Source organism: Onychostruthus taczanowskii, unplaced genomic scaffold (genome assembly GCF_017590055.1).
Source record: "Onychostruthus taczanowskii isolate IOZ18803 unplaced genomic scaffold, ASM1759005v1 scaffold17, whole genome shotgun sequence".
Lineage (NCBI taxonomy): Eukaryota > Metazoa > Chordata > Aves > Passeriformes > Passeridae > Onychostruthus > Onychostruthus taczanowskii.
The window spans coordinates 9,278,013-9,345,807 of NW_024498906.1; the positions used below are offsets into that span (position 1 = coordinate 9,278,013).

At 46.3% G+C, this 67,795-nt stretch overlaps 2 protein-coding genes across 8 annotated transcripts; both read left to right on the forward strand.

The window, feature by feature from the left end:
• Nucleotides 1-14,711: 14,711 nt before the first annotated feature.
• Nucleotides 14,712-32,035, forward strand: DDX3X (DEAD-box helicase 3 X-linked). The gene is made up of 17 exons (XM_041399803.1): nt 14,712-14,888; nt 16,954-17,011; nt 17,990-18,040; nt 22,739-22,862; nt 24,033-24,176; nt 24,261-24,360; nt 24,908-25,043; nt 25,396-25,481; nt 26,112-26,210; nt 26,285-26,445; nt 26,626-26,770; nt 26,889-27,033; nt 27,352-27,533; nt 27,624-27,741; nt 28,179-28,335; nt 29,084-29,211; nt 29,513-32,035. The coding sequence occupies exons 1-17, from the start codon at nt 14,844-14,846 to the stop codon at nt 29,593-29,595; spliced, it is 1,962 nt and encodes a 653-aa protein (XP_041255737.1). The 5' UTR covers nt 14,712-14,843; the 3' UTR covers nt 29,596-32,035.
• Nucleotides 32,036-48,987: 16,952 nt separating this feature from the next.
• On the forward strand, nt 48,988-66,355 carry NYX (nyctalopin). Of its 7 annotated transcripts, none has more exons than XM_041399806.1 (6): nt 48,988-54,129; nt 54,664-55,582; nt 59,147-59,213; nt 59,357-59,449; nt 59,581-59,681; nt 63,218-66,355. In XM_041399806.1, exons 4-6 carry the CDS (start codon nt 59,379-59,381, stop codon nt 64,615-64,617), a joined length of 1,572 nt encoding a protein of 523 aa, XP_041255740.1. In that variant the 5' UTR covers nt 48,988-54,129; nt 54,664-55,582; nt 59,147-59,213; nt 59,357-59,378; the 3' UTR covers nt 64,618-66,355. The 7 variants fall into 7 exon arrangements, with proteins under 7 accessions (XP_041255740.1, XP_041255745.1, XP_041255739.1 ...); XM_041399811.1 differs by having other exon boundaries at nt 59,631-59,706; nt 63,218-66,352; XM_041399805.1 differs by having other exon boundaries at nt 59,147-59,449.
• Nucleotides 66,356-67,795: the final 1,440 nt, after the last annotated feature.

Here is a 67,795-nt window from a genome sequence, read left to right on the forward strand (position 1 = left end):
CAGGAGCACTGTTAGAACAGCAGGGAAGTGGGTTGCTTGCAGAGCCTCACTGCCACCTAGCATGTGAGGTTGGTCTATATTTAGCTCTTTGAAACTTTCCAGATAAGAATCCTCTTGATGCGAACTGAAACCTTTGACCACCACAAAACACACGGCGAGGCTCCGTGTCCCCGCTTCCTCCCGCTGCTGCAGGACAGCCCTCATACTTTGTGACTGAATCATCGGGTTCCCAGCGCTAACAGCCGGGCTCCAGCAGCCCCACCACGCAGGAGGCAAACAGAACACGTGTTGCTTAAAACCTGACAAAGCAACACTTGGATTTAGGTCAGGCGCAGCAAACAGGAGTTACTTGTACGCCGCACCTGGCTCCCGTTCAAACGCGGAGCTGATGAACTCGCACCAGCCCAGACATGCAAAGCGGCATCGCCTCTCCCCTTTCCGCAGCCCTTTCTGCTCAGACAGCGCCTTCGCTCCTCGCTGCCCTGCCCCACGCACCAAGGCAGCCTGGCTGAGGTGGGCAGGCACAGCCCAGCACAAGCACAACCCGCTCCATTTTCTTACAGTCACTAAACTTGCCAATATTTTTTTTTTTTTTTCAGTATCCATGCCATGGCTCTCATATCTTCCCCTCAAAGTTGTGTCTTCCTCCTTGATTTTTTTCTCCAGGTTTTGCAGCATCTGTGAGATTAGTTTCGGCATCTTTTGGTCCCTTGCACTGCACCACATCTCCTCCCAGACCATTTTCTTCTAGTCACTAAATGTCCCGAATTTCTGTTTTTTTGGGTTTTTTTCAGTCGCATTTCACTTGACAGTATCTCCTTTCCAGAGCGTTTGTAAGCCTTTCTTTCCTGGGTCGCAAGATTTTGTTTCCCTTTCCGAAAGGAAGGAAATTTCACTTCCTTTTGGGAAGGGAAACGAAATCTTGCGATTTCAGTGGGGATCAGTTGGGCTGGGCCAAGCTGCGGCACAGAGCAGGCCGCAGACATTGCTGCAGCCGCACACCCCGGGCTGCCCAGCTGGGCTCCCCACGGCCCGACCCACGCCCTGCTGGACCTCAGCCCTTCTGCGACTGTCAGGACTTCATGTGAAGATGGTGAATTCACCTTTCACCCCGCTGCTCTTTCAGCCTTTGTCTCTCACCTCACTGTTCCTTTATCCCTTCCCATTTTCCCGTGGCTGCTGTCACTTCCTGGTGGTAGGAGCAGGCCTTAATTTCCATTCCAAAAGTGGCAGAGGCTTTTAACTCTGCATTTGTAGAGGCTTCAGTTTCTAGTACCTTAACTCCTTGTTCCCTGGTTGTTGGAATTGAATTTTGTCCTTTGTTATCTTTTGGCCCATCTCAAGATCCAGAGGATTCCACACTTTAGTGCACCTTACTTCGCATTAATCAAGTTATGGACAAATAATATTAATCTTTCAATTAATATAAGTGTTATTATTCCACAATAAATGCATGGTTGCACATTCATAGCGATTATATTTACTTATATTTTAAATACAAAATAGAGAATTACAAATATCACACATAAAATATGATTAATTTAGCCATAAAGAATTTATTGGCTTTGCCAATTCATGATGGAAAAGAGATTCAATCCATCAGACTGTAGTAACCTCACCTACAAATTTAAGACTGACTTGGTGGTAGGAAATTACTTTTTATGGGATCACTTGGGATTAGGTAGCATCTTGAATATATTGTCAGGCTGTACCAGAAACCAATTTAGCATGGCTCTATTTGTTCTTCAGCTTCTACTCAAAGCTGAACTTGTACATGCCTCTATCTTGAAATTATTTTAAATGCTTCTATTAAAAACATATGAGAGCGAGGCACAGTCGACCACAGAATGACTTCTCTGAGACATGTCCTAAGTGCTGGGATTCCTGAGCATCTTCCAGGCTGTTCTGAGGGAAACATACAGCTCCTCTCTACAGCACCCATCCCCCTGGGCCTCTGCACCTCGTCCTAAGTGCTGGGATTCCTGAGTATCTTCCAGGCTGTTCTGAGCTCCTCTCTACAGCACCCATCCCCCTGGGCCTCCTCACCTCTGTGTGCTCTGGAAGGCCAAGATCATGGAATGCAATGACTCTGGACTTCCCAATTCTTCTCTGCTCATTGCTTTAAAGCAGCTAAATAGTGGGGGTTTTCTTCACATTTCTAATTCTATGTTGGTTCTCATATGCTTGGGCATCCCCTTCTTAGCAGCCAGAGTAACTTCCCAGCCCTGGTATTTTCAGTGCATGTCTGGAATTCTGCCTTGGAGCAGTGAATTTGGACCCCAATGGTCCTTGTATGCTGCAATTGTTGATTTGGACATAATCACTTCTTGCCTTTTCTCCATAAATTGTGTATTTGTATCAAAATTAAGAATCCTGCCGGATATTTTTAGTGCAGGTTCCATGGATTTTGGCTTTTTTAAAGAGCATTGAGAAGTGGGACTCTGTGAGTTCTTCATTAGGCAGTGCATTGTCTGTACAGTTGCCATACATTAAAGGAGCTGGAATAACAGTGGTGCAATATCCAGTTTCACCCAAATGAGGTTGTTGAGCAGGATCCAGGTCTGTATCCACAGAAGGCAAACACAGTATTTAAACAGAAACAAAGCCTTTGATTTATTTCATTAGTTACTGAGTGCTGCCATGGTGCTTAGTGCTACATAAACATTCCCTGCCCCGGGTTATTAATACCACCAGGCACAAGCAGGTTCAAGGCTCAAAACACCTTACAGGAGATATTCCCCCAACAAGAGCTTTAAGGACAAGTTAAAAGGACAAGGTATCCGTAGAGGAATCCTGTTAATGAAATTTCAGGCTTCATAAATAGCTGTGTGTTCCAATAAGAAGAAATTCCCATTTGAGGACCCAGCTCTCCACCCATCCCATAAAACTGCCCCTCACTGACTGTTGTTGTAACAGGTTCTGCCCTGTTGAGTGTGTGAATGATGCCAGTCTGGCCTTTTGTTTGTATGATAAGGAACATCCATCCCTCCAGCAAATATGGAGAACTAGTAGGAAATCACATTTTGGGGTTTATACTGCATAATGATCCCAGAATTAGGGAGAATGAGAAGGTTCTGGCCTTCAGACTGCACAGCTCTGGAAATGCTGGGGAGTCACTGCAGGGTCCCCAGCACATGTCACCAGTGGGTGGGCAGTAAAATGGAAAATGTTGCTCTGGAGGAAAGAAAGGACTGTTCAAGGGCATGTCATTAACTCTCATAAAAGGACTAAGGGAGACAAGCTATTTGGAGGCACCCATCAGAAGAAAAAGGAGTATTTTACTTCAGGATAACTTAAATGCCTTACAAATTCTCAAGAAAGGCTGGAAAAATTGTTCTTAAACACATCAGGTTGAAATAACCCCAAAGGTATACAATTCCTTGATGAATACATCAATGAGCATTAAGAAAACTGTGTATGCATGCTTAGGTCAGTGAAGATTACATCTTATGTAAGGCCATTTAAAAGACAGAGCTCTTCCAAGAATTACAAATTATTCGGGGCCCATCAAAATCATCCTGGTTTTAATTACAACATTAAAGACAAATCCACAAAGTTGTAAGTTCTGCTGGCATGCCAAGCAACCATTATAAATCTGAATAAGGGATCACAGAGAAATTTTAAGTAATGACTGTGAGAGATTTCAGTACTAGCTATTTTTGTCTTTAGGAATGTTTTTCATTTCAAAAAGTCATTAGCACTTGTGCTCAGCCAAAACTTGCTCATAAGACTAAGCAGGATTTCTTAACATAAACTGTCCTTAAAAGGACACTGTCAGCTTCCAGCTAGCCTGTTTTTAAGAAGAATTTTAAAGATGTTTCAGTCCATGAATCCCTGGGGTGATGCCTGTCCTTTTATCACAGTACTTTACCATTTCTTTTTTTTTTCCTCTGGTGCTTTACCTTGCCCTTTTGCAGCATCAAAGACACCACATAAGCTCAGGGAACCAAAAAATAGGGAGGTGAAACTGAGAGCCTGGAAGGCACTGTAGAAATCTGAAAACAAGCCAGAGGAGCTAAACAAAGAACTGAAAAGGTGTAGCTCCTTTTATTAATTCCAGATATTGTTTGGAAAAGAGGCAAAAAATGTCAGGTAATGATATCCTTGTATTTTAAAGTTTAATTACAGCCAATTCTGCAATAAAAGAGTGGAAATATGGACAAAATTTAAAATTCTCTTCTGATATTAAGATGGCTTTGAAAAAAATATTTTTTAAAAGACAAAAAAATCAGCCAAAACAAGAGTTTGGCATGTTGTAGAACAGAGTTCCTCTATCCTGAAATTTGTTATGTGTATCATAACCAGTGATATAAACCAGACTTTTGTTATGTATATGATCCAAAGTCATGATGGAGGTGATAGTTCAGTGGGTACTGAGGGGCAAACTGGGAGAGGAGTCCCTCAGATCATCAGACAAAAGTTATACAACTCTTCACTGCATTTTATTATATTACATTTGTGTCAGCAGCCCTGTCCTGCCAGTGGGATTTGTGTAGCTGGGCCCTTCCTCTTGCTGAGACCCTAAATGACAGCAACAAGGATCTTTGACTAAGGCTGGCACTGTGAGGCTGGGGCCTGAGCTGGTGGAACAAGGGAGCATTTGAACAGGATGGAAAGTTCTCTAAGGCTAAAGGTCTAGAGTTTAAACCACACTGCTTCTGCCAGCTTTATCTCAGTACTACTCATTTAATTAGTACCACTCAGCAAAAAACTCCCTTGACTTTCTGATTCTAGCTATGGTGTCATTTGGCCTGGAGCATGACAAGGATAACTGTGTGTTTATGCAACTTTTGGTGATGACTTCTTGTGAAGTTATTCGCAAAGATGGAAAACCCCTAACTCCTCCTGCTCATTGGAATAGTCTAGATGCCAAAAATTTTCCGACTGACTAGACAGAAACTTGTACAACTGGACCTGTACAATAAGAAGTATCAACTATTACCATGCGCTGATAAATAGGAATTCACACCATTAAAATACCAGCCAAGAATCAGTTTCTATGAGAGTGGAAGGCAGAGGTGGGTGAAGAGGTAGAACTGCTGACAGTGAGGCAGAAACATCTGCAGTGTAATCCTTGCCCTTCTCCTGGCCCCTTTTTAGCAGCTCCCTTCTCCAAACACTGTTGCCCCTCTGCAATGAACCCGAATCCAACTGAAAGCTTTGTTTGGGTTTCTCTTACCTTCTGCATTGGCCTGAGAAGGGCTGCAAGGAGAGCCCTGAGAAACATCCACAGTGAGCCTTGCCCAGCCCAGTGCCAGCTTTACTCCAGAGGAAGAGGCCTGGAGCTGGTAATCCAGATCATCCATGCAAAATGAAGTCCCTGCATAAATGAGCATGCACATGAGCCTGTCATTATAAGCTCCTACCACGTAACTTCAGCTGCCTAAGGTTGAACACCCAGCAGGCAAGAGCCCGTTGGAGGTGCTGTGTCTCCTGTTGACTCAGCAGGATGACAAACCTCCTCACTGGTGCCTACAGCCAGCCTGGCCATGCTCCCCCTCCCACTGTGCCAATCCCTCCCTAGGCACTTTTCCATATACAGCAGGCAATTCTCATGCTACATATACATCACTCCTGGTGCCTGCTGCTATCCTACAGACAATTATAAAATAGTTATTTGGAAATGGCAGAGCTTCTTAAAGAGACAGCCTGCCAAATCTTGGGATGCAACCCTTCTTTCTCCTTTGTTTTCTTCTTTCTATTTGTCTTCTCAGCTGCTCTTGTCCAGCATTTGGCACTGCTCTAAAAGTTGTTGTGCCAGAGGGTTTCAAAAATAAGATAACATTCTCCTGTGTTTTATATAGGTCCATTCATGAAGATCAGAACTCTCCTGCAACAACAAAGAGTTAATATCCCTGAGATACTCTACTGTTCTACATCTGTAAAAAAGAAGCCAAAGCAAACCTAAAAGAATTTAGTATGGAAAACATATTCCAGCTTCAATGACACACTGGGGTTTTGTTTAGGTTTCTTTATTACGATGAGTCACAGTATGTAAACTTCACATGCAGTTACTGAAGTCATGTGTCTGCCTTATTTTAGCTTCAAAAACAGCAGCAATGCCAACATCCTTTGCTGCCTCTGAGACTTGAGAAGTCCTGAAAGCCAATGTTATGGTCCCCTTAGAAGCACTGTGTTACTTTTTCACCCTTAGGCTAGAAAATAAAGAGGATTTTTCTCCAGGTGAGCCTTCTCCACTTCGGGTGCTCCTTTTAGGACCATGGCATTGGTAATGCTGGCTGGACCCTGCTGCTGTCAGCAGTGGAGGGATCCCCATTGGGACAGTCTGACAAAAGGATGTCTCATTCTGTCTCTCCTGCCTCAAGCAGAAGTGAGCCACACACAGGTGAACTCAGCAGAGTTGTTAGTGCTGGAAGTTCCACTGCTACTTCACTGCTACCTCCACTACTGGAGTTGTTCCAATCAGAATTCCAGTTAGGGCGAGTGGAGTCCAAAACCAGCTCCCCATCCCTGTCCCCACCTTTCAGCTGGGCCCTGCAGGAGGCTTAAACCAAGCAGAGAGATTCCCACTGCTCCCATTCCCCAGGCGAGGCCCGTGCAGTGCAGCTCTCCAGCCCCATTCACAGTCAGGGAGAGCAGATTCCTGTGGCTCAGTGAGTGCAGTGCCCATCCTTGCAGGTATAAAAGGGCAGCATGCAGTCATCTATATAAAGAATGCTCTTCAGATGGGTTATGTATAAACTGCCTGATGGCAAGGGTATCAAATGAAGGCCGAACATCAGAGACCTTTAGGCTATTACGAAATATGACTCATGGATTAGTTAACTGCCTGTCAGATTTTCCATTATGAAATTTAACCACAGCCCATAGCTGCACAGCAGCAACACCTGTAGAAGTGCAAACAAACAACTGGTTATATATGCACTTGCACTGAAATGGGTCAGCAGACGTGCTATGGTATCAAAAGAATCTTCTTCCTTATTAATGAACGATTAGCTAAAGAACAAAAATGAGAGAAGGGGGAGAAAATGCTGTGGGAGCAAAAACCCATTGTTTTGAAGTTCCTGTTTGCCAAAGAATCTGTAAGATAAATCCTTGCAGTTCAACTGTATCAGATGAATCAACATAAAAATTTCCCTCTGCAGAATATCATTATTACAGCCATGATGAATATCTGTGCTTCCTAAGCCAAGCATTTGCTTTTCATGAGCAGAAGTCAAAAAGCAACTATTCCTCGTCTAGAAAATTACTATTTACACACTAAACTAAAAAGGAAGATGTAATAAATTTTTTTTCTGAAAATCAGTGAAAATATTTAGCCATTTGGTGGAAGACCCCCATAATTCTCTCAGCTGGTTGTTCGGAGGTGGCTGTAAATTCAGAAAGGCAGAAGATGTGCTCTGAAGGTTCACCACGGCAAGTGGGGCTTTTGACCTGGGTGTCACTGGTTTGACTTCACAGGTGAGAGAGACTCAGCTCACCTAATTTTAGATGTCTGCTGTGTCTACCAATACATCTGAGCCTGTTGCCCTGTAGGCAATTTAAAGGTATGTCTTATCTGATCTATTTTAAATATCTACCTTAGGATGAGATGATTCATGACCTCAGTGTCTTTTTCTTGCTGTGGCTGTATCAGGGGCTGGAGGTGACTGGCTTTGCTGGAGAACCTTTCTGTGGCCAGAGATGAACCCTGCCTGAATGCTCTACCCCCACAAGGCTGGTAGTTTATGTGAAATGAGTTGGTTAACACAGCTCCTTGCTATGCAATGGTTTGTCCATATCACAAAGCCACCACCACATGTGGCACAAATGAATGCTAGCAGGCTGAAACAGCCTAGAGGCTACTGATTAAAGAGGAAACCTGAACCACTTTGATGGATTTCATCATTACATCCTATTCTTGCCTCTAGAGTTCTTCCAGATCACAAGGTAGGCATGGAGTTCTCACTCGTCCTACCACTGTGGCATCTAATCTGCAAAGACATAAGTCTCCATTTCCATACCTGTCAGTCCAGCTCATTTCATAAACACTACATTCATTTAAATGGTAAACTGCTGCTCTACAAGAAGTTCAGAAGACATAAACTGTAAGGCACAATGAAAAACAATTCAGTTTCGAGAAGCAAAGTCTGACGAGGGGCAAAATAGCACCACATAAAAACATAAAAAGCAACTGCGAAAAGGAAGGAAATAAACTATTCTTCCTGTTTACTATGGAGACTGAAGTTACCCTACAGTGAGGTGACATACAACAAGCTGTGCAGTCACTTCTCACAGCTGAAGAGCAGCATTTTTCCATCTTTTAGAGAACAGGGAAGCCACCAGGAGCTGCTGTCTCACAGAGAGGCAGCAGCAGCTCCTACCTCACTGCAGGCACTGAGCTGCCTGCCTTGGAAAGGGGTGGGAGGGTTACAGCTCCACCATGTCCGTGGGTGTCTGAAAGGAGCTGGGAGCCCTTGGCTCACTAAGCAGCTTTTCAGTCTCAGCATGAAGCAGGGGTTCCTTCCTCAGAGCTGGGGAGCAGTGGCTGTGGTGATGTGACAGCATCCTGGGGCCCTGCCCCTTAGGAGAAGCCAGTCAGGACTGGGAGCCCTCCCCCAGTTTGGGGATGCAGTTGGTATTCTGGAGATCCAGTCTGATGAGCATCCACCCAGAGTGGACGGATATATTTAGTCTTAAGGCAGTGTGATGGACTAGATGTCTCCAAAAGCCTTTATCTTTAATTATTTAAGTGGAAAGGCTGCAATATGCAATTGAAGCCTGAGCTAAGCCTCTTACAAAGGAGTGGGCCAGAGTTCCAGCTGTGTGACCTGCACTGCTGACCAAAGCCAGCAAGAGGAGCAGGGTGGCCTTTGAAGATACATCTAGAAAAAGAGAGACTTTTCTCTTGACAGTAATTTTTAAAATAAAACCTGCCTTTCAGATGGCAGATTCTTTTTCTGCTGCCATCTGAAAGATGGGTGCTCCTTTTTACTACTCCTTGTTCCTCTATAGGAAATACTACTCCAACATGGTATAAACAAGGTAGAAAACATTAGGAGAGGTGGGGATGAGGGGGGAAGGGGAAGAAAGTGATTTAATTTAAAATAAAACCAGAAAAAAACCATGTTTCACTCAGCCACATTCCTATTCTCACACTCACAAGAGCAGCCACCAGGCACCAGGCCAGCATGTTTAAGCCATTTAACCAAAAATCCAGGCAATATGAAGTTTGTGGCCAGGTAATGGCTCCAGGATGCGTGTGATGCCATAGAGAACACAAGGGATGCCAACTCTGAAGTCCTGGGTTATTCTTGGATTGGTGACTGTGCACAGGGTTTGTGCATAGCTGCCAGCTATGGAACTGTCAGCATCTCCACCTGTCTCAGCTCTGGCAGTCGTCAGGACTAATCATGTTTTTTCCGTATCTGAATGCCCTGAGAGACAGCAGGTCGATGCCCTGTGGTCTTCATGACCTGCTAACCTGGTGACATTAACTCAGGCCGCCAACCTTTGTATCACAAGTCCTTACACCACCCCCATTCCCTTGCTGGTGATTCTTCCCCTGCCAAATGACAGAACCAACACTGCAGCAACAGAAAGGAAAATAGGAAGAGGGACCTTTTTTCCCCTTTCTCCCAAAGACCAGTGTTGGCTTTGCTCCATGGTCCTTTTAGTTCCTGGCAGGGCTGTGGGGAGCTGGGGGTGTCCTCAGGACCCTAACAATCCCACAGGCATTTCTGAACTGTCAGAGTCACCCTCTCACTTAATAAGGAGCAACACTGGACATTCCTCAGATGGCTGAGGCCACTCTGTCAACCCAAACACTCCTGGCAGCTGCACCACACTGCACAACCACCATCTGCAAAGGTCAGACCTTGCCAGGTGCTCACAGCTGGCAGCTGAAGTCAAACCCCTCACACCAGAGGGCAGACCTCTGGCAAGTGGTACCTGGTCAGTGAGGCTCTGAAGAGCTTTCAAAGAAGACTCTAATGTTACATTTATGTCACATCACGTAGAAGTTGCACTTGGTATTTAGAAATGGTAATTAGAAAAGGCTTACAGAAACTGAAATGAGAAACATTAATGCCTCCTTCAAAGTACAACTGATGCTGATTAATGTAGGAGCCATCTTGACTAGGTGCCTGTTTTGATTTAGGCAATTATGAGCTTACTAGTTCAAACCAGTTCACAATGAGAATGTGAATCCAAGATTTACTGATGTGCCTCTTTCCTTTCTCCTTACTGCTATGAGTCTCTCTTCTTTTGTCTTCACATTCTTTTCTTTGGGCTTGCCTACAAGAGAAAGGCACACATAAAATCACAATCTATTTGTAAACCAATAGTTAACTCCAGGCATTCACTCAAAGAGGGGCAGTAGATGGATACTCATGACTTTGCTGTATTGAACATCATCATGCTGATTTTTTTTTTTAATAGGACTCAGTATCTAATACCTACATGAACAGAGTGGAAGTAAGTATCTTGCACAGAGGCAGCAGTCCCTACTTCTGTCCTGTGAGTGCTGTGGATTGGCCTGTCCTGGTAGGAAAAAAGCTGCAGTGGGCAAGAGCTGCTCCACAGAAGCAGTCAGCTGGTGCTGTGCTACCTGTGTCCAGCAGACTGTGGCTCCTGCAGAGGTCAGGACCATGCCCCCAGCCTTTCTTCCCGTTTGGAGGTTGCAATCTGCAGAAGGAGCTGCTGGACTCTCTTCGTTCTGATGTAGGAAAACTTACTGCTTTGCAAGTTCTTCCTGCTCCTAATTGACCTGATCTAACCTGAAATAAGCCATTTGTATTCCTGCAGAGGAATATCAAGGAGCCCATGTGGCTTTTTGCCCAGGTTTAACGTAATTTCTTTAAAGCAAATTAATAGTAGTGTAACTTTCCTGTGCAGGCAAGCCCTTAATCTAATTGGAACGTGTAAAACAGCATTTGGGAAGACAAAAGCAGTGCATAGACTTGGAGAGTGAAAGAGGGAGGCAAAGAGTCCAGTGGGGATGATGCAGAAATCTGAATGCAGAGAAATAAAAATGATTAAGGTTTTTAAAATCCAAGCTAGCAAGATATGAAAAAAATAGAGCCCAACTCAGAAATTTTCAGTGTTCAGAGAATTGCCACATTCTCTTCATTCATTCTTCCACTCGGGACAACAACCCTTGTCATTGCAGTCAAAAAACATTCTCTCTTCCATCCCCTAAAAGTCTGAGTCCACATTCATGGCCTCATTTTCCACTGTGTCTGATCCTCACGTAACAAGAAGAAATATGAACAAAACTATGCATGTACTTCCTCAGTTCTCACAGAAGCCTGTGACTACTTGATCTTGTCACTAAACCATTACAGAAAATAAAAACAGGACTTCAGTTAAGAAAGAAAAAAAAAAAAAAAAGAGAGAGAGAAGCCTTGAGTGCTGGCTCAGATAAGGACTAGTGTATGTTTGAAGTGACTAAATCTTTTGTGTGTACCCCTGCTCTAGAGTCATAACTTATAAAACTTCCTGATTCTGTCTCTTCTTACAGAAAGCTAAGAGTCCCTGCTTTCTGTAAACAGTCTTTTGTGGTTTTTCAGGACAAGATGAGAATTCGTTGAAGCTTGAAAACAAACTCCAGGCATCTCTTCAGAGACTAATCATGAATCTGCTCTTCACTAAGCCCCCTCCAATGGACTGTGTGCATCCCACCTACCAGTCTGGGAACAAGGAGAGACCAGGGAAGGGCAGCCAGCAAGGCTTGGGTGGCAGCACACTGGCCAAAGGACAGAGCAGCTCTTTATCAGATTGCCTTTAATTCTTCACGTGAGTTAAAGGCATTATGTGCTAAGATTGGGGATAGAGGTGTACTCAGCAAAGGCAGTGATAGAACAAAGCATTGCAGCATAGGGGAGTATTTTGTAAGAATTCTGTCAAATGCTGTCCAGACACAGTTTAGTAATCACTGCCAATGCCAGTGAGAGGAACCGTTGGTCCCACACACTGAATAAGATTCTGCCTTCTGATGCCAAAAAATGTCCACAGAAATTTGGGAACTGATCAGATGGAACATGTGCAAATTATGCTGCTAAAGACAGATCTCTGATATTAATGAGAGATAGTCACTGTTTCCAAATCCCTTTGCTAATTTGTGGCTGGACAACATTAAATTTATATTTTGATTACCCTGCTGTCTTACAGTATGAAAAACTCACAAAAATATGGTATGGGGTCTTAGCCTCATAGGCAGCTGTGTAGAACAAGAACCAAGTCTTCACTACTGTGACTTGAGAATTACATCCATGGTAGGATCATTTTTTTATCACACTCTGGATGTCTGAGCTGCTTTACCATTAGTAAAATACCTCCTTTCCTTAGAAGCAGGTCCATAGCTGTGTACAGTGAGAAATCTGCTTGTTAAGATGGTCAGCAGCGTAGGACCTGTTGACAGTTCCAAAGCAGATAAGAAAACTCATGTACACAAGGTCAGTGTCTGTCAGCATTGGGTAAAACACTCTAAATCTCAGCTACAACTTCATAAACACACTGATTTCACAGCACACGTGGCTTGCTGGCAGTGGGTGATGTTGGCTTCCTAACACAACCTCCTCAAGATCCAGAAAGCTGCATTCCTGGCTGTTTTGGGGCATTCAGTGGAGCCTTTCAGAACACCTGCCAGATGGGGCTCTGCAGGTGATGGAATACAAGATTTGGGAGCTTGCTGGGATTTAAGAACTCAGTGTCCTAGAGCCCGGCAGTGTCAGGTTTTGAGGAGTTTTGGCTGATCCCACTGGCAAAAACTTGCTGAATTTAACATGAGCAGGGCTTGTGAGGACTCTGGTGTTGACTCAAGTGCTCATGAGCTGCTCAGCTTCCTCCAGGGAATTGTGTCTGAGTCAGCTGTGGGAGAATTAAAAGTGAAACTGAGAATAGTCTTGCCTAGTGCAGATGGCAACCCAGAGGGAAAACTGACTTCCCCAAGAACTGACTTCCCTGACTGGAGGATCAGGGTTTAAATTGCTGTGATATTTCTAAAACAGCAAAGGATAGGTTACTTTTCATTTAATTTCATTTTCTAGTGCATATGAATTATCATGAAGAATGCCCATGTTTGTAAAACACTGCAGACCTTGCAGGGATGTAAAGGGAACTGCAGAATTGTTTAGAACTTAGAATTGTCTGTAAAGCTGTAAGAAGAAAAGAAATTAAAAGTATAACTTAAAACCTGCTTTCAAAAGAAACAAAATTTGGGCCTACATCCACTAATAGCTTATTAAAAAATACAGGAACCTTTTCCTTTTAACTGTCAGGAAGCCTCAATGAAAAAAACCTGCGAGCTTTTAGATTATATAAATAGGTGCACCTGGGGAAGAAATACAAGCATAAATCTTTAACTCTGGAGCTGTAGCTGGCTGGAGAAGCATTATGGAAGGTGAAAGCAGAGGGCTGGTAAGTGTTTGGTTTAAGAGCAGAGCATCACAGAATTGAGTGGTTTGTCTGTGAGGAGCATGTGTTTCTCCTTCAAGGACTTATGTATGGATGTTTAAATCTTAAACCTTGTTTAAACCCTGTCTCATGGGGCCTAATTTTTGCATCGGAGAGACTTTGGTTCTAGAGCTCCAATTTTAAGGGCAGGAAAAACCTAGGCAGAGATGGCCTGTTTAATATGCCACTACTGTGGAAAAGTTCTGTCTTGTTTTTAAATCTCATGGTGAATCATCCTTCTGGAGAATGGATCTTCCCTGTGGTTTTCTTCTTGGAAGAGGCAGGAGGGAAATGGAGGAATAATTGCAGTGTGTGGCTCAAGGCCAGCCAAACCCCGTGTCCTCTTCCCTGTGACTTCAGAGCCCGTGTCCTGATCCCTAAGCACGTTTTACTGACCCAAATTCAAGGAAGCAGCTTTACTGTTCTCTGTGTCAGCAGGCTGTGGGAGAAGGGAATGGGGTTATTTGTGTATTTTTTTTCCTGATGCCGGTTGGATGTTAACTATTTGACTGATGCTTACAGTCTAAAAGTCCTGATGAATCCAAGGTGGGGCTATTTGTGCCTGTAGAGATAACTGGCAAAACTGACGCTACAGGGAAAACAAGGGCAGCCCTTTGGCACGTCAGTGTGTTTGACGGCTGAGGGGCTTGGAGAAAGAGCTGATGAAGATCCGCAGTGACTACGGAGCCCACCAGCAGTGTGCTAGGGAGAGGCAAGCACAGGGCACGGTCTGAGCCCTGCAGAGCCGCATGTTGGCGTGTCCGGGCCCGCGCTATGACAGGCGGGTCAGGGAGGCCGGTGTGCTCTGGGCGCAGCCGCCCCTCCTCCCCGCGGCGCCGCCATTACGCGCTGCGCCACTGCCCGCCGAGGGGGGAGCGACAAGATGGCGGCGGCGGCGCCCGCCCACGTGACCCAGGGCCCGCCTCCTTCTAGAGGCGTCTCGGCCGCGCGCGCGTGGTGCGCTCTCGCGAGAGCGGCGAACAAAAGGACAGCGCGGCGCAGGCTGTGTATTGGGGGGGGGGGAAAGTGTTGTGATCTCGCGAGAATTCTCCGCCGCTCTCCTCCCGAGCAGAGCCGGGCGGGAGCGGGGGGAGGGGAAACCTCGCGGTACCGCCGGAGACTCCGCGCGGGCCCGGCGCCCCGAAGTCTCGCGACACCTCCGGGAGCGCGTCCCTCACCGGCCCCTAGGCTTCGCGGAGTTCTCGCGATAGCGCCGGGAAGGGAGGGCGGGGAGGGGGGGGGCGGTCGCCGTGCGCGCTGAGGTCAGCGCGCGCGGCCGGGCGCGCGGGGGGCGGGGCCTATATAAAGGCCGGGCCCGCGGCGGGGGGGGCTCAGTCAGGGCAGCGATTCGTGGCGGAACCAGTGACACCCACGGCAGCGACCTCCCGGCCCAGCGGATCCCCATTTCTCGAGGCGGAGCGGGACGAGCCCGAGACCGATCTCTCGTTATGAGTCATGTGGCGGTGGAAAATGCCCTCAGTCTAGACCAGCAGGTGAGGGACGAGAAGCGGAAAGGCCGCTCCGTTACCCGGAGGAAGCGCGCGGCGGAGGCTCTTGGGGCAGGGAGGGCGGCAGGGGCGGTCGGGAACCTTCGCGTGGGGCTCCGCTCCTCGCTTCGCGGCGGCCGTGTCGCAGTTTACCCCGCGGTAACCCCCACCTCCCCCCCTACGCGGCCTGTTGTGGCGCACTCGGTCGTTGCGCAGTTAACGCCGTGCGGCGGCCCCGCGCCGCGCCGGGCCCCCCTTTCAGGGGTGCGTTGTCCCCGCGGCCGGGGCGGCGTTGCGGGGGTGCGGGGCCGCCGGTGCCGCCCGGCCCGGCCCCGGTCCCGCTCGGGCCCCGTGGCCCCCGCGCCGCGCTCGGACCCGCTTTGTGTGGGAGCGCCGGGAGCGGCAGCGGCCCCTGGCGGCCGCAGCGGGAACTGCAGCGGGGGGAAGGAGGAGGAGGAAGGGGCGGTCAATGGGCGCCATTGTGCGGGGCGGGGGAAGGGGGGACACACACACACGACACGGCGCTTTGTGTGACGCCCCTTCCCCGGGGAGGCGGCGCTGGCGGCCGCCTTTGTTCGAGCTCCGGTGCTGCCGGGCCCCGGTGACGCAGTTGGGCCTGGAGTCGTGTTGGTCCGCACCATTTTTTATTATTCCCTTCTCATTCCTGCGTTCCCCCGCCTCCTCCCCGCGCTGGGCGGGATGGACGATTACCTAACCCTCGGGGAAGGCAGGAAGAGCCCCGTCTGCTGCCGCGGGACCGTGGCCGGGCCGCGCTCGCCCTCGGCCGCTGCCGCGAAGTAGGTCATGGAGGCGATCCTGCCCTCCCCTCTCCCTTCTCCCCCGCTGCCCCCCCGCGCCACACGTGACGGGCGCCGGCAGCCGGATTAGCCGCTCCCGCTGCGCCGGGAATCCAGCCCGCAGTGCCGCACTGAGATGGCGCCGGGGCTGCGCCACCGAGGCAGCGCCTGGCAGAGGTGGTGTCCCCGCCGTGGGGATCCGCTGCGAGAGGATTCATCCGTCGCTTCGTGTTGATCGTGGAGAGCCGCCTTGGTTTAGCAGAGAGCCTTTAAATTGCTGTTAAAAATAAGAACTATTTTTAAGCCCTGCGTTGATGCTTCGGTCAGCTAGAAAGATGACCTTTTAAGTGGGGATGTTATGGTGTCAGCCGATTCTTAAAGAATTGAATGCCTTTGGCGGCAGCTCGTGTAGCTGAGCGCTGGAAAGCACAATGCATTGGAGTCTTTTGGATTAATTCGGCTCATGTTGGAAAATACTTCCCTGCAATACAAAACTTGTGTTTAAACATGCCTTAATTTTCTGATGCGTGTTTGTAATCCCTGCCATGCAGGCAAACAACTGTAATAATCTCTTTCTTAAGCTTTGTCGGTTTCCCACTGCTTTCTGCTGAAATGAGTCCATGTTGTGTTTGACTTAACACCTCTGAGTGGCACACCAGCACTGCGTGAACTGAACATCTTTGGGAAAACTTTACTGTGAGACTGAAGGCTATAAAGGCTATTGGGTTTTTTTGAGAAAACAACCCAAAAAATTGTGTTTGCTGAAGATGTCAGCAGACATCACCTAATGTTTTGGGAGCAGTAGTTGCCTCAAGCCTGAAGACTGTAATGTCTTAGTAGTGTTTAAGCAGCTAAAAATATCTTGAGTCTCTACAAGTGAAGTGCCCAATTAATTGGCATTACTTGTGCTGCAGTTTCTGTAGCAAAAAAAATCATAAAGGATCCAAATCCGAACGCATTTGACTGAAATAGGCTGAAATTCAGTCTGTTTAAAATGGCTTTTCAGCGTGCAGGTAGTGTGAAGCAGAAGTCTGTGGTAGTGATTTGGTGGGTGTGAGATGCTCTGCTGGCCTTGCTGCCCCTGTGGGTTCTGTTTATTGGTGGGTATAAAAACATTAAAGATGATACAGCCTGAGTAATAATAGGAGACCTGATTCGGTGCAATGTAAAAAAAAATGTTTGCAGTAGTTTGTTTCTAATAAATGAAAAGGCTTATTTGTAGCTTTGCATAAAGTCATGGTAAAACATGTTGCTATTTGTCTTATTTCTTCTAGTTTTCTGGTCTAGACTTGAATTCCTCAGACTCTCAGAGTGAAGGAAGCTCTACAAGCAGTAAGTACATGCAAGTTCATTCTCAAGCTTACACACTTTTAGAAATTGGGGGCTTGCAGCTGTGAAAAGCAGTTTCTAAAGCCAAAGTTTACAGAGGCTGATGAGGAAATAGGAGGTTGCCAGTTAAGCTTGCTTTGAAAACATTGTGTTTTAGATAGAACCACTTAATTTTGTAGTGGTACAGTGTGTGTGCACATTTCTGAAGCACTTAATTAGCTTGAGAGAACTCGGTGTTCCAGTTCTGTCCCAGATTTTCAGTTGCCTCTCATCTGAGGCCACTGACTGTAGTAACGTGGTGATTTGTTTTCTTAAAACACCAGGTAGAGTGGGAATGTCAGCTCTGCTGATCTCAGTTCACTGAATAGAAAGTGATATTGATATTCAAGGCTTAAGTGTGTTAAGAGGGGAGAATCTTCCAGGAATTCACATTCAGCTTGTGGCTGATATTTTCTCATTCATGTTGCTTTAGCAGACAGCTGTTTCTGGATTGTAAATGAAGAATGCTATTCAGAGGCAGTTTGTTGTGGCTTCTGGTTTCATCTGAGCTGAATGGAGGGGATGGCTGAATTTAAAGGGAAGGAAAAATACTGGTAGTAATGCTGTGAGTGCCAGTACTTGAATGTCACAGTAAACATCTTTAGCTGCTCAAGTATCTGGCACCAGCTTAAGCCTTAACAGGTTCTAGGAAGGCAGGTTTTGTAGTAGGCACTGTAACAGCCATAAATGGGAGTGTGATTGGGTTAGGGGAACACAAGACATCTGTGCCTTAAACCAGCTGCCTAAATGGGTATGCAGGAGCTTTAAACTCAACTGGGAGCATGCTACCAAGTGCTGTATTAAAGGATTCCTGTTTAAAATGCTGCAAGAGGCCTTACAGGCAGATGTTTTTACTGAGCAGAAGCTGTTGTTGACAGGATGAGCATTTGAGGATGTGCTGACACCACGGGCCTGTAACACTGCCTTTCTTTTGTCCTTTAGAAGGCCGATACATTCCTCCTCACTTGCGGAACAGGGAAGCTTCAAAACAGGGTATGTACCAGAAACACTGGCCACACTTAACTGGCTCTTGCACCTGGAGGAGCAGCCTGTGGAGGTTCTGACAGTGCTGCTGAAGGCATTACACAAACTGCTTGACTGTGCAAAATGTGGCAACTTTATCTTCTCCTTTCAGTGTGTTCTTCTCGATCCCTTCACCAACTTCTATCCTCAGCTCAAGTTCAGTATCTGACTGATGAAATACCTTCTGGGTCTGTGTAACAATTAGCTGTGACTGAAGCCAGATGGAGTCTCTCATCTTAACTTGCTGTTTGATCTTGAGTGTTGGTCTGAGTGGAGTTTTTCTGCTAGTGACTGTCTTGTGGAACTTAGAGCAGTCAGTTGTTTATTATGAACAAACAGCACAGTTTCATTTTGTAAGTGCATATCTTTACACAAAGAAGTGTTGTCCTTACTCAGCTTCCTGCAGTTTTTATGGAAGCCCCTGGGAGCACTTGCAGAAGGAAATGCAGGCTGTTGATGAAGCAGACAAGAAGTGCATGACCTGTTTTGGTCACATGTTTACATAGTGGTTTATGCTTCCATCTCCTGTATGAATCTCTAAACAGAACATAATAGAGAAGAAAAGTTTCTTGGAACACTTCGGTGAAGTAAATAATGACCTTTCTGTGTAAGATCCCAAGGGGGCAGGTGCTGCAGCATGTGTTGTCATGTCTGATGACTTGGGTGGGTATGAGAGGAACATTTCCTCCAACTCCTATTGAAATACACCAGAATATGCAGCAGCTAAAACACTTTCCTGCAGTGCTACAACGTAAAGAATTGAGGGTTTGTGGCATGGGAGGACTTGATGTCATCTGCTTCTAAAGCTGTAAACTTCAACAGATTCTTTTCAATGCTTTCTCAGATTCTTTTCAATACTGCAGGAGGATGGCTTCCATTGTGAGTGGGTGGGAGGGCAATACTTAAATAATAATATATCTCACAGAGCTTTTGGAGCTATCACTTTAACTCTTGACTAGATGAAAAATGCTCCATTCTAGCCTTAAACCATGTGAAGAAAAAATCAGTCTACTTTTGTCTTGCCTTTGTGTATCTCCAAGCTACTAGTGGATTTTCTTTGTTTTGTTTTCTGTTTTTCTGGGGTGGGTTGTTTGTTTGTTTGGGTTTTTTCTTTTGTTTAGTTTGGGGGTTTTTATATGGAAGAAGTATGGCCTGAAGCACCAAGTGATGAACAGCGTGTTACCAGAGCTGAATGTTGCAGGAAAAGGAGAAGGACTGGTTGGCAGCCAGTTCAGTGCTCTTGTTCCCTGTCACACTGACCTCAAATATCAGTCTTGCAAGAAACTGACTTCCCAAATCTGAGCAATGTGCAGGTTTCTCAAAAGCAGGGAGCAGCTTTAAGGTGGTTGTGAACATTTGCTGTTCATAGATTTCTTCTTGTATGATGTTTAGTATCTGAAGTTTTGTGGGTAAAAGGTACAGTAACCTTGAGTTCTACCATGACCTATTATGGGTAGGACTTCTATGGGTTGTACTTTCTTGTGTGCAAGATCAGAGTTCAGACATGGCAGTGTGGGTGATTGCATGAGGCTTTTCTGGGGATTTCAGCTTCACCTTGCAAAAAGGTAAATAGGACATGAGACCATAATCTGACCTGTGGCTTGCCCAGTTAATAGAACTTTGGCTGCCAACTTCCCTTGGTAAACCTAATGTTCAAAAATTGCCTTTAAACTTGGCTGAGGGCCATACCACTGGCATTTTCCTGGTTCCCTGTGACAAGGTTCATAATTGCTGAATAGAAAAGTTCCAGTACAGCACCCTGTTGGAAGCATCATGAGTTTGGGCTTGTAAAGCTGAGCTATCTTGTAGGGTGATTTGAAGTCTGTTCTACATTTGTACTTTGTTAAAGTGATGTTTGCTTCTGTTTACATTACTCAGTGATTTCTTCAGCTGTGTTGGAACTTCTGAATTTTGGCTGCTCCTTGGAATTTTTAGTGACAGATTTTTCAAAGCTTAGACGTGAGGCAGCAGCCTTGCAAGTTAGTGTTTAACCACACAAGAAACTCTTGAAGCAGCCTTACGAATGTGGTGACCAGATTGGAAAAAAGCCTTCCATTTAGCTGCAGATCTGTCCCACTAATACTAATCTGTTAGCTTTGTAGCTGGGGAGTGGGGCAGTACAGAACTGCAGGAAATAACAGCCTGCATAAAAATAATGTTCTTAGGTTACTTAATGGCAGTTGTATTTCTCAGCTGTGGGAGCTCAGTATGCAGGGCTGCCTGCCCTGAAGTGTCTTGCTTCTATGAGCTCACTTGGTAATGCTAAATCTTGCTGTCCTTTAAGTTTCTTCTTAAACTTCCTATAAGCAGCTTCTGGATATTTAAACTGTAATCTGATCTATGGTAGATCAAAAAGTAAATGTTAAGAACTCATCTTCAAGGTCTTATCCTCCTTAAAGGAATCTATCATTCTATTTCTCCCATCTTTAAAAAAGAGGTTATTGCTACTGTATGTGGCAGGTTTTCAAGTGAGCTGGCAGTGCTTAGTGTTAGTATTACAAAATGTGAATTGACATGCTGGTTGAGGGAGATGCATTGATGTTTGTAATGCTGTTCATAGGTGCAAGGAGTACAGAGCTGCTCTGGAAGTTGATTAATTTAGTGAGTTCTTATCCCTGCCATAAGAAAGATGTGCTGGATGGAGTCTCTATGGGTTTTTACTTAAAAAAAACCCAAAAGCATTGACATTTTGAGGAATTTCCGGGTAGTCTTTGCACAGCATTGTAGTCATTCACTTCAGAGAAGTTGATCTCTGGTCTGTTATGGGTTTTTTCAGGGGATTTATTCCAGCTTTAATTTGCCATTTGTTGTCTGAAATTCTGACTGTTATAGCTGTCATTTACTTAGAATTGACTTGTATGGCCTGGCCCTGTGTTCTGCTGATCCACAAATAAAGTCGGAGTAGGAATGCCAGACTGAAGGGCCTGGAGTTGGTGAAACAGGATGTGCACACCTGTGTTTGGTGTGCTACCTTAAAATTCTGTCAAGGCACCAGCTTCAGAAATGAGTTATTCACCTGCTGTAATGAGCTAGGTGAATGAGGTGTGCTGTTTGGAGTATAAAATTTTGGCTCTTTGGGCTTCTCAGGCTTAGTAGAAGATCTGGAATACAGTGTCAGTTGGGTTTTTTTTACTGTTAAGAAACTACATCTGTATCCCTGAAGTACCACTGCGGCAGGATGGCATATCCAAATAGTTGTAGTGGCCTGAAAGTTACTCATAATAAAATCTCTATTTAGCTGTCCTTTAAACAAGCCAGAATAACTTCCTTGAAGTTAATATCTTGAAGGACTGATCACTGCAGTTAGATCCCTTGGCAGGATGACATATCCAAATAGTTGTAGTGGCCTGAAAGTTACTCATAATAAAATCTCTATTTAGCTGTCCTTTAAACAAGCCAAAATAACTTCCTTGAAGTTAATATCTTGAAGGACTGATACTGCTTCTTAAAGCACTTAGGAGGTCTTGAAGTGCCTTCCATGATCTTGTGTGCTAAAACTTCATGGATGGATTATTATTGCTGTCTGTTTCAGTTATCCAGACAAAAGAGTTACAGTTATCACAGTTTTTAAAGTTCCCTTGTGACCAATACGTTTCTGGATTCTGGGTACTAGAATTCTTAATTAAAAAACAGAGAGGCAAGGTGAATGACACTCTTTAGAGAACATTGAAAAAGGTAGGGTAATTCTGGTAGCAAAACCTTTTCAGAGAGACTGGGCCTAGAACAGCCCCTGTCTTTGGAATGAATTTGTTCTGTGGTTGCTGTTATTGTCTCATGAATAGGTCTGGACTGGTTTTGTGCTTTGGAGCTGGCAAAGCATGCTCACAAGAGTGACATTTGTTTATCTGTGCAGTTATTTAACTTATTCTCTGCTGGAATCCCATAGCTGAGATTGAATATGTTACACAAAGCTGGGGATGTTGGACATCTGAAAGAGAATTTATAGTTTCTTAGTCCAGTACCAGAGCAGTGTTTAAAGCTTCACATGTTTGCTACTTCACAGGCTCTGGTAGCAGAATAAAAGTGAGGTCTTTTACTGTGGTATTGGTGAGCTGAGGTACTTTGTATTCTTTTGAGTTAACATGTTAGTAGGCACCTACTGTAGGCAAAGGTAAAAGTGCTGTGGAAAAATACACTGTGGTTAATTTGTTGTGAAGGGCTACGTACACCTTATCTGAGTATGGTGCTGTCAGTCTGTGCAGATCACATTGCTTTGTGTACTTGTAGATTGATAAAACATTCTAATCTCTGTTTGGATTTCTGATATCATTTATTGATCTGAGAGGCCTTGTTAACCTCCAAAATTTAAATGTGTTGCCAAGGATTTGTGTTGGAGAGATGATGTAGATGAAGCTTGGCAAGACTTAGCATCTTAATTTCTTCTGCTGCCCATCTTTCCAGGGTGGGCAATTGAAATACTTGTATTAAAGCAAGTGCATGTTTTTTAAACAAACCCAGCGTGCTTGTACATGCAGGGAGGAATCTCAGTTCTGATGGCAGCGAGAAATGCTCAGTCTCTGAGCAAGTCTTAACATTCATGTGCCTTCCCTTCGTGAGGAATTCAGTCCCATAGACCTTTCAGTGAAGACTTCCCGGACAGAAGTGTTTTTTGTTTTTGGTAAAAGCCTGGACTGTGCAATGTTTGGCTGAAGTGCCTCTCTCCGCTAGGTTTCGATAGCGGCGGCTGGAGCTCCAGGCGAGACAAGGATGCCTACAGCAGCTTCGGTGCGCGCTCCGACCGCGACGCCAAATCCAGCTTCTTCGACCGCGGGACCGGATCCCGAGGAGGGAGGCGAGTACCTCTTTGTCTGGGTGGTGCACGGGAAGTCTGCCTCAGCTCTAGCGCTGCACTTGTAATCTTGGTGTTAAAATGAGGGTTCCAGGTGTGAGCAGCGTGAGGTAGGAGGAGCCTGGGAGGGGAGGAGAGAGGGAGAGAACCTTGCCTTTAAAGTTACGTGATTTCAAGGATGGGCAACTTGCATGTTGACAAATGTGCCCTGTAGTCTGCCACCAGCTACTCACTGCAGCTGTAGTGCCTGGCTGACTTCAACATTCACCAAAGAAGTGCTAGGTGGGTGGCTACTTCCAGGAGAACCGTGAAGAGCTGTTGGGAGCACACACAGTACATCACTATGGATTTTTTTTCTTCAATATTTTTTTCTTGTTTAAAAAGTGTAGTTAATAAAACTGGGTGAGACTCTTGCAGGTTCTCTGCCTTACTTGAGCAGTCTTACACACATCATGCGTTGTATGCACAAGTGTGGTGAGAGTGACCTTTACCGACTACTTAGTAAAGCTGACCTAGTCCTGTATCCAGACTTTTCTCAAACATGATTTACCAGGCCAAAAACTAAACAGTTGAGGTAAGGACTTCTTCCACCTTCTTTCCAAGTCAGTAATACAGGTGAGCTCCCTCTTTATGAAATAATTATATGACCTATTGGAGGTATTTGGTCACATGTGCGGTGGGGGAATAAAGGAAGAAATTGCAGCCCTGGAGGGTTTTGTCTGGACATGGGAAACCTGTATAGGGTGAGGCAGAAGAAAGGGTGGGGGGAATACAAAATAGTGCTGCTTAGGAAGTTTAAACAGAGCTCCCTACAAAGAAATGGCAAAGACTGAGCAACTTTGATTGCAGCTCCACTAGCAGGTGGCTGTTTACGTGTTATGCTTAACCAAATAAAAATGGTGATACAAAGTTCGCTGTGTTAAGCTGAACTGAGCTCTGAAATCATGACAAACTCAGGAGAGTTTGTGTCCTGAGAATGTGTCCTGGTCTGATGGCCAGGACTAATTCCTGGAAGCCAAGAAGCAAATGTAGATAACCTGGTGATTTTGAATTGTTCCACGGTAGTGTGTGTAATACCCAGAGCATACACTGCTGAATTGTTATGGCTTTGGTTCTGCATGTCAGTACCCCTGTTGCCTGGGAAGGGTGGTCTGATTCTGGTGCCGTGTTTAGATACGAGGAGCGCGGCAGAGGCGGGGACTACGACCGGAGTGGCTTCGGCAGGTTTGACCGTGGCGGTGGGAACAGCCGCTGGTGTGACAAATCAGATGAGGATGACTGGTCCAAGCCTCTCCCCCCAAGTGAACGCCTAGAACAGTAAGTCATGGAATAGTACTGATTCCTGGGGAGGGTCATTCGATAATTCCAGCAAGTAAACATATTTCCCTCTTCTGTTTTTAGGGAACTCTTTTCAGGAAGCAATACTGGCATTAACTTTGAGAAATATGATGATATTCCTGTTGAAGCAACAGGCAGCAACTGTCCTCCACATATTGAAAGTGTAAGTTTTTTTTAAAAGTCTGTTTTGCTAATATATCTAATAGTGACTATTTTGCATGGATAGCTTTGATGTCTTGATGTCTGGAGTTTAGGGAGGAAAGGAAACATGGTCTTCCCTTCCTACAGCTAAGCTGTTCTGTGGAAGAGGCTTGCATATGATGAACTAAGACAGGGAAGAAATTGTGTAAGCTTTTTCAGTTAACACTCATAGCTTACTTTTTAACTGTAATTTGTCCTTAAACAGTGAACCTGTGAAGAAGTGGAAATGCTTTGGAGGTGCTGATTGGGGAGCAGCTGCTAAGGCTTGGGCAGTGTTAGGCTAAGCACAGTGTGTGTGGTAGTGCAGTCTGCACTTCAGGTTTGGCTGGCTTTTTAAGAACTGCTTAGAAAACTGGGCTTTAGTATCTATGTGACTGTAACTTTATAGGCAATTTCTTTATGAAGGGCTGAAATGAGGTAGCTTATAAATGACTTGTTAAACTGAATGCTGTGTTACATCGTGGTTGAAGAGAAGGATTCTGATCTTACTCCTTTTAAATATATTACAGTTCAGTGATGTTGACATGGGAGAAATTATCATGGGAAACATTGAACTCACACGCTACACCCGTCCTACTCCAGTCCAGAAACATGCAATACCTATTATTAAAGAAAAGAGAGACTTAATGGCCTGTGCTCAGACAGGTAAGTCAATAACTCTTTGCTGCTTAGTCACAGTAGAAATGGGGTCCTGTGTTAGTGCAGGTAAGAGGTAGAACCTACTGTGCAGTGTAGAAATAGTTGTGTGTTGGAAGCTAATTTTAGTTTTAGTCTTGCATGTGCTTTAGATGTGACTTCACTAGATTTACTCTGTTTGTCCTGAGACATGTTCATGTCTTAAAACCACATTCACGTCAGGATTTTGGGCTGCTGAGGGTGCTCCAGTGCCACAAGTAGTAGCCATAGCCCAATGCAGGTGTTACTGGGACTGTGCTACTGATGCAGGGTTGGTGCTGTTGTTGATAGTAACTCCTAATACTGGCTTGTATTCTACTAGGGTCTGGGAAAACAGCTGCATTTCTTCTACCAATACTGAGCCAGATATATGCAGATGGCCCTGGTGATGCCTTGAGAGCAATGAAGGCAAGTATTCAAATACCCAGTCCTGGGAAAGTGATGACCAGTGTCATAGGTTTGGGGTTTTTTCTCTCCCCACATGAGCTGATGTATGGTGCTGGACACAATAGGTCTTGTATGTTGTCATCATTTTGGTATGATAGCCAAGCATCTCAACTTCTAGAAGACTTTAGGTGTTTCCCTTAAAAAATCCAAGCTGTGGATTACTTTTTTTCCTACCTGAGGAGTTGGATGCATAACTGTCCAGTTTTTTTTTTTTTTTTTATGAATGGTTTTGTGGTTGCATAAGTTTAAAAGACACTTCCCTTGCTAGAAAAAGCTACTTGGTCTCACATCTGTCATAGTGATTTCAGAATAGGAAGTAACTGGTTCTGTGGCTGTTACTTCTCTGCTGCTGAAGTTTGGAATGGCAGTGCTTGTTGTGGAGACCAGGATTGTGCAGCTATTGCCACAGTAACCCACAGCTGAACCTTGGGCACTGTAATAGAGCTGTTTTCAGGGGCAGCACTCAAATTGGCTCTCAGCCATGCTTTGTCATTCTTAAACTTGGTGACCTGTCTTAAATATTGCCTGTAGTAGCTTTTTTCTTTCCCTTTGTGTTTTGGATGCTCATGCCAAGGTTGTTTTTTTCTTCAGGAGAATGGGAGGTACGGGCGCCGTAAGCAATATCCAATCTCACTGGTCTTGGCTCCTACTAGAGAATTGGCTGTGCAGATCTATGAGGAAGCCAGAAAGGTATATCTAACAGTTTGTTGTTATAGCATAACTGAGTAGAATTTTTCTTGGTGCTAACTTAATTTGCTTTACAGTTTGCATACCGCTCCAGAGTTCGCCCCTGTGTTGTATATGGTGGTGCAGACATTGGCCAGCAGATCCGTGACTTGGAACGTGGATGTCACTTGCTTGTAGCAACTCCAGGACGACTGGTTGATATGATGGAGAGAGGAAAGATTGGACTGGATTTCTGCAAGTAAGTAAAGTGTTGCTTGTCCATGTACAAATGGCTTAAAGCAGGATAGAGTTAAGGACCTCAGATTGTAGCTTTTGGACTGTCCTAAACATCTAGTTGGGAATTTGTAACCCAGTGCAGACAGCAGAGAACAGCTTACAGGAAAATGTTCTGAAGATGTTTTTTTTTACTGCTGTTTAGGTATCTAGTCCTTGATGAAGCTGACAGAATGCTTGATATGGGGTTTGAACCTCAAATTCGTCGAATTGTTGAACAAGATACTATGCCACCAAAGGGGGTTCGTCACACCATGATGTTCAGTGCTACTTTCCCCAAGGAAATCCAGGTACTTAATGAGAGTTTAAATACTTGAAGAGCTCTCAAGGCCAAAGCAATTTCGCCTTTGGAAGGAGGGAAAAAGTATGATTTGATTGTGATTTTTTTTTTTTTCTCCTGCATTTTAGATGCTTGCTCGTGACTTCCTTGATGAATACATCTTTCTGGCCGTTGGCAGAGTAGGTTCTACATCTGAGAACATCACACAGAAAGTAGTATGGGTGGAAGAGCCGGACAAACGATCGTTCCTGCTTGACCTGCTAAATGCCACAGGTAAAGAACAGCTGCAGATAAGCAAATGAGACAAAATTTAGAATAGGCAAATCTAATGACTCAGACAATAAGAATTTCTATTTATTAGGTGAATGAAAGGGTATTTTGTTGACATGCAGTGAATGTATTGCACAGGTTAAATGCCAGTATCAAGTTGATGTAAGCATGTCTGTTAATAAAAAAAGGAGAGGGAAGTCCCCAGTGATGTTACTTTAGAATAAACGGGCAGAGAATTGAAGCTGTGCATTACCAGGTTATGGAGCCCATGTTTGTCTGTGTGGCTTTTCTTCTGCTAACCTGGGCTTTCATTTTTTTTAGGTAAAGATTCGTTGACTCTGGTGTTCGTGGAAACTAAAAAGGGGGCAGATGCTCTAGAGGACTTCCTGTACCACGAAGGCTATGCCTGTACAAGTATCCACGGAGATCGCTCCCAGAGGGACAGAGAGGAAGCGCTGCACCAGTTCCGCTCTGGCAAGAGCCCCATTCTTGTTGCCACAGCAGTAAGTGAAATCTGTGAAACTTGAGCATGTGGCTCTATTTCTTGGCCTGTGGAGTCTTACTGAGATTTGATTGAATCATTTAACCACTAGGTAGCAGCAAGAGGACTGGATATCTCAAATGTAAAGCATGTCATAAACTTTGACTTGCCAAGTGACATTGAGGAGTACGTACATCGTATTGGCCGTACCGGCCGTGTAGGAAACCTTGGTAAGTATCCCTGGGGTTTTTACAAACAGCACTTCATATACACTTCATACCTACTTCATGCCTAAGTTGATAGGTGCAGTCGTACAGACTGAGTAGTAAATTTCAAATAAGTACTTGAGAGAATCCTGTGAGCTGCCTTCTGCGACCAAAAGCTGCTCACTGCTGTATAGCCACTGTGGAAAGTTTACCCTCTCCTTTGGGTAGTGTTCTTAGTGCAGTCAAAAAACTCTCCTTCTCCATGTAAGCCTGGTGTTTGCTGTGTCTGTCAGTAAACATGGTTTTGTGACTAGCTGTGGTGGAGTAATGGTCACAAACAGCTTTCTCTGTGAGTAATTCTAGTGTTTTCAGGCTTGGCTGTAAGGAACTGGAATGTGGAATGGGTTTAAGTGCTTTGGTGTACTTGCATTGCGTGTGGCTAAAACTGAGTATCTCCTCAGGTCTTGCCACTTCATTCTTCAATGAGAGGAACATAAACATTACAAAGGACTTGCTTGATCTCCTTGTGGAGGCTAAGCAAGAAGTACCATCTTGGCTGGAGAACATGGCCTATGAGCAGCATCACAAAGGAGGAGGCAGCCGTGGGCGATCTAAGAGGTAAGAGGCACAGCTTTGGCTAGAGGTGAATATTCAGTCTGTCTAAGAGATAGTTCTGTTACTGGTTCCCAGTCTGAAAATACACTTAGGGGATAAGTGCAATATAAGCTGAGCTTGGTGTGTGCAAAGGTGACAGGGTCTGTCTGGTTCTATCTATTCATTAGGCAGTTAACACATGAACCCCTTTCCTCTTAAAGTGAGCAGCTAGATACAGCTGAATGATGTTATCAAAAACCATTTCAGAACTGTAAAAGCAGCTATAAAACACAGAAATGCATTCCTCCCTGTGCCAGAGATTTACCTTAAGCAGCTGTTCTGATGTTGAGGAGAAGGTAGTGCAGTGCCTCCTGACAAAACAAGGAGAGAGAACAGAACGAAGGTCTGAGTCCACTTGCAAAATAGTTTTGCTGTGGAGACCTGTAACACTGCAGTACAAACCTTTGCTTACTGGCCTACAGGGGTAGGATGAGAGAACACTTCTCTTAATGTAGTTAATCTGATCCAACCACGTGGGGTTTGGCGTGAGTTTTTTGTTTTCCATTTCGCAGTATGCTTGTAAAATACTCATGGTGTACATCATGAGTGCGTCACTTGTCTTTCCAGGTAGCCTTGGGATGCTTGTAAAGTGTGCTCACCTCAGCAGTGGCTGTTGCTGTGCTGTGGTTGGTACCCAGAGTCAGAGCACATCAGTCTCGGTGTGTGCAGTGCCACCTGTTTGACTCGAGTGTTCCTCTCTTGCCCTCTGCAGCAGTCGGTTCAGCGGAGGCTTCGGAGCCAGGGACTACCGGACGAGCAGCGGCTTCGGCAGCAGCAGCTCCAGCAGCAGCCGCTCAACCAGCAGCCGCAGCGGCGGGAGCGGCAGCAGAGGCTTCGGAGGTGAGAGGGGCTGGGCAGCTGCACCCAGAACGTTTGCTGGGGTAAAACTGGATGTAATGTTAGAATAAGAAGCATCTGCAGCTTGTTGTGCAGTCTCAGCATCCTGCTTGGATCTAGGCCTGTGCAGGTTCCCTGACTGGTGGTCTGATGCTGCCTGCCTTTCCAGTGGTAGTGGTGTGCATTTGACAGTACTGCTGGGTGGGGTTCTTTAATGGACAACAGATACCTGGGTTGTTCTCTTGTTGTAAAGGTGCAAATCTTGTAGAGTTAATTAAGCATCACTTTCTCTTGCCTTTCATAGGTGGTGGTTATGGAGGCTTCTACAACAGTGATGGATATGGAGGAAACTATAACTCCCAGGGGGTGGACTGGTGGGGCAACTGATCTGCTTGCAGCAGATACCCCACCAAACAAGCTAATATGGAAACCACATGTAACTTAGCCAGACTATACCTTGTGTAGCTTCAAGAACTCGCAGTACATTACCAGCTGTGATTCTCCACTGAAATTTTTTTTAAGGGAGCTCAAGGTCACAAGATGGAAATAAAGGAACAAGTAGCCCTATCTCGAAGGTGGTTTTGAAGACTCTTATTGCTGTAGTCAGGATTAACTCCCCTCCCGCCCATCCCCACCCAGAAACTGCATTTATAATTTTGTGACTGAGGATCATTTGTTTGTTAATGTACTGTGCCTTTAACTTTAGACAACTTTTATTTTGATGTCCTGTTGGCTCAGTAATGCTCAAGATATCAATTGTTTTGACAAAATAAAAATTACTGAACTTGGGCTAAAATCAAACCTTGGCACACAGGTGTGATACAACTTAAACAGGAATCACTGATTCATCCATAATATTACAAAGAAAAACTTATGCGGTAGCCTGCATTAGGGCTTTGGTATCTGCAGATTTGAAAATAAAACATCTTGAAGCATATCAATGCAATTAGTTTCTAATGTGGCAAAACTGTACTAAGTTAAAGTTCTGATTTGCTCACTCTATCCTGGATAGGTACTTAGAACCTGATAGCCTTTAATAAGCCATTCCAGTCATGATGAGATGATGTATGGATACATGCATACATTAAAAGCACTGTTTTTGAAGTTAATGCAAGTAAATACAGCAATTCCTTTTTCAATATTTAGGCAGATCATTAATGTGAGCTAGCCAAATGTGGGCAGAACATTACAGGGAACGTTTAAAGGTCTGATAACTTGAAATAGTTTTTAGGAGAATTCATCTATTTAGACTTTTTAAAAATGCCTGCCATATGAAATTGAAATGGTAGAATGGCTGACCATGGCAGTGATTGGTCCTCCGTAAGGGCCTGACTGAATTTTTGGTCTAATAACGCATGCTAGTGTTGATGTTTTTTGGTCAAGAGGGTATGAACGGGAAGAATTATGCAGCAGGCTTTATTTTAATGCAGATTCACATTACTCTGTTCAAGCTGCGTGGAGATGTTAAACTGGCTTACTGTAGACTTTGTAAAATGGCTCCAGAAGAGTAACAAACAAACCTGAGATCACAGAGGTTGGAAATGTACATAAACTGCACAAGGTTTCAATTCTGCTATTAAAGTGCAGTTTTAGTCAGTTTTAGTTGCATAGGTTTCCATTGTATTTATAGTCTGTTATGCTAAATCTGGCCAAAGATAAGTATTGTCCACCAGAAACACGCCTCTGCCACTTGGAATTTCTGTGCTAACTTTGCGGCCAGAGCATTTAACAACTAATCTACAGTGGCATAGGAAAATGGCAAAAATCTCCTAAAGTGCAATAGATTTTTTCAAGTGTATTGTGCCTTGTTCTAAAACTTTTATTAAGTAGGTGCACTTGACAGTATTGAGGTCATTTGTTATGGTGCTATTTCAAGTCTAGGTTTAGGCCCTTGTACATTTTGCCCATAACTTTTTACAAAATACTTCTTTTATTGCACATTCAGAGAATTTTATATATGTCTTGTGTGCGTGTCCTTAACTTCCAATCTTATTTTGTCTCTTGGAGATTGAACGCAGCTTGTTTAAGGAGAAGGAAATAGATTCTAAAACTTATTTGGGACCATGGGAATGATAGCTGGGAAGAAAACTATTTGCACACGACAGATTTCTAGATACTTTTTGCTGCTAGTTTTGTGTAATATTTATTGAACATTTTTGACAAATATTTATTTTTGTAAGCCTAAAAGTGATTCTTTGAAAGTTTAAAGAAACTTGACCAAAAGACAGTACAAAAACACTGGCACTTGAATGTTGAATGTCACCGTATGCGTGAAATTATATATTTCGGGGTAGTGTGAGCTTTTAATGTTTAAGTCATATTAAACTCTTAAGTCAAATTAAGCAGACCCGGCATTGGCAGTATAGCCATAACTTTCTGATAGTAAAACAAAAATTGGCAACTTAAAATTAAACATGCCAAGGTTTTGATACACTTGTCTTAAGATATTTATGAAACACTTCTAAACACTGATGTGAAGTGTCCAGATTCTCAGATGTTTGTTGCGTGAGTTTTGTTTAGTTGTGTGTTTTTTTTTTTTTCAGTGAATGTCTGGCACATTGCAATCCTCAAACATGTGGTTATCTTTGTTGTATTGGCATAATCAGTGACTTGTGCATTTTAGCAAGTTTTATCAGCCAGCAATATTTTCAGTTCAGATTACAAGGATTCAAACCAATATGCAAGAATGGATTTAAACTTGCTGAATGTGAAAATTGAACTTCAAGTCACTGTAGGTTTAGAATTGCTTATTGTATTAGTTTAGATGCTAGCACTGCATGTGCTGTGCATATTCTTGATTTTATTAAAATAAAAAAGTTGAACTGCACAGTCTATTCATTTGTGAAGCGTCACTCCTGGTTTATGAGCTCTGTAGCCCCAGCAGTCTCATTCCCGTGCAGCTCTGGAAGCAGGTGACTCTAGTGTGGCACACGTCAGTGTGGTGGCAGATGGCAGCCAGGCTCGGGGCTGAAAGAACCTAAAATGGCCTGTGCCCCACAGTGCAGGGTTACTGTCAAGTGTCACAGGTGGGACAGATGGAAACCACCTGGGTTTGTTCATGAGGGGAACCAAGTTTGGCTGTAACAACCTAATTAAACCTTGTGGAGTTGGGCTTGGTTCCTGAGCCCCTGCCTGCTCATCTCAGTTGTCCCTCTGAATTTCACAGGCATGTCTTGTAGAGAGCCTTCAGTTTTGATGCCATACCTGTTCGTTGTTCCTAGGTATTAAAAAGCCAAAATGAGGTGAAATACTGGAATATTTAAGGGAGTAGAGCAAGAGATCCAGGTGTTTGCAATTTCTTTAAAGTGAGATAAATTTGCTTCATTTGAGAGAAAGCGATTTAGAAAGAGCCTGGGTTTTGAGTTTGGTGCTGAAATGACTGTAGAAACTTGTGATTTTCTGGTGAGTAAGGAAGGAGGGTGGAGGGGGAAAAGTAATGCCTGGGACCTCTGATCCATAGAAGTGTGATGCAGGTGAATGGCATGGGGCAAGGATTGGTAAAAGTGGGATGTGCAGTCCTGGATCTGTATAGGAAATGAAACCCCCCCCCACCAATCCAGTGCTGTGTATGAGCCTTGGAGAATAATGGACAGGATGGAGATGATGATTGATTCCCAGGATAGCTTGCTGGAGCGGCTGCATTGAGCACACTGACTGGACCACACTAAATTTACCTGCTTTAGACTTGCATTAATTATCAACCTCATCATGCAGGGCTTTGTGTTGTCATGCGATGTCCCTGGATGTGCAACATGCACTTAAATACCTTCCAAAGGCAGTTTTCCCTCCCCTGTGTATCTGTAGAAATACTAGAACCACACTTAGGAGATGGATATGCCAAGGGAAATGTGCACTGTGAAGGTGGCCCATGGGATCTGGAACTCCAGCTTTGAGTGTGAGGTTTGCACTTGGTGCTTTAGCTCAGGTTTGTCCCTGGCAGAGTGCAGGAGTGCCAGAGGAGTCATTTGGCAGCCAAATCTCCAGGAGCACAGGGCTGTTGGCAGTGGCGGTGGAAGGGCTAATGTAAGGCAGTAATGGGCACAAAGTGGGTGAAAACCAAAGGAGGAAGTCTGGTGCTCAGGAAGATTGTTCCTACAGACTGGAGAAAACCATTTACCTCTGGAGGTGGAAGTTAGGCTGGGAAAAATGAGGATGAGGAGCCTTGAGACACCAAAGCTATGGGGTAAGGGAAGCACACTGTGTTTCCACAGAGGTGGAAGTTTGTATTTCAGTAGGTCTTGGCATACTGGGTAGCAACATTTTTCCCACAGTAAATGGGAAAATATTTGGGAAGAGGTAGGCAAGGCATCCTAAATTGTAGGCTGTGAAGAAAAAGGCTGTGAAGTTATATGGTAAAAATGATTATTTATTTGTCTTTGTGAAGCTTTGTTGTGTGAGGCCTTCAAAGCGTGCAGCAAAGTCAGTCTTTGGCCAATAAATGTGCATATGCCAACAGTGGCAGAGGTTATGGCAGGAAGGTTGTACTAAATTCTGCTCTTGGTTTGCCAGTGAGGTCACTGTGACCTGTGCAGATAAGGAGAGGTCTTGAAACTATTTGACTTACAGTGACAGGGGTGGGACTTGGATTGATGTCCTGGTGTGGAGTTCATAGAGAGAGCAATGGGGTTACCAGAGAGACTGGGTTACTGTTTGTTTGGTGTGAGGATTGAGCACAGGAGAGGCAGCTTGAACAAGCAGGATGCTGCTGGGGCTGTGGCAGCCAGCAGTTGCCCTACAAACCTCGTTAAAGCTGTGTGTCTGTAGCCTTCCAAGTCTGTGACTCCTCATCCAGTGCAGTGTTCACTGTTGCTCATACTGATCAATGTGTTTGTGAAAATAGCCTGCAGGCAGTTATGACAGACCACACTGAATTACAGATCCCAGGTGTTAGTGCTCATTCCTGGGTGGAGGGGAGCCAAAGGACGGGTCTGGAGTTTCACTGCTGCTGTGAACTTCAGTGAACTTGGCTGGAGCTGTTGCACCAGCACTCAGACCAACCCCACAGCCTCTAAGTGGATTGTTTTTGAGGGGTAGATTGCCAAGGCTGTTGAGGTGACAGTTTCATGCTGTGTTTTCTGTCTTGGTTACCACTTTGTGTCAGAAGACAGCAGTACAGATCCTGTCTGGTTCTGTCAGCCCTTGGCTGGTTGCTTCATGGAATCAGTGGCCTTGTGCATAACAGTGGTGTAAGTAGTCCCAGGAAGTGGGAAGCGGTTTGTGTAATTATCCTGTGCTCACGGAAAGATGACACTTAACAAGCTGAAGTCACCTGCTGGTGGTTAATGAGGCAGGCCTGGAGCAGAGCCAAGACCAGGAAAAGTGTAAGTGGTGGGAGGGCCTTTGCTGATTTACCATGAAGAGCTCCTCTAGTGCTGTCCTCTTAGCTGGCATTATCTAGGGAAGGTCTGGAAAGGCTGTCAGTGCTATGGATCTGCAAGTCTGGCCTGTCCTTTTAGGATAAGCAAATTCTGCTGTATACTTAATCATTAAGGGCACTGCATCTCCTCAGAGAGTTTTTGTGAACCATTGAAATTCTGCTCCAAACTGGATCCTAACAAGGGCAGAGCTTGTTCTTTGTCCTGCCACTTCAGGGGAAATTCACCATCATCTGATTTGTTAGCAAAAAATATTGCTGCTGAAGGAATTGCATGGTTCAAATAAACATTCAGTGTGTTCAGAGCATAGATTACACTATTCTGGGCCTGATTAATGATCTGTGCAGGTTTCAATACAGTGATGGCATCGAATTGTGTATTTGGTGTGATGAAAGCTTTGCTCCCACTGGACTTTCATGCAAACTAGAGTTTGTCATGGAGGGTCATAGGGACTACAGGCTTTGCAGGGAAGGCTGAAGCACAGCCTGCAGCAAATGTTGGCATTACGTGCTTAGATATTCAGTGCAGAAAATGAGCTGTTGCTTCAAGGTGGGACCTGATTACCAGGGGTTTTTTTCAGAGGCTGAAGGGTTTGTCTAATCTCCTTCAGTTGATGACTCACTGGGAAAGAAGGAGTAGTGATAAATTTGAAAAGGAAGCAGAATAAAAGGTTTGGCAAAGACACAAAACATCTGCTCCCAGCTGTGCTGCTGCTGCTGCTCTGGGTTACCTGGGGTCAATCACATGTCATGCTGCAACTGTTCTCTTTGTCTTTTCGTCATCCTGTCAGTGTAAAGACATCAGCTTTTTCAATCAGCAATTGCAGCACCAATATCCAGTCTCATCTGTCATCTCACCTGGGACTTCTAGGTTCTACTTGAAACCAGTAATTTGCAGGTACATTCAGCTTAAAAAATGACAGCCCAGTAAGAGCATAGGACACCCTGGCACATTCCTTGATTATTCTACTCTAACAAGAGAGAGAAATGAGATTTCTGATAGCATTTCTCAAATATTTACCCTTGTTCTTTCTAACCCAACTTCCGTTGTTTACTTTTTTTTTTTCTTTCCCTACATACTTGTTTCGTCTTGCAGTCAAAACAAACATTGCTTCTGATGGCACTTGAGATCTCACAGGCTCATGTGATTGAAAGCATTTCTTGTGCAGATTTCTTGTGCAGCAATCACTCTGGGTTGTTTACAAAGGAACAGCCAGAAATTAAGTGGACTGGGACTCTTAATGGAAGCTGTTTGTTAAATACCACTTGTGTGCTGAGCTTAGTCAGAGATTAGATGCAGGTTAAGGGAAGTGTTCTCTGAAGAAATAGAAAAACATTGGAGAGCTGAGAACTGGCTTGTGGACACAGAGTACCACATTGCTGATCTTTTCCAGCTCTCCATTTATGCATGAAGAATATATGCCCAGGACTCTCTGGGTGAAAAGACTGTACTTAATTATGTTGAGTTGCGTGAGTCTACAAACATAGCAGGATCATGTACTTGAAAGCACTTGCCTGAATTTTCTGACTATCAGCTGGTCTGAGGAAGGATGCATCCTCTTCTCATGCTTAAGCAGCTGAGGAATCTGGTAATTAGGCTACTGTTAAATCACAGTGTGCTTTATGAAAATTCCCACAGGGACTCAAGTACTTGCCTATTTCATGTGGATAAATTAAAATGATGGGCTCATTGCAACCACTGGTGCTTCTGCAGAACTTCTCAGGAGTAAATCTCAGCAAAGTTTTAAGGAGGTCAGCCTTGCCAGGAAATGGGGAGGGAGAGCAGCCAAACAAGAGGCCAGTGGCCGAGTTAGGGTGGAAGCCCAGCTCTCCTCTGAGTGAGTGACCCTGTGTTGCTCTGACACACAAACATCAGCTTCCTCTCACGATGACCTGGGGATCTGGGAGCAGCCCAGGCTCCTGGTGATAGCATGGGAACTTCACTCAGCCTGCAGCCACTGCCCATGCCTTGGGACTCATTACCCTTTGGGAATAATTCCCTTGGAATCAGAGTTCCCTATGCAGGATGAGCCTTGTGGTGGTCACCAGGGGTTTAGGAGATTTTCTGCTTCTGCTCTTTGGTCTTTGGTTTAACACCAGAGTGATTTACTTTTGCTTCACTTGCTATAAAACTCTGAGGTGTTAACTCTGAGGTTTTTAAAGGAGTTAATTGTGACTTGGAAATGCCCCTGACAAGTCTGTGACAGCATCCCCAAAACTCACAGCAAACAGAGCTGAACCGAGGTTTTAAAAGGAGTTAATTGTGACTTGGAGATGCCCCTGACAAGAGCCCTGCACAGACTGGTGGCAGCTTTCAGTGCTGCAGTCTGTGACAGCATCCCCAAAACTCACAGCAAACAGAGCTGAACCCTGCAGTGCCCTGCTGAATTTTCTGGCCTGAGCTGTGCTCTAGGATTATGAATGTCTTAACAAGCTGGAAGCATCAGGGCATTGTTGTTGATGTTGTTGACATCTGGTTGTTGATGTGTGCCAGTAGAGTGTCTGTCTGATAACAGCAGTCACTTCTTGTGGCCTTGTTAACTCAGTGGAGACTCTGGGATGCACCAGAGGTCAAACCATGCTTTTTAGTTTGGATACTGGAGTCTCCCTCCTATGTCAGGAAAGCTTCATACTACTCTGATCAGAACTTTTTAATATCATTGGCACAGCTTTTGGTTTAGAAGTCTGATCATCTTTCTTAACTGAAGCCCATGTGGACAGGCTGTAGACACCACATACAGGTTCATCCCTACCTCAGTTTCTTGTGCTGAAGGCAATGGATTGGAGATGGAACTTGCAGCAATGGAAACATCTGAAAGCAGTTTAGGTTAAGACTTACCAAGAATTATGTGAATTAATTATAAATTAGGTTTAGGGACAAGGAATGTGTTTCCACATGGATGGTTCAGTTGGAAACCCAAATTCTTTTTTGTGGTGCACTCAACCTTGGTTGTTGGAGTGGTTTTCTATTTGCAGTCACCAGCTCCTCTATGATTATGCTGTGCTGTGCTGGGTTTTATATCCATCAGTGTGTAGGTAAGGTGTTAAATTGCCAGCCATGGAGCTGGGGACCACCAGTCATTTACTGCTGTGTGTTTGTGCCATTTGTCCCACTAGCCTGAAACCATTTTGTTTTCCTTCTGTCTTCCCTGGCTCTTTCTACTAAGCCCAGGAACATAGACTTTCCTCTGAGTCCCAAAGACCTGCCCTCATCCTTCTGAACTAGGTACCCTTCCTTTTTTCTGCCCACCATCTGCAGCCTCTGCTTGGTTTGGGTAATTTCAGAGATCCACCTGCCTTCTCAAAAGTCAGAAATTTTCCATGCTGTTGTTCCCCTCGATGTTCCTGCTCCCACAGGCCTGCTTCTAGAGGAATAGTTGGCAGGGCTGCTCAGGCAGCACCTGATAAGTAATAGCTGCAGGAATATGGCTGTGCAAGGCTTTCCTCAGCAGATTCATTACTGTAGGTTATTTAAACGTAGCTCTGCTGGATCACTGAATTCTTTCAGCCCAGAGCAGTAGCTGGCAGAACTGTAAATGGATATGGCTGTCAAATTTGCATGTGGTCCTCAAAAACTGCTTTATCAACTACGTGGTATTTGAATTCTCCTCAGTTCAGGAGAAGATACAGCTGCTCAGGGGTTTTTACTACAGTTTTACCAATAGCATAAAAATAACAAGAATGCAATGACTGATAAACCTCCAAAGTGAGGAAGAGGCTGTTTTTTTATTTATGTTTTATATTTAATTTTGTTTACTAGAGCATGCTGTGTTATTAAAATTCGACCTGGATGAAATGTTTTTCCTTTTCCATGCAATCTTTCAACTTTAAAATTAATTTTTTTTTTCTCCTTGCCAATATAGATCAAAATAGCATGTCTTTGATATAACATAAAGTCTTGGTTGTTTGATAGCTTTGGGCTTTTTTCTACTGCTTCCTTTATTAAAAATTGCAGTAAAATGGTTTTAGTTTCTAAATCCAATTCTCAAAACACACCCTTTTAAAGAAGGGTGACATTTTGACAATTCTGAACCGGTTTTCACAATGCCCCCACCTTACAAATGTTTTTTCAAGTATCAGCATTTTCTACCAGCCACAGAATGGTTTTGTTGAACAGCTGCTGTCCTGCTGTGTGGTCACTTCATATCAGTGTGTGACCCCATTTTCTTTGTCACAGTGTGACTCAGCATCTCTAGTGCCTGTCACCAGTTCAGCCTTGGCTGCTGTGGGTTCAGGTATCGATGCAGGGTGACCCCAACGTAGGGAATCAAGAGTCTTGACTCCATGATTCAGAAGGTTGAACAAATGCTCTATAAAGCTCTACTATATTACATTATACTAAAGAAAAACCCATGACCCCTTACAGACAGTCACAACACAGCTTTGACCCAATTGGTCAATCAGTCTAAACAACTAGCAGCAGAATCTAATTAACAAATCCCTTTTGGTAAACAATCTCTATAACACATTCCACATGTGCCAAACAACAAGAACAACAAGTAGTGATAAGAATTCTTCTCTGAGCTTTCTCACTACCTTCCTCAAGAAAAATCCTGGGAGAGAGATTTTAAACAGAGATCTCTCTCTGTTTAAAAAGTATGTAAATACCACATTCAGGGCTCCTGTGTAGGTGACACCTGGCAAGAAAAACCTTATTTTTAGCTCCAGTGAGCAGCAGGGTTCCTGTTTTGCTTTGCTATTCACTGTACCGTTTTATATTTTCATTTTACAAAGTTAGCACCAATTTACAAACGTACAGCCTCAGCAGTCTATGTGTTCAGTATGTGGATTGTAAAATATATCTGATTTATAGCCCCATCCTGGTGTCAGAAATGTAGAGAAACTGTCTATTGGATTTTCAAGAGCAAAAGTGGCCCTTTAAGCTCCAGGTTAATTTGTCTCCTTCTGTGCACTGTGCAAGGCTGATTCTGCTGATGCCAACACTTGTGTTACATCATCTCTATTACTGCTCTTGCAAAGCACTTTTCCAGGCTCACAAGAGACAGTTGAGGCAGTATTTCCAAAGCATTCTGCCTCTTGTTATGCCTTCACCACCGTTTTCTTGAAAGGAGTTCCCTGCAGATGCTGAGTGGGAAGAAATCTCTGCTGACACCCTGCCCCACAACCCAGCACGGGCAGAACGGGATGAGAAGAGCACCAAGGTCAGGCAAAAAGGGATGAGAAGAGCACCAAGGTCGGGCAAAAAGGGGGACTTTCCTTAGGGAGACTGGGCCAGGAGAGGTGTTCGGTGGCCTGCCAAAGACACCAGTGCCAAACTCAGAGTTTTTGTTGGTTTTCATAAAGGAAAGGTTTCCCTTTCCCTCAGTGTTACTGAGTGATGCTGTTGGCACACTAAGCAATAACTGCAGAGTTAAATGAACAGCCCCACACATCTTTTCATACAATAAAGAACCCTGCTAGTGTCACCTCTGGGCACTGGGCTTTGGCTACCAATGGGCCTGGCTTTCTCCTCCAAAATAGAAAGAGCACAGAATCTTTGTGTCCAGGAGGCCGAGGCCTGTTCACCTGGCTTGTGGCAGAATTACAAAGCCCAGTGAATAAAATTGCAGTGCTGCCCCTCAATACCCAGCAGCTGCATGAAGACACCCCTTAATGTAACCCTTGGGGGTCTGGCATCAGCCTTCACATCCCTCTGGGAGCAGCTACAGAGATCAGGAGACCTTTTTGCCCCATCCTTTTCTATTAAAGGGCTGCCCTTTTCTTCCCAGTGTCTCCTGTCCTTCGATGTCAAAGTAACCAGAAGGAGGAAAAATGCCATTTTGTGTTTCATTGTGTCTGCAGCCTGCAACATCCATTCAAACCAAGCACTTTCTGAAAGCTATACTGGATGACATGTTATCAGGAGGAGGCTTGTGATCAAGGGAGGAAATTGTATTTGGATAGTAAATAAAAGTAGTAAATTTCAGAATTCTTGATTTCTGTCCCCTTCTGTCTCAGTAAATTCCACTTTGGTTTTCAGAGTGGCACCTTCTCAGCTTAGTGCTCTTTGTGTCCTCCTTTCTCTTCTGCCCTTCTTTGCCTGCTCTGTTTCTTTCACAATCTGTCTTTACCCAGGGCAGCTCCAACCAAAAAAACCTCCCCTGACTTTTTTTTCCAATCCATGTGCTAAAACAGCCCTGGATTAAGTGATGAAGTCTGGCAGTGAAATGTCACTGTAAGATCTTGCTCTGCTTGGGTTTCAGCCCTTTCAGAGCTTTGCCTTAGAGAGCAGGAACATTTTTTCCTTGCTGGAAACTGGAATTCCAGTCCATTGCAATGTGTGCTGTTTTTGCTGTGCCTCCCAAGGGAGCTGTGCAGGTGACAAGCAGGACCATGAGAACCTCATGAGCTTCAACAAGGCCAAGTGCCAGGTTCTGGGTCAGGGCAATTCCTGAGCCCTGGATTCGTCCTTGCTTTTGCCATTTTCTTGAAAGGAAAGTTTGCTGCTGATGCTGAGTGGGAAGAAATTTCAGCAGCTCCCACCACTCCTGATGGGGAGCTCCTGGTGGGCAGCTGAGGGTGATCCATCCTCTGCTGTGTCAAGGGGCTGGTCTGAAGGAGGGGACTTTCTCAAGCCTTGAAGGCAGCAGGTGCTCAGTCATGGGGCTGGTCCTGGCTGCTCTAAGTGAGGTCTGCAGTGGGTCTGACACCTAGGAGGAGGCATCTCAGCCTTGCTGAGGAAATTGCAGCGTAGGCTTTGCCCTCCAACGTCAAAAACAACGTCAAAATGAGATCAAAGCTTTGGATCTTCCTGCTTTTAGTCACGGGACAGATCCCAGACTGTGTCCCGGTCCGTGTATCCTGGGGGCTGGCTGGAAGCAGCGGAGACGCTGGCGGGGAGGGATGGCAGCTGTGGGTGCTGGCACTGGTGCAAGCTGCCTGCTGACGTTTGCAGGCTGGCAGGAGGATGTGCTTGATCAGCTCTGTGGGTAGAGAAAATGTCCTGGATCAGCTCGTGCTGGCAAGAGATGAAGTGAGAAAAATACTGAGACTCAAGTGGTGGAAGTGAGTCCTTCCCTGGTTTTCCATGCAGAGCATTCCACAGTCCCCCTCCTCACAAGGTGCATACCACATTTTTCTTTTGAACAACACTAAATTGATCCTCTCCATAGAGAAATTATCTTTTTCCTTCTCATAGTGGGAGTTATTTAGGCTTTTAACTTGTGAGTGGCTGGTGTTATTCTTTATTCCCATTATCCCCCTTGAAGTTCAAATTTGTATTTCCTTGGGCTGGGAGGTGAGGAAAACCTTGGCTCTGGGGTGACACCTCCCACCCAGCCAGATTTAACCTCTGGTGCTGCCCTCAGAATTAGTCTGGAGTGGGTTGTACTCTCCTTTTCTCCCAGCAGAAAGTTCCCACTGTGCTTCTGCTGGAATCACTTGGTCCTTGGAGTTCTGGCCTGGAATAGTGCTGGGCATGGGAGAGTGAGCAAAGCAGCAGCTGAAATGAGTGTGTTGATGGGTTTGATTTCTGTTGTTCCTGTACATTATGTCACCAGTGACTTTCAGAGCATATTTTCAAGTCTGCTGGGAAGCTTACCTGCAGAATAGCATGACAGTGTTAATAAAGGAGCAGGCAGGAAAGAAACATGTTCAGGTTCTTGCAGATCAAACTGGAAATGTAGCAGCTAGGGAGAGAGGAAACAGTGATTTCAGTACAGTAGAGAAGGATGTCAGGCTTGGCTGGGTGATTGCTGATGGGCAGGAATGGAGTGCATCAGGGTCAGAACATTCCTTCCCATGTCTCCTCAAGTTTCCACGGCCCAGCTGGTGCAGGGTGCATATTTGCATTGTGAAGTGCCAGTAAACCAGGCTAGAGAGGAGCCAGGCTTCTCCTAGCTGACTTAAATAACATAAAACTACTGTCCTTTAGTGGGAGACACTAAAAATCCCAGAGACAGTGCTCAAGACCCTTTCATGTGATGAGAAATTAATTCCATTTCAAATTCAACACCACATAGCCAATACTGAGCTTAATTTATGCTTCAATTTCTAACATTAATCTTTAATTTAGTTCAGTGCCTCTTCATCTAGCTGAGAGCTCAGCTTTTGATTAAAGGTGCTGTTCTTCAAGGGCTGTAGCCCCTCACACTCTACAGTCACACAGCAGATGGTTACCCAGGGGAGCAGAGACAGACCTGTCTGCTCAGATTGCTCAGTCTGTTCAAAAATGACAGCTTGTGGATTGGAAACTGGATGTTCTATTAGTTTTGGAGCTGGGCTCTTAAACAGTGTGAGAGTCCTTCCTTTTTAACTGAGGATAATTCAGTTTGAACTGGACAAGAATTTTGCACGTTCAAATACAGCTTTTCACTCTTCCCTTCCAGCTTTCCTGTTTTGGTGTCACATGTGTTACAGCTGCTCATGTGCTCCCCTGTATTCTGATGGACAGAAGCAATTTCAGGGGAGATCTGAGGCCCCAGAGCACACAGGGTGTAAGGCAGAGAACTGCCCAGGTCCTAGGCTCCAAACTTCTTCCATCTGTTTCACTGTCTCTCACTTACCTTGTTGCCAGGTGCTTTGGTTTTAGCATCACAGAACTCCTGCATAAACTCTTTCTTGGACCATCTCTTTATACCTCATCTCACTTTGTCAGCTGTGAAATATGTCTCCTTTTCATTATTTACCTCCTTTGCCCAAATGGGATCATAGAAAAATTAGGGTTAGGTGGGATCCTAAAAATCACTCAGTTCCAACCTTGCTGCCATGGGCTGGGAACTTCACACTTGACCAAGGTGGTCAGAGCCCCATCCAGCCTGGCCTTGAACACTTCCAGGAAAAAGAAATGCACCTCTCTGAGCAAACCCCTCTGGGATCATCCTTCTGGAGGGTGACAGTGTACATTCCAGGACTCATGGAGTAACAGGAAACCTGGGGAAATGCACCTCTCTGAGCAAACCTCTCTGGGATCATCCCTCTGGAGGGTGACAGTGTACATTCCAGGACTCATGGAGTAACAGGAAACCTGGGGAAACTCATAGGAAAGCAGGAACACAGTCCCAGGACATCTGTGATGTCCTGCAGCCTTTTGCTCCGTGTTTGTACAGCATCTAGGGAAGTAGCATCGTATCTGAATTGCCATGCAAATCCATAGGATTAGTCATGGGAGCAGGGAGGTCTAATTCTGTAATTCAGAGTGATGCTAATGAGAGCTTCTTAGAGAGGTTGTTTCATAGTGGTCTCTGAGGTCTTCTTCTCTTCTGGTCTCACCTGTGAGAGTGTGGCTGACAAACTGTAACCAGATGTTACAGACCTGAGCAGAAATTCCTGTCTGGGGAATAAACAAGCAGTGTTTTACACTTTGCTGTAGGAAATTCAGGGATTAGCTAAGGCTGTGCTTTAAACCCCCTCCATAAACAGACTCCAGCTGTGGCAGTCCTGGGATCTGAACCCTCTTGCTTCAAGCTGCTGTGTCAAATTAGAAACAGGCTTTTTCCTGGGCAGGCTTTGTCCTGAGATGGTCTCTTGGCTTGTGAGTGTGTTCTGACTTGGCAAAAACCCAGTTGTTTAAAATATTCATCCAGCTGTGAAGCTGCACAGGCCCATGGTGTGATGAGTGAGCACAGGAGCCACCAGTGGCCTCTGCAGAGTCACAGCCAGTGCTGGTGTCAGGGCTCTCAGCTCCTGCCCAGGCCATTTATGATCCCCTCATCACCCCTCACCTGTCACAGCTGAGAGATGGAGATGCAGCTTCTTCTAGGAGATAAAAGACAAAAGGAAGTAAAATCCAACAGCAGCCTGGAAATGCCTTGCAGTGTTTGCATTGCAGTCTTCTGTGTGCAAGGCTAAAATAGGACATGTCTGTGCCCAGCTTAATAGGGGCAGAGTCCTCCAGTGACCTTCCTGGACTGTAAACCTCAGACTGGATCATGGTGTCTATTCACAGGTATAGACCATAATGTTTGGGCCAAAAGGCTTGCTGCCAATTTGCTGTGCAGGCCATTTGATTAAATCTCAGTATATGACTTTCCCTTTGATGGAAAAGAAAGGCCATCCCTTACAACAAACCCCTGTGTAGTGCATTTATGACAGCACAAGTTAGGCAGATGAATAACAGTATTTGGAGGAAATTTCTGTAAGCTGCTTAGTGGTTACAATAGGCAGTGCTGAATTACAAGTGTCATTTGTCCAAGTGGAGTCACTGCTGTGTCCCCTTTTACCTCATACACAGCACCACAGACACTGTGCCTGGATGGCAGGTAATGATGCCACTTCTCTTATTTAGGGATGATTATCTGCAACTTTCACTTGTCCTTTCATGTCAGTCCCAGGTGAGAGCACTGAGTTTTCCAGGCTTATCAGTGGATTAAAGCTGTCAATAAAGTAAAAAAAAACCAATAAATTCTTCTTAGCTAGCTTATGATAGATAAAGGAATTCTGAAGTATTTCTATTTCTCCCCAAATAGGGAAGATCAGATAGACTGTTTCCTGCCTTTCCTCTCAGAAGAATATGGCGTGGGAGGTCTCAGAAGTATTAAATTATTTTTACTTAATCAGGAAGACAAGAGTCTTGGAGCCTTAATAGAGACATATTTTCCTCTCAACGCTTCTCAAACATTTGAGCTGCATTGGTTTAATGATACAGGAGTTTTAAAGGGGCTGAATAAATCACTACTTTTGCTTTTCATCAAGTGATATGCTGGTGATAAAGCTTCTGTTTGAGACCTGGTAGACCTTTCAGGAAAAAAACCCCCAGCATTAAAACCAGGCCAAATTCACTGTGTTTAAAACCCAGCAGTGGAAAAACATGCCTCAATTACATAAATGTTACTGTTCAGCACAAGAATGTCAAATGTGCATGAGGTTCTTGGAGACCTTGGTTATATTCAGTAAATATATTCAGTTACTAGTGGTAACTTGGAAGACACTTAGGAGCAGGGAAGAGAAGGAGGGATCACTGAACAGAAAGCTGACAAGGGCTGCAGCTGTGCAAGCGTGGCTTGGCTGGCTGGAGCTGCAGCATGAAGGCTCTGGTAGGTCACAGCACAGTTTGTTCTTTCTGATTTACGAGTCCCACACTTTGAGCATGTCCTGGCTTTGCTGTGGAAATGGCTTCCAGTGCCCAGGAGTGTGTGCACATCTTATCAGGGATCAGTCCATCACGAGTGTCAGTCATGGGGCAGCAACTCTGTGCACGCACTGCTGCACTGCCACCTGCTCAAAAAGGCTTTTGCTTTGCAAAACGCAGAGCCAGGGCTGTGTCACTGCCTGCCAAACGGGACCCTAAAGGGAGCAATCAGCAGCTAGAAAGGGCACAAGAGGCTCTCACTGCTGTGTGCAGTTGGGTCAAGCTTGTGGTGCACTGCCAGGTGAGCACTGCACCCTGTATTTCCAGCACAGCTCAGCTCAGGTGCTGCTAAGCCAGGGAGAAGGAAAATAAATAAAGCAACATGCTTGCATGTACTGCTAATACATCACATCCTGTTTATTGCACAGAACTCCTCCCATCCTATTAATAAAACGTCCCTAAGGTTTCAAAGTGGAAAACTCAGCAGCTGCTGATGCAAAATGACAAGAGCAGAGTGATGGTGCTTTATACCACGCACAGATCAAGACTGAAAGCTTTATTTACGTGCTGCAAAGCTGTTTGCACAAGGCCTTGCCCACTTTGGTGCATGAGAAATCCGGTGATGAAACAATTCAGTTGTGTTACAAAATTAAAAAGCCTTCTAAAGACTTTAGGCATTAAGTGCTCTTTGTGTGCTGCTGTATTACATTCATAAAATACCCAAGCCTGGCTCTAATGGGCTGTAAATGAACTCTTGGTGAAAAATATATCAAAATAAAACTACAGGCAGCCTGGGAAAATGCCTTCCAGGTTCCTCATAAAGACTTCATACCAATTAGCAAAGCCAGTCCCAGAGAGCACATAACGGGCTTTTTACACGAGGCTTTGCACATACTGGCATGTTACTTTATTTTTTACAATACCAGTATTTACACCAGCTGTGGCTTTAGTGAGAGAAATGCAAGATTTTCTGTGAGAGCAAGGAAACGGTATCGTTTACAACGGAAGATAAACAGAATTGCTTCTACCAGGAAAATGGGAAGTCAGAGCAGTGTGGGCTGAATTCTGTCCTTATTTGGCTTTGGGGAATTATGTGATTTTATTCCATGACTCAGAGTTGTTTTTACAGCATTTGCGTCACCCAGAAAAGTTGAATCTGCATAAGACCCAGCATGTTCCAGGAGAGAATATTTTGTTCTGTAATGTGAACTGGCTAGCAGGCGCTGACAGGTCTCATGTTTAGCTTTATTATTAATATTATTATTATTATTGTTGTTGTCATCCAGGCACAAACTGCAAGATATCTCAGAGCTATCACTTTGTGTTACTGCAGCAAGTATGTGCAGTACCAGGGAAAATCCTGATACTTGGAGAATCGTTTTACAAATCAGCAGCAGTGAATTCCATTTGCTTTCAGTTTGCCTCCTTTGACCTCAGTTCACATGTGGAAAAACACAGCCTGTGTATGACGTGGATAATGTAACTTCCCTGCTCAGTTCCACCCGGATCTCAACGTATTATTTCACTTGCAGAGCCTCACCCATTGTAGGTGCCACAAATCAGCCACTGCCCTGAAGTGTAAATGCTTGTGTTTTTCCATCCAGGAGGGTGGTTAGAGAATTTGGCACATAATGCTGCAATGAGTTGGCAGAACTGAAAGTAGGTGAGCTCAGACACTGGTCTGAAGAATGCAGCAAATCCAAATTTAGGGCTCTGGAGGCTGGATCACAAGTGCTGCAGCCCTGTGCTACAAAGTGCTGATCTGATACTGGCTCATTCCGCTTGTTCAGATGTGTTTGAGTGTTTCTGAGAAGTTATTTTTGTGCTGGCAGGCTTTGTGAGAGATCAGGTGGTGTCTGCCCATGCGGCTCTGTCTTTCTGCGAGGCTGGAGATCATTTCTGTTCCTGCAGCTGGCCCGGAGCTGTCATTAAAAGCCTGACACTGGCACAAGCACTGCTCTGGCTAATTAGGCAGCAGCGAGGTTGTGTGCCCACACCCAGCCTGGAGGAGCTGCACGCCCCATCCATTGCTCAGGACAGAGGAGCAGCTTGGGCAAGGCTGAAATCCAAAGCAAAATGAGTTTCTTTTCTTGTTCCCAAGGGCGGGACACTCACCTTTGACCCCTGCTCTTTGCTGGAGGGCGCTGGCCCTGGACTTTGACTCCAGCTCACTGTGTGGCTGCTTTGGCACCAAGTTTGGACCCGAGGGTGCATTGTGGTCCTAAGGGCCATTCCTATAAAGCAAACTTCCTTCTCTCTCACCTACTATTTTTTTTTTTTAACAGTGTTTTGCTAGTGGTGTGCTTTTGGCTTTTGCTTTCTGGTTGCTCAGGTTTTGTCAGGACAAAAGGGTGAGGCTCAGCAAGGTGCACGTGTCTCTGCAGCCTGGGAGAGGGAGCACTGCAGTAAATTCCTGTTCTCTGTCTCTCCCCTTGTGTCCAGAGGAAAAGAAAATGAAGCCTGACATGATTATCAGATAGCTCATTAACTGAATCCCATCAGAAGTGGTCACTCCGCAAATTCTTGGTGATTTAATTCCCCCATTTAATTAATTCCTCCCCTAGAAATTACCGGCTCACATTAGAGACAAATTACCTGTTAATTTTCCATTTGATAATTAGTGTTCTTCTAGGCCTTAGTTAAGTTTTCTTGCCTTATGTCAATTTTGATCAAAAGGAGACACCTGAGCCTTTTGATTTATGCTCCTGCTAATGTCAAAATTTCCCCTTTTATGGATGGAGCACAAAGGCAGGGGTCTGACAGAGCCCACGGCACCTCCTGCAGAGATAGTTCCCTCCCCACCTCTGCTGGGCACTTTGCATGGGCCTGGGAGAGACAAAAGACAAAAAACCCACCCCGAAAATAATTACAGTGCACAGCTGTGACCTTTGCATCTTCTGCTCTGCTGGTGCCCGAAGTGTCTGAGCGTTGATTTTTTATCTGCCAGGGGCAGTGGCCTCCAGAGGGGTGGCAGTGCAAGGGCTGCATGTGAGAGCTATGATGGTGGATGGGGGAACTTTCCTGGGCTCTGTCTCTGCCCCTGAGGCTTCTGCTGCTGTATTTTATCTACAGATTTGTTCCGTGCAAAATGCAGAAGCTGCCCAGGAAACAGAAGGCGATGCTTCCCCCGCCATCCCCCCCGGAAATGTTTGTAAATCCCATCTCCTCTTTCGCTGTGTGTTCCTGCCAGTGGCTGCTGGCATTATTTATTCATTTTGCTGCACAGTGTCATGGTTTCAACAGGAGGGGGGGATAGTCCCCTTTTGATCCGTGCTGGCCCATGCCTTCTGTTGGTGGTGGGGAGGTGGTGGGGTGGGTTTGTCTCTCCTGAAGCTTGTGTGCTGGCCCATGCCTTCTGATGGTGGGGCACTCCTCTAGGGGAGGTGGTGGGGTGGGTTTGTCTCTCCTGAAGCTTGGGGCTACTGCTTGTGGGGCTGCTGCTCACCAGGCAAGCACTGAAAAAGCTGCTGCTTGTCCAGCCCGGGGCTGGTGTCTGATGGGCAGGGTTTGCTGTGCTGCACAGTTTGTCCTTGCACGCTCCCAGGGCAGGAAAGGCTCAGTTCAGGCTGCTGTGGGACACAGCTCGGAGCACCTGCTGGGGAGGCTGCAGGGCTGGGCTCCCTGCGGAAATCAGGGCTGTGAGCAGTGTCCCAGCCATGCCTGGCAGGGGCTGCTTGGACTGGGCTGCTTGGTCACGCACAGGCAGGATGGACAAAAGGCAAACACCCCGCAGACTTTGTCATGGAAAAGTGATAGGCACATTCCCGGCTTGAATAAATAAAATGTTTAGATCTCTTTCAGATGCTGCCTAGGACTCACAAAACAGTCCTGATCAAACATTCAGGCCCAGAACCTCGAGGGTGCTTCAGCATCTGTGCTGCTGACATTCCCTGGCATACTCTTAACCCTTTTTAGGTCTCTCAAGTGTGAGTAGAGCCACTCAAACACAGGTGCTGCTGCCTGGCACAGCCCCAGAGCTGCAGGTGAGGGTCTCAGGCAAGGTGTGTCCAGATCTGGGCTTTGCTAGCACAAGCCAACCTCCCTGTACTGTGTCAGTGCCCTGGCTGCTCATCCTGTTCCCAGGGGATGCTGCTGCCCATTGAGTTGTGTGTTCTCTTCTTGTCCCCACCCTGAGCTCAGGCCTGGTGCTGTAGCCCTTCAGCTGGAGACTCTCAAGCACCCACAGCCAGCTTGAGGCACTGGTAGGGTCCCCCAGACTCGATGGGATGCTCTGTCAAGGCACCCACTGAGCATCTTCCCCAAATAATGGTCTGAGAGCATCCCAGCTTGGTGCTTTCATTCATTGCTTCCACAGCCCACTCTTTATTTTGCAAATTTTGAACTGCACTGATTGCAGCACAAGCAGCAGAGTTTCCCTATCCAAGGGAAGCATTTCTGTGACACTGCTGAGTCCATTGCTCTGGTGAGAGAGAGACTGTAGAGGCTGTCACCAAGGGCACCTCAGTGAATGCTCAGAGTGCCAAGGACAGAGAGAGGATGTTTTGGATGTCCCAGAGGTGCTGCCCTATGTGGCCCAGCAGCTCCTTCCCTCTCCCACACCCTCATGTACCAAATGTGTCTCCCCTGTACAGCCCAGTAAGGCTCAGGGAAGTGTGAAAGTGCTGCTAACATCAAAGGGAAATAAAAATCATAGTGAGAAATTCTGGGTGGAGCACAGGTTTTCAAGGGCTGTTGTATCTTGCAGAGCCCTGGTGTGATTTATTTTTAGTGCTGAATATCTGGCCCTCCATCTCATTTCCCACACGTGTTGTTTGCCCCCTCATTTATTTGTTTCCCACCATACAAGGAGGGCAGACACTCTCTACTCTCTGTTATAACTCAAATTGGGCACGGTAGCTCCAACAGCTTGTTGAAACACACTCGTGGCTAGAGCCCAGCTGTTGTGGCACAGCTTCTCTGACAGGAGCACAGAGGGTTTTCCCCACCTGCCTGCAGGCTCCTGTGAGCCCAACACAGCCTGCATCCCTGGATGCAACCCAGAAATGGCTAAGGGATGAGCAGGCTGTGGTGCTGCTGCTGTCAAGCTTGCAGGAGGGGAGCTTTCCCTTCCAGCTGCCAGTTGCTAGGTTTGGGGCTCAGCACTGATCCCATCCAGGAGTGTCCATCTTTGGCTTTCCCTGCTGCAGAGGAGCTGCATCCTCTGCCACCATCAATTCGATGTCTCAGGAAAAGGTGCTGAGCTCCTTGTCCCTCAGGTAACGAGGCCTTCTGCAGGTGGCAGGAAGCAGAGGCTTTTGCATGAGCAGAAGTGCTGTACTTCTGTGGTCCATAAATACACCCCAGTGTGGGGGATCTGCTCTCTTTGCCGTGTCATGGCTGTGGGGGCTTTTTTTGGCAACACCCAGGGTTGGCATGGAGGAGGAGGTGTCAGCAGCCCATAAAAGCACAAGCAGGGAAGGAGTGGGAAGCAGAATGTGTGGGTGTAAATGTGAGCTTATCTCCTGCAGTGGCTGTTCCCCTGCCACCCCCAAGCTCTGCTAGCTTTAATCATCTTAGAGCTGTGCAAAAACTCTGCATAGGTCAGGTGCAGGATGTTTGAGCAGCTGCATTGCTGAGCTGGAGGATCTAAACCCCTTGCACTTGGGCTTTGTGGAGGTGGCAGACAGCTCCCAGTGGCCACAGCTCCTGACCCCAGGGCAGCTCCTGACCCCAGTGACTGCTCCATCCCCCTCTGGTGTGTCCTGGAGCAATGATGTGTTTCACATCTGGGCTTGATATATTCAGAGAATGCACGGCCACTGCATATTCAGTAAGGCATGATAAGTTCATTTAACAAATCTTCCAGATCATCTGTGAGTGTACACTGCTCTAACCTCCTGTTTAATGTGCTGGTGATTGTGGTATTGAAGTTTATTCCTGATCTGCTGCTTTCTCCTTTCCTGCCTGCTTTGACAGAAAACAGAATTCTATTTTAGATCTATACCAGGTAATTATGTTTGCTTGGCATGTTGCAGTGCTCCTTGTTACATTGCATTCAGAAGTGTTAGGCAGGCAGGGGAAAGTGCCATGACAGGTGGAGTAAAATCACATTGCAGCCCAGCTGTAGCCCCCCAGGTCCCTTCCTCCGAGAGTCCCAGGGCTTGTGGTTCATTCTCCCAAGTATTTGACCTGGCTACAGAGCAGGATCCTGACATAAATGCCTGAGTTAAGCAGAGACAGGTAAAGTGATGAATCTCGCCCAAATATTGACTCTATACAGGTGGGAGAAGGTGGCACAGATCCTCTCCTGGAGGTGGGAGAGATGAATTACCAGGAGGTAAATAAAGTGTCTGCTGAGTCCTGGGAGGGCTCTTGGCTTGGATAACTTATGGCCTGTTGTGCCTTTACTGCAGAAAGGCTGTTTCAAAAGGTGTTTGCAGAGCTGTGTGCAAGTTCATTGTGCACATTTTATGTGGCTGGAGGAGCTTTATCAGGATGAATGGATCCATGAGCACAAAGGGGAAATTAAGCAGGACTCCCTGCCACGTCCTTGCCTTTCTGTGTGCACTGTGCAGGCTTCCCATGAGATCACAAGGAACTGCAGGAGCCCTGCCTTGGGCAGCAGCCTGTGGGAAACATGGCACAGGGACTTCAGCAGGACATGAGCAGCTCCCTGTCCCTGTCCTGGCTGTGGGAGTGGGAGCTCCAGACAAAATTTACTAGAGAAACCCTGTCACCGAGTCACAAGGTGCAGAGAGGACCCCCTTGCTTTTTAAACTTCTCAGAGAGGAGCCTGAAGGTGTCTGGATGCAATCTTAGCCTCAGACTGTCAACAATCCAAATAACTTTGACCTTCAGGATTTAAAGATGGCAAATCAGATATGTTTATATAAAACAAATTATTTATTATGACAAATGATTAGACAAAAGATCCTAACCAGAATTACTAACTACACAGAATAAAAGCTGAAACTACTGATAGTTATGTAGTATAACATAGTGCACTAAATTAATGCAATTGTATTAAAAGTAGCAAAAAGAAACATTGATGTAATTCACCACGCCAACACTGAGAGTGGACAGGTCTCTTTCTCTTAACATTGAGGAGTAACCTTGAGGGGTGTCCCCACTCAAGGGAGAATCTCCACACACTGTTCAAAAGCGGTATCTCAGAAGAACCTCTTGTATGGAAAGTGGACTGGATTTTGAGAATGTAAAGGAGCTGTCAGTCATATCTTGCAGGCCAGTTTAGCAGCTTATCTGCCAAAGATTTGCCTTGCTGTCGGGATGCTGATTTGGGCTTGGTGTGCCTGACAGAGTTTCAGCTGAATTCAACACCAAAACAGCACCTAGGACCCCTCTCAATCCACCCTGACAGATTTGCAAATAGGACATTGTCCACTGAGTTCTTGACCACATTCCAGGTCAAAGCATGCGGGGCCATGGGGGGAAAGCATCCTGCCACAATTCCACAGGATAGAAATGACCCCACAGATGGGCTGGAGCAGAGCAGAGCTGCTCCCCAGCTGCTGGGAAATGCAGCAGGAGCCCACACTCTCCCAGGGCTCCCTGGCTGTGCGTGCCCACATCACTGCCACCCTCAGGTGGCACCATCAGCAGGGAGGGCAGGCTGAAGGTCCAGGTGCTGCCAGCCTTGGGTATCCCCATCTGCTGTGTGACATGGGAGCAGCAGCTGCTCCTGGGGTGCACTCTGGACACTAGTGATGCCCTGATGCACAGAAGGGCTGCTGGAAGGCAGGAGGGAGGGCAGGGCTCCCCTCACCCTGCAGAGGAAGATGATGCAGCCCTGTTCAGGCTTCAACAGCAGTGGTTTTTCCCGAACAGAGAATCCTGAGCACAGCTGGCCGCTTTTAGTCAAGGCCAAGAGTCACAGAGGGGATGTGGGAAACATGGATCCAAGTCCCTCTTCAGTTTTAATTAATACAGATCTGAGCCCAGCTTCCCTTCCCTTCTCCAAGACTGCTCTGGGTATTGTGGAGAGTTACCAGCAGCCCAAATGATGTTGTTTTTCAGCACTGCATCCATACACGTCCTGCAGTGGGAAGCAGGAACTTGTTTCCCTGGCAAACACCCAGCCCCTCACTGCTCCTTTCTTGCTGGAAATGTTACTGTTTGATTGGCATGAGAGAGACATGAAACCACATCTGCAGGATGGGCTGGGAGAGGCCTTGTGAGCTGTAAAATCCAGTGGCGTGGACAGACTTGGAGAGGATCTCTGTCCTGCTCTTACCAAGCAGCGGAAGAATTTGACCTTGATGGAGGCCATGCCCCGGGCTCCTTGTCCTCTTTGTGTGGGGTCTGTGTGATGTCTTACAGGGCTGCTGGCAGAGGTTTGGGCTGACAGATGAGTGCACTGGCCCGTAGATTGCTGTGCACTGCATCTGCTTCAGGCTGCCTACCCTAGAGTGTGCTGTTCCCTTTCAGAAATGCTCCTGCTGCAGCTGCAGCTCCTGAGCCACTCCTGCAGCACGGCTTGGCCTTCAGGCACCACCTGGGCTGGGACTGAGGTCTGGTGTCCAGCTTGACCCTCTCTTCTTCTTGCTGTTTTAGTGGCTTTAATTCGTCACTTTCCACATGGGTAAGTGGCTTTTTGGTGGCTATTTCTTGCCAAGTGCTGCTGCTGGCTGCCTTGTCTCATCCACAGACCAGGTGGTGAAAATTCCTCCTGCAGGATTGCTCCTGCAGGCAGCTGCTGTGCCCTTGGGGTGGGTTTGGGCATCGTGAGGTGCTCTCAGTCCACAGTCAGATGTCCATGAGGAACGTGTCCCCACTCAGACCACTCTGTGATGGCAGCCCATGTGTGTGCAGCCTCATCCACAGACCAGGTGGTGAAGATTCCTCCTGCAGGCAGCTGCTGTGCCCTTGGGCTGGGTTTGGGCATCGTGAGGTGCTCTCAGTCCACAGTCAGATGTCCATGAGGAACGTGTCCCCACTCAGACCACTCTGTGATGGCAGCCCATGTGTGTGCAGCAGGGTCATGGCTCAGGGGGGATGGTGCTGTGAGCTTGGGACCCTCCTTGCTGAGCATACACAGGGAGAACCTCATGGGGGGAGCCACACGAGCAGCTCTTCTGTCCAAGGGGTGTCTTGAAATGGTGTTGTTGTTCTGCAGGGCTGGGAGCAGGAGAAGGCAGGCTGGCAAGGACATGGCACAGCACCCTGAGGGGGCTGAGCCTGCTGTGAGGGAGAACTGGAGCTTAATGCCTGGGCAAAGTTTGGTGGCCTCAGTCTACACAAAAATGAAACCCCTGCCTGCAGATGGAAATCTGTCCTCTCTTCTGAGCAAGGGTGAGCTCTTCAGCTACTTGCTCTTGGAGTCCTGGTTTGCTCCTCAGCTGCTTCTGCATCTCCTGTGGGCAGCCACACCACGCGTGCACCAAGTGCTATTTCTGGTGGCGGTGCAGGCTGTGCTGCAGCTGCAAACCCCAGCACAGCCACACTGCTCCATCCTGTCTGCTCACAGCTCTGTGATCCTACCACAGGGCACATCCTCCCTGCCCCAAACTCACCCCAGCCGGGGCTGTGTGTGACCATCCTGTGTGCAAGCTGCTCCCGCAGGCAGTGCTGACAACAGGAGCTCTGCAGGGAAATGCTGAGGCTGTTCCTCCAAAGGTCACCCTGGTGATTACGAGCACAGGAAAGGCTCAGATGTGTGACAAAGCTGTGGCTGTGAGATGAGGGGAAGCGTGCACTGTGACTGCTGTTACAGGAGCTCAGGAAACCAAAGCCTGTGGAAGGAGGAGGGGCTCGGGCGCTCTGTGGCACGAGGACCTCACCCCCAGCACTGGTCCCATGGATGCAAGCAGCTGGTAGGGATAAAAACCAGGGCAGTGAAGATGTTCAGCCACCAGAGTCAGGCAGCAGCTCTGCTCCTTCACTGCCCTGGGAAGGCAGCACTTGGCTGGAAGCGTTGGGATGTGCAATGCTTGTGTTCCAGCTGATCCAGCACTGGTGTCGTCAAAGCTGCATGGCTGTCTTGCCATCCTGTCAGAGAACGTGAGCCCTGCTGAGGGCCATGGTGGTGCCCACAGGTAAGTGGCTAAAGCGGATGAGATGAGAGCTGTCACCTCCAGTTAGGTAAAATTAGTCCCACCAGCTGTTCTTGGACAAATTTGGAAAATAACAGGAATATTTTAATATACAAGAAGCAGTCCCCAGTGATAATTTAAAATAATATCATTGTATATTAGAGATAGGAGCTACCTACAGGTCCTTAAGTCATTATCACATGAAATGCCCCTGGCCATGAAGACATGGACTTTTAGAAGCAATCTTTTCTCCGAGTCTACACAGGATTGTCCTGCAAGGCAGACTTGTCCTCACTGCCAGCTGGTGAAGCTGTGCCAAAGTTTATGTCCCCACAGCACACACCTCTGGAGCAGAGCAGGCTTCTTCAATCAGGACTCAATTCTCCAAATTCTTTTGGTAGAAGATCAGACAAAAAAAGCCATTGTTTTTTTTTCAGTGGCAGCATGTCTCTGCATCTTTAGTCTTGCCTCCACTGCTCTCTTGACCTCTGGCTTCTCTGACTTCCCAGAGATTAAAAAGAGCAGGATAGATCATGAGAAGAAACGTTTGGTGGCAAAAAAATTTAACAGCAGAGAGCTGCAGTAGCACAGTCTGTAGCTTCTCACTGTACTTCCAGCCTGGCAGCCACAGCAGTTTCCCAACACTGAGCATCTCCAGTGTGCCCTACCCTCAGCATAAATCATGCTCTAAATAATACTGAGGTATGGTTTAGTGCCCAAGTTTGTTTCTTTAGAGAATACATGCTGGTCTCCTTTATGTACACTCTGGTGTTTAAGCTTTCCTACCTAAGATGACAACAAACTTCTCCTTTTCAGGCCTCTTTCTCCCATTGTCATGCCCTTTCGGGGCCAAGGGTTATCAGGAAATGAGTCAGGAGTCACCAGAAGTTCACGAGGTCACTAGGTGCCCTGCTTGGTGCACCTGCAGTGCCCTGCTGAAGCCACTCACAGGGCAATGCTCCCTGACTTTCCTAGAAACTGGGACCTCAACTGCCTCCCAATCCCATCTCCCCAGCCTGCCCCCAGCACATGCTGAGCTGTGCTCTGTGCCAGGGGCTGGAGCTGTGCAAGGCTGCTGCCCATGGATGGTGCTCACAGTGCTGTGAGCTGTGGAACTGCTGCTGCTCTGGGCAGGCAGGAGCTCTGGGGTGCCAGCGTGGTGTGGCTGCTGAGGCTGGGGCTGGGAGGGCTCATGATGGGGCAGGAATGGGCTCTTCCAGCTGTGTGGCCTCCAGCCACAGTAGGAAATGCAGAGTGGGGCTGGGCTGGCTGCAGTCACTGCCCTGTGTGTGTGGGGTGGACGCTGATGGCACAGCTGCTGTCAGAAGCTCCTGCAGGAGCAAATGCTGTCTGTGCAGGTCTCTGGTGGGGCTGCCTGCTGCAGCAGCTCTCTCAGAGGTGTTCCCTGCCTGCCTTCCTCCAGCTGCTGCTGCAGCTGGCTTTGGCAGTGTCACCTCATCCGCACGTGGCTGCTGATTGCTCAGTAGGCACCTACTGCCACTGCCCCCTGCTCCAAAGGGGCTGCTGAGGTGCTCACAGTTTATCAAACCCACCAGTCCCCAAACCATCAGCCCCCAGCCACCTGCTGTGCATAACAGAGGGTCCCAGTGCCCTTTATTTGGAATTGTGTCGGTCCTGCAAGCTGCTCCTCTGAGGGAGGTGGTTCTGCTGACCACAGAAACACTTCCCAGGGCTCAGTGGTCCTTCATGTCCCATCCCTCCAGCCCTTATATGTGCACATGGAAAAAGACCAGTGAGGCACAGGAGAGCCCCAACATCTCACAGAAATGTGAGATTCTGTGGTGCAGACCAGCCCCTCCTCGTTCCCTGAGAGCAGGTTTAGTGTTGCTGTGTAAACCCAGCTGCAGGTCTAATCCCTGGGGAGCTGCCAGCTGCTCAGACACCAGTTTGTCCCCAAATCCCACACACTCTCCTCGCCCTCTGCCTTCCCCCTTGCCAATAGCATGTGTGCACCTGGGGAGAGACATTCCTGGCATCCCTGATAAGGCCGTTGCAAATACTGGGGAAGAAAGAAGTGGGAATAGCACTTTCTCCTCCTCTCCTCTCAGTTTCTTCATGGCTGTAAGGTCAGTGATCTCCTTTCTGTGGTCAGGGAGGTTGTGGCTTCCTGGTATTCCCATGGGAATCAGGGCTTCCAGGGCAGACATCAGCTGCTTCAGCATTGGTGAGGACCCAGCTGGTGCTGGTTCTGTCACCACAAGGTCTCCAGCAGCTTCAGCTCTGTGCTGGAGGCTGCAATGTGCCCATCTATGGCTTTGCAAATCTCTTTCCTCCTCTGCAAAACAGCGCTGTGCAAAGCACTGAAGAGCAAAGCTGGAGGGTTTATTACAGCAGGTGGTGGGGAAAGGCTTAAAATCTAAAATTCAGCTAAAATCTGTGCTCTATGGGTCACCCCCTGCCCTCCAGCCTGCCCCCAGCACAGCCTGCTTACAGACTGTTGGGACAGACAAATTTCCTGAGGTGCCAGCCAGATGCCTTAAGACTGAGGGAAAGCCAAACCAAAATAAACCTGGTGTAGCTGGGTGCTTTAATTTGCAGGAAGAGCTGTGCAGCAGCAGGCTGAATCTTTCTTGTTGCATCAAGCATAAATTCATCAGGTATTCCATTTCCTGGAAAAAAAAATAAAGCCGAATAATTCACTTGGAAATAAAGAGTGGAGCTATTTTTCCCTCTGACATGGTGAATGCAATTACCTAAGGCATGGGAGGCTGAGATAACTCACTGATTCAGCCCCCACTCTCCAAAGAAACCATCATCATTCTGTCAGAAAAGGCTTTAAACTCCAATTCACATCCTGAATGCTAAAACATCACCACATACAGAAGCTGTCCTTATGATTTCCATGCACCAGCTGCTGCATCATAAGGAAAACACACTCATAGACAGGTCTGAATTTATTATTGTCAAGGCCATATACACAGTGCAAGTTCCCTGTGTTTGCTGTCAGCTGCTGCATCACAAGGAAAACACATCATAAACAGGTCTGAATTTATTATTGTCAAGGCCATATACACAGTGCAAGTTCCCTGTGTTTGCTGACCCTTTTTCCCATGCTGTTGGTGTCTCCTTGTCCATCAGGAGCAATTCCTAGTGAAGCAAAGCCCACTGGCACCCTGTTAGTAGTGTGTGAGCCACGCTGGTGCTGGGAAAATGTGCATGGGGGTTGAGAATCTTGGGCTGTGTCTGTTTGGAAAGCTCAATGCAGGCAAGCCATAAACCTGTGATTGCCCCCAAATTTAATTCCATTTAGGCAGCACTCTCCCACCTCTTCTGCCATTACATAATGGGGAGCAGAGTAATGACTTTCAGCAATATTGTTTGAGTGGCAGCAGTCCAATTCTGGACTGTATTTTTTTTTTAATGGTGGGGGGAGAGCAGGTTGGCAGAGGGGAGAAAGCATCCGTTTGGTTCGTCTGCAATCCCTGTTTCGCTTCGGGAGCTTTAGAGGACAGACACATTCTTCCATCTCCGCTAATCCTCCTCTGATACAGAGGATTTTCCTGCCATTAAATGATAGCTTGTGAGAAAAAAATGCCAACTTTTCAGAGACTGACTCGTATGGCTAAGGGCAGCCTCATGAGCAGGAGGGAGGACACAGCCACTGCCTGGCCAGGTAAGCAACGCATCCGGGTGATTTCTGTTGGGAATTTTGGTTCCCACTATTTGATGCTAAGCTGGTTACACTCCTCTGTACCAGCACCTATTTCCTGGGGATAGAGCCAGTCCCTTACTGTTGATGATCCTTTCCCACCTCAGATGAAAGGAATCTGCCTTTGGCATGGCTTGTGGGAAGGACGCAGATGAGCTCCTGAAAAGCAGTGGCACAAAGCTGCAGGATTCCCCGAGAAGGTCAGTGGTGGAAGAAAGATACTCACCAGGAAGGTGCTGGGGACTTCTTCAGTTTGAAAGTGTGTGAGAGAAGAGTGTTTTCCTTCATCTTCCTTTCTAAACATAGATCTTTTTGTGGAAAAATGATGCAGGGAAATGACAGAGGATGAGACCCGTCTCTATTCTTCCTGTGTGCTTTTAGATCCCTTAAGTTTACTTGCCAGACCTGAAATGCCACTGGAGAATAATCAAGGTAATGTTTGCCATCGTTCTAAATGGTGAGTATACTCTTATTATGCATTATCCAGTAGTGGATTAGACAGATCATTTGGAAAGGTGGTGGCTAAATATTCAATTAGTTACAATCATTGTCTCTTTACCCTTCTTAAGAATCTGCAACATTTCTTTTTTGTTTCTTTTCCTTTGGTCTCTCTCACTCTTTTTTCCTAAATACTGAGTTACTGTAGTATTTAAAAGAGTGAAAGATATCATCCATAGAAGGAATTTTTTTTATTCTTTAATGTCACAAATGTTTTTGACCTTACTGCTCTATTTCACCCTTTTGCTCAAACACACATCTCATTTGAGTGCTCAAATGTGTCACTGAGGGGCTGAAAGCTTCCAGTGCTGCCATTTTTTAGAGAAGGGGAAGGAGTGAGGTGGGAAAGATGGGAATGTTTCAGGCTATGTTAATCAGAGGAGATCTCGCCAACGGGGAAGAGCTGATCTCTTTTTCCTTGCACAACAGCTCTCCAAGGGTTTGGTAAGGTTCATTGGAAGATTTTTCTCAACTTTCTTGCCAGGGGAAAGAGGGGAAATTGCCCACAAAGGCTGCATTGCTGAGGGGTTTCTCTGAGCTCCAGTTTTCTCATTGGATGGTCCTCACACTCTTGCTGTCCATGTCCCACACATTGCAAAGATGCACTTGTAAAAAGAGATCTTAGAAGCCTGCTGTGAAATGCCACTAGCAGAAGACCCAGATTTGGCACCTGTGTATAATGAAAACAGGCTGGATATGGCTGGGGGGCAGACATTTCCTTTATTGAGTGATTAGAGGAGAAGCAGGGTGGGGAAGGAGGGGATCTGATTATCAGCAGGCTCATTCCTACACTGCCCACCATGTGCACAGCAGTGGGTGGAGGTCTGCTCTGAAGGCCAGGGATGGGACTGAGCTTGGGTAGCTGGAGCTAAACATGGATCTTGCTCAGGACAGCCTCACCTATAGGACAGCCTCTGCACAAATGCCCCTCTGGATGTCACCCTGAACCCACACAAGGCTCCCTACCAGCAGCAACCCTAGCATCCATGATTTTCCAGACAACCACCTGCAGTCAGACATTTGGGAACAGGCAAATCTTTAATCTGTCTGGCCCTCAGTTTATGTAACTCCTAACAAAAACAACATATGCCCCTGTTGGCACGCAGAGGATGGACTGGTGCAGAGGGGAGCAAACGAGGCAGCCCCTGGGCAGGCTGCACAAAGAAAGAGCAATCTGAGACCAGCTTCTTGTCCTTAAACTCCAGCTGTTGTCAGGAGGATTGAAGGGGACTTTCCTTTAGCTGTTGCTGTTAGATAAGGGCATGGGAAAAAGAGGAAGAGCAGACAAACAAAATGACAACCTGTCTAAAATACTTTCCACCTCCCAGAGTCCTTCACTATCATTTATCCTTGAAGTGATGTTGTTTTGCTAATTCTCCAGTCACAATAGTGTGCCCAGGCATGATGAGACCTGAATTTTGATGAAGAGGCCACAGCTCATCCTTTTGTCATGCTCTCTGTGTATTTAAATGCCTTTCCTACATGCAATAACCAGAATGGTTTGAACAGACCCAGGCTCCAGGGCAGCTCCTGGGTTGATGCCCTTCAGCAGGGCCTTGCCCAACAACTGGTTTTGCAAGTCTCTTTTACACAGGCAGTGTAAAGTCCTAAATACAGCCCCATGCATGTTGTCTTTAGAAAGGATGGAGGAAAGGCAGAGCAATCGTAGCCCAAACTGTCTTTTGTCCTGTACATTAAAGCCTTAAGGACTTCAAAAATAAAACTTGATGCTTGCTGAAGCTGATGCTTCTTGGCATATCACCTCACAAGTCTGTTTTATTAAAAATGCCCATGAGAATACAGCTGTAGAGGGCAATCCCTGTCCTGCAAACCACAGGGAGAGGCAGCCCAGCTGCTGGGAGTTTCCCCTCTGGACACTCAGCAGGAGTATGGAGGAACCCCTCCTGATCCCAGCAGCCCAATAATAGAGGTGGCTGTTGGTAAATCTCTTGGTATCTCATGTTTTGCTGAAAAAAAAAAAGAAAAGGGTTATGTTTGTATGGCAGCTGATAAACTGCAGCAGAAAACCATTTTGCAGCACCATTTCATGTTTATGACTACATGGAGATCGCTGGTGTGGCTGCTCATTTTGTGGAGGAGAAGGAAGGGTGTGTCCGGGAGAGCAATTAGGAAAACTGCCTTCAGTTCTTCCTCTCTAATGAGTTTATAATCATGGAATCAGAGAAAGGAAGGGACCTAAAAGATCATCTCATTCCAAGCCCCCTGTCAAGAGCAGGGACACCTTCACTAGACCAGGTTTCTCAGAGGTTCATCCAGCCTGGCCTTGAGCGCTGCCAGCGTTGGGGCATCCACAGCTTCTCTGGGTGTCCTGTGCCAATGCCTCACCACCCTCACTGTAAAGAATTTCTTCCATATATCTAACCTAATTTTTTCTCTCTTTCAGAGGGGAAAAGCATTTTGCAGTAAAAAAATAGGAGTTTTCAGATTTTTTTTGACTGGATGTTTTTTCCCTGCAAAACCCCTGTCTGTGGAGGCTGATGTCTGAGTCCTTTTGCTCCCTTTTGTTCTTCTCTCATTTCTCCCAAGAGCCTTCTTCTCTTCCTTGTTGTTCACCCACGTGTGTGGGACTAACCTGGGAGGAAACAACCTCCCATGTCAGGCTGATAAAGGACAAAGTGGCTGCTCCCATCAAACATAAGGCACTATGGTGACTTTTGAGAATTGGCAAAGCAGCAAAAACTGTGCTGGAAATGCAGAGTTTCTCATCTATGATGAGATCATGAAGCCAGCAGTTGAACAATATATCTTAGTTTGTTTTCACTCACACTGTCATAGCAGTACACAGTGGGAATGTGTTTTCAAACACTGCATTTAATCTCCTTGAGAGCTGAGTTTCCCTTCCAGTGCTGCACCAGCTCATGGCTCTGGTGGAGAAAGAAAAGAAAAGAAAGAAAAGAAGGAAAAAAAGAAAAAGAAAAGAAAAGAAAAGAAAAGAAAAGAAAGAAAGAAAGAAAGAAAGAAAGAAAGAAAGAAAGAAAGAAAATTTGACAAATTTTGGGCAAATAATTGATCTCCCCTGCCCACTGTCAGACTCAGGATATACTGCCATCCCCTTTTCCACACCCAGGAATGCTGTAACCCACCCACAGCTGCTGTCCTTCAATGCATTTCTGCCTACTCCCTGGCCAACCCATGTCCCCATCAGGCAGCAGAGAGAGCCCAAAAGAGACACTTGAGAAATACTGAATTCTAGGTGAGCCCCGTCCTGGGGAGAGGAATTAATCAGAGGTTATGTTCTAGGTGACATACATCCTCAGCAGGTTTAGAAAGTCCAGGAGATCTTTAGAAATTTTACACAAGAGCTCCTCAGTCAGCACTGGTGTACAGGTGGCAATTAGCTGGGCTGAAGGGGAGGAAAAGAGAGTGCAATTTCTTTTTACCGCTCTGACTAATTAATTTGCTAACGATGCATTCTTTTCTCTCCTGCCCTTCCTCTGTGGGGATGGCAGTGATCCTTTGGGTCCCACAGGCGCATGGGGTGTGGGCCTGCGTGCGCTCCTGCCCTCCCAGCTGCGTGTGCACCCCGGAGAGGAGCTGCTCCGTGCTCTGCGACCGCGCCGGGCTGGGGCAGATCCCCAGCGAGTTCCCCTGCGAAGCCTCCTCCATCAACCTGGATAAAAACAGCATCAAGTTCCTGTCTGAGAGGGCCTTCGGGACGCTGCCTTCCCTCAAATCCCTGTCACTCAACCACAACAACATCTCCTTCATCACGCCGGGCGCGTTCAAGGGGCTGCCCAGCCTGACGGAGCTGAAGATGGCCCACAACGAGTACATTCGCTATCTGCACACTCGGACCTTCACCGCGCTCCGGCGCCTCGTGAGGCTGGACCTGGCCGACTGCAACCTCTTCAACATCCCAGACAGGATCTTCATCGAGCTGCCTTCTCTGCAGGAGCTGTTCTGCTTCCAGAACAACTTCCGAAGGATCCCGGGCGCCATCAGGGGCATGGAGAACTTGACCCATGTGTACCTGGAGAGAAACAGGATCGAAGCGGTGGCCTATAACTCCCTGCAGGGCCTGACCAAGCTGAAATACCTGAATCTGCAGGACAACAAGATAAATGTCATCCACGAGCGAGCTTTTCAGGGCTGTCAGAGGATGGAGTACCTGTACCTGAATGACAACTTGATCAGTGAGCTTCCAGAAAACTCTTTTGATGGCCTGAGGCGCCTGAAGATGCTCAACCTGGGGGGGAATTTTCTCAGGAACATTTCCAACACCTGGTTCCGGGACTTGGGGGAGCTGGAGTTCCTCTACCTGGACCGCAACAGGATCAGCTACATCGAGGAAGGGGCTTTTGAGAACCTCACCAGCCTGGTGGCCCTGCACTTGAACAGCAACAACCTGACGACACTGCCCTTCTCCGTGTTCGAGCCCGTGTACTTCCTGGGGCGGCTGTACCTCTTCCGCAACCCCTGGGAGTGCGACTGCCGCATCGAGTGGCTCAAGGAGTGGATGGAGAACTACAGGCTGGTCAGGGATATTCCGTGTGCCTCCCCCTCCTCCGTGGCTGGGGTTGATCTGACGGACGTGCTCTTCGAGAGGTCTCCCGAAGGTTACTGTCTCGATCCGGAGGAGCTGAACATCACGTCCGAGCGGCCGACCCCAAGCGAGGAGCCTTGGTCCACCACGGAGAGCAAGTTCAACAGCCTTATCTCCAAACTCTTGCTCCAAATGGGCCTTCCCGAAGAGGTGGCAAATGCCACTGAAGTGTACAGTAACAGCACGCAGCCGGACGGACAGACTGAAGGGGTTTCTTCTGGCGTGGGGGAGGACAGAGCTGAGGCTGACTCCTCTTCCTTGTACCCCCCAGCACTTTTGACAGCGATTGTTCTGCTGTGCAAATAGTCCAAGGGCTGGATGGAGCAGGAGTTCTGCTCAAGTGTTTAGACCCTGCACCTACTTAGTCATCAGAGAAAAGTTTTATTTTGGGCTTCTGATATGTAAAGGGCTCCAAACTCTTCCAGGCTGGGTTTGTTGGATCTGGCTCCAGATTCCCCTGGGAGCTGGTGAGATCCGGGTCCCACTCTGGGTGACAAACCTGCCCTGTGGGTGTCCCAGAGCTTCCTGGCTACCCACAGGGAGATGAGCAGCACTATGATTGTGCCTGGAGATGTGTGATGTTCTGCTGGGAAAGGAGGGAAGAGGGCTCTGTCTGTGGGGTGTTTGTCCCTCAGGCCAGCTTGAGAGAGCAAGATGTTCCATGGTGACTCAGCTTCATGAGAGAGCAAGATGAGGCTGCAAAACTGGGCCCCTCTTCACGTCCTGACAGACACCCACACCCACGGCAGATGCTGCTGAACAACAGGAAATTATTCCTGATTTCCGCCAGTGGGTGCAGGAGGGAGCAGGGCAGTCCTGGACAACGTCCAGGGATGCCGCAGGAAATGTACAGGCCTCATGGAAACATCCAGGGAACACGTACAGGCCTCATGGAGACATCCAGGGAACACGTACAGGCCTCATGGAGACATCCAGGGAACATGTACAGGCCTCATGGAAACTTCCAGGGAACATGTACAGGCCTCATGGAGACATCCAGGGAACACGTACAGGCCTCATGGAACCATCCAGGGAACACGTACAGGCCTCATGGAGACATCCAGGGAACACGTACAGGCCTCATGGAGACATCCAGGGAACATGTACAGGCCTCTTGGAAACGAGGAAAGTGCCTGGGGGGACACCTGCCCATTCCACATCTGGAATGGGCACAGTATTTTGGCTGTGACCACAGGCAGGATTTTGATCCTTTCTCCCCCCCTGTTATTCTGATACTGGTGCAGGAGAGCCAGATGGAGCCGTGTTTTTCCCAACATTCTTCTCTGAGGCAAAGCTACTTAACCTACTTATTCCCATAATTTCAATGTGTTTAATTTTTCAGTGAATATATTGCTTCAAGGAATACTTATTTTTAAATTTGTAGATTGTTTCATGGCATGGCAGCAGGGGCAGAGCATGGTGATGATGAATGCAACAAGGCCCTATGAAATATTTTGTATTTCCACCATAATATGTATCTTGTAGTGTTTCATATTATGCCATATTGATAATTTTCTTTTATATAACATCTTAAGTGTTTTATCTTTGAACTTCTCAACACCAGCTGCTAATATGACCAGAAAAAATGATGTTTTATGTATCAAAGCATATTAATAAAATAATTTGATATTTTACTCACAAAAATAAATGAACTGCTCAAACCTAGGTTTTGGGGTTTTTTTGAGATCCTTGAACAACTCTGGTTAGATTTTTTTGTAGGCTACTCAAATGGGTGCACATGAGTGTCCTTTCATGGCCTAGAGCAAATGGCAAGCTATTTATTGCAACATAAGTACTTTCACTTAGAGCCTGACTGTGCTTATGTTTGTGTTAAGCAGCAGCACTTGAAAATATAAGTGACTATATAGAGATACATTTCTGTCCAAAAAGATCTACTGCTTTCTAATTAGTGCCAGAGATTTCCAGAGGAAAGCTGAGTCCAGGGAAAACCAAGCTTGCAATGGCTTCTCAGTTATCTGTAGCTCGACCACAGTTTCCCCAGGGAATCAAAATGCCAGATGGTTTGATAAATGCCTATTTGACCTGTTCCGTGAACTAAATTCAATGAGTTTGGATTTCCAGGCTATTTATGAATCCATTAATCTTCTTAAGTGCTAAATTCATCTGAGTATTATAAGAGGCTGTTTTTCAAACCTAGTCCAGCCTGGTGCTGTAGAGGCATATTAGGTTAAGGATGCCTTTACAGGAGCACTGTTTCATCCTGTCAGGGGAGGTTTATCAATAGGCCTGGCACAGATGTAGGACACAAATGACTGTATTTCACTTTCTATAAGTACAGACACCTCATGAGTGAATTGTTTTTATAACCCACATGTTCATTTTCCATGGTGGGGCACAATAAAGCTGAAGATCACCTTCCTGTGCAATTGCTGAGTGGCTTTCAAGTTAACCAGTGCTTCAAAGGTGCTCCTGCTTTATCTTCAAGATGCAGATCTGAATGTGAAGCGTCTTAAAATGTTGGTTTTAGCAGAGATTGTGCTGTCAGGTGATGGGCAAGAGGGCTGTACATTGTACTCAGCTGTGTGACAGCAGGGACACTGACCTTGGGGCTGATGGTTTAAGTGTCTCTTGTGTTCAGACACCTGCCTGGCCCAGAGAGCTTTCCCTGTGCTGCTCTGACACAGCCTGGAGAGTGCTGGCTGACCTTGTGCTGGGTGTAATGTCTTCATCTTCCCTGCAGGAACTGGGACAGACTCCGTGCTCTCCTGCTCTGAAATCCTGCTCTGAGCTGAGAGATCAGTAATGTGTGTTTCCAGGGACACAGAGCAGCTGGCACATGGCATTCCAAGTGGATTGGGAAAGGTCTGTGAGCCTGTGGTTGCTTTCTTCTCTACTCTGTGTTGCTCATTCCTTGAGGAGACACTAGAACTAGAACTGCCTACTTCATTCTTTCATGATTCTTGTTCCTAAACTCTTAGCAAATGGCTTGTTTCTCTGATTACTCGGGCAGGTGACAACTCATAATTACATTTTGTTGGAAAAATAGTTTGTTTATTTTTCTTTATTTTCTTAGACCAGACTCTCTCCGCAAAATTGTGCTTCAGCTGGTAAACCTGAACCAGCTGTTGGTTACAAGTCCATGGCTCAGAGTCCCTTCCCAAATCAATGCTGTTTTCAAAATCTGTCCCTGGACTGGGACACCTCCAAAGATGCCAAACCTTTGTCTGTTTGGAATAACTGCAAATCTTTTTCAGCAAAGTGGTGCTCCCAGTCCTGCCCTCAGCATGAGGTGCTGAGATTTAGTCTGAAGCAGTGGGAAGGGATGTGAGCTGCCTGGAGTTAGGATACACCTTCTGACCAAAGATTATTCAGAGAGCTGGTGTTCCCAGGCACCTGAGGTCTGGGAGAAGGCAATTTGTTTTAATGTGTGGTACCTGGTGACACTGCAGTGCTCTGCACTGGTGCAACTGGTTTTCATGCTTTACAAGAGTTACTGTTGGAGCAGAGGGGGAAGTTGTCAATG

What these genes read in the sequence shown, in the direction of transcription:
- NYX (XM_041399805.1), top strand. Translation starts at nt 59,379, where the DNA reads ATGGCTTGTGGGAAGGACGCAGATGAGCTCCTGAAAAGCAGTGGCACA. An exon ending in CTGCAGGATTCCCCGAGAAG is followed by an intron (nt 59,450 to 59,580) that starts GTCAGTGGTGGA and finishes AAAATGATGCAG; the next exon opens with GGAAATGACAGAGGATGAGA. An exon ending in GCCACTGGAGAATAATCAAG is followed by an intron (nt 59,682 to 63,217) that starts GTAATGTTTGCC and finishes TGGGGATGGCAG; the next exon opens with TGATCCTTTGGGTCCCACAG.
- DDX3X (XM_041399803.1), top strand. Translation starts at nt 14,844, where the DNA reads ATGAGTCATGTGGCGGTGGAAAATGCCCTCAGTCTAGACCAGCAG. An exon ending in ATGCCTTGAGAGCAATGAAG is followed by an intron (nt 25,482 to 26,111) that starts GCAAGTATTCAA and finishes TTTTTTCTTCAG; the next exon opens with GAGAATGGGAGGTACGGGCG. An exon ending in TGACCTGCTAAATGCCACAG is followed by an intron (nt 27,034 to 27,351) that starts GTAAAGAACAGC and finishes CATTTTTTTTAG; the next exon opens with GTAAAGATTCGTTGACTCTG.